Source organism: Ammospiza nelsoni, chromosome 3, assembly GCF_027579445.1.
Source record: "Ammospiza nelsoni isolate bAmmNel1 chromosome 3, bAmmNel1.pri, whole genome shotgun sequence".
NCBI classification, from domain to species: Eukaryota; Metazoa; Chordata; class Aves; order Passeriformes; family Passerellidae; genus Ammospiza; species Ammospiza nelsoni.
In genome coordinates this window covers 10,667,041-10,739,129 of record NC_080635.1, presented here as the reverse complement: position 1 = coordinate 10,739,129, position 72,089 = coordinate 10,667,041, and positions in this window count along the sequence as shown.

The window sequence follows — 72,089 nt, the reverse complement described above, 5'->3', positions numbered from 1 at the left end:
CCAGTTTTCAGAGTCTCTGGGCAGTTGAGGACTACTGATATCCTTATGATTAAAGAGATTAAGTTTGCTGAAGCCCATTTGTAACAGCAGGAATTTTTCTTTGAAAAAATGAACCTTTAAAAATCCATCACAACTGCCATGAGCTCATTCCTTCATATCTGGGTGCAGTAGGGCAGGGTGCATTTCTACAAGCACACAATGCAGGATTTATTTTTTTCTTTTTTAATGAAAGAGTAAAACAACTTCAAAGAGTGTCTCAGCAAGTCCTCAAAATGACATAATTTTATATCCAAGATATTCCATGCTTTGATATGCATTCTGAAGCAGATGGTAGGTCTTGGAAGAAGATGAAGAATTAGGATTCAGCCACAGCAAAATGTTCTGGAAATTAATGCAGATTATAGTGTAAAAAAAGCATAAAAGATGGAAAGATTGATGTATCAATCCTCTCTATTTTAAAATTAACTCAAGTGCGAGCTGCAGCTTCATGGTCACAAAGAAGGTGTCATATCAAAAAGCTGTAGAGGCTCTTCTCATTCTTCAATGAATGGGAATCACCCATTATTTAAATGTTATGGTGCTGCAAATATTTACCTAGAGCTGTAATTTCTGGAGTGCAAGTTCCAAAGCAGCTTCCACAAGTCTGAAAGGTGCTGGAGACTGAATTCTTAGAAGCTTGCTAGATGTCAGAATGTTACTCTGAAGCTGTTAAGGAAAGTTCAGATTTCTCCACCCAGAGCAGTTTCCAATATCTTATTCCAAATTTCCTCTAGTGACCTACAGAAAGCCTTGAGATTTCTAATTAAATTTCTGCTGATCCATAATTGAAAAGCACCATCAATACAGAGATTCTGAGTACCTCAAAAAAGGGAAATGAGCTTGATCCTCCATCCTAGAAATGGAATGAATTATATTCAACCAGAAAAGGAATGATATTCAGCCATTTTCTGCACAATAATCAATAAATAGGATTACCACTGCAACTTGGGAGATCATTTAGTGGCAGCTACAGAGAGGAAAATGGGGTGGTGCTACAAGCTGATGACAATGAGGGTGCCCCAACCATCCTGGAGGTGTGAAGGTCTCCCATTCTAATAAAAAAGTACTTAAGTCCTTGTACAGAATCTGCAATAGTTTTCAGCAGATGAGAAAGCAATACTCAAAATAATAAAAATAAAAATAATAAAAACAATAAAATAAATAATAATAATAATAATAATAATAATAATAATAATAATAATAATAATAATAATAATAATAATAATAATAATTCCTTTGTGAAGTGTATCATAAAAAGAAGGCAGTCAAAATCTCAGAAATGTGGTTTTTATACTGTTCATGGCAACCACTGCAGTAACCTAAAAGGTCTTATTTTCTAGAAGGTCATTCAGCTTTGCTCATTGTCTCATGAGAATAATATCTGCAATAAGAATATCTGCACAGGTTTCAAGGTAAAGACTATCATAAAGTTAATAAAAAAAAAGGTGGCAAAAATCTTCAAAGAGATTTTTACCTGCTTGAAAAATGCTTTTCTCCAAAGCATATGATGTGTTTCCTGGTTTATGATCACAGACTCCCTAATAAATATCCTTATTTTGTTAACTGGTTTCGGTTATCCCAGAACAATAACATACACTTACCATCCAGCGTTTACAGTGTAACTAACTCTCAAAACTTTATTCCAACCACTACATTTTTAAAACTGAGGTACAAAAGTGTGGCAAGTCTGCAGTTGGAAAAGCCAACATGCTTTTAGGTCAAAACTGAGAACAAAATTAAATGGACACATATTTTATAAAATAACATCTTGGTTAAGGTTTAACTACTTGTCTTAACCACAGAAAACTATTGGTACATTTTTTAAACATTTTGGATTATGCAGAAAAACATCATAAATTAGCCTAAACAATTTCCTAGTGGTACCATCAGGCAAAAAAAAAAAAAAAGGGCTTTTGTTCCCAGGCATATAAAAGGTCCATTTTTTCTTTCTTGCAATGGAAAATGTGTACTGAATCATACTGACACATTCTTGGCCCAACATGAAGCTGATGTGATACTAAACTAACCTCAATTACTAATTAGATATGATTTCATTTCATATAAGAAGTTGATTTCATTTTAAAGGCTTAGCTTGGTAGGTAAACACATATAAGGCATTTTATTAAATCAAAGGGTATAAGAGTAGCAAAGCAAGTGCTCTTATTGGTCTTGAACACACATAATTGAAGCCAATGTCAGATCATCTATGTTATAGAGAAAATTAAATTAGTGATTTTCTGTTTTGTGCTACGCCAGTTAGCCACCAAGAAGGATTTATGTACTGCTTTTCAGAGGTGAGTGTTCAGTCTTTCACTGTTTCTACTTGAACACTTTAATGCCTCAGCTAGACCTCCAAAACCCCTGCCTGAACCGGCTAAAAATGACTGCTGTTTCTCAACAGATTTCTTTAAAGTGAATGTTCATTCAAAATGAAATTAATTTGCTCACTTTTTCCATTAAAATACTCCCCAGCTTCCTGCTTCAGTGTTCACCTTTCTTGAACTCTCTGTTGGGTTTCAGCCCTGTTGGTTTCTGTCTCCTCAAAGATACACCCTTCAAAGTTTTTTCATTTCCAAGCTTCCGATTCCTGTCCTTATTGTCCCTCTGCTTCCTTTCTTGGTCTCTCTGTTCAGGGAACAGTTTTGTGTTCCCCATATGATTATTTCTGCAGTGCAGCACAGACACTGCCAATCTTGATTTAAACAGGATGATTCCCATGACCCAGTCTTGCCATAACAGCATGGAGTTCCACTTAGGTTATTTTCTTCCTCTCCTCCCTCCTTTTGGTTTACATGTTTGCCATACACGGGGATTCTGATTTTTAAAAATTTCTCATTAAAGCACAAACCAGCTGACACCACCAATCCTCTTATTTTTATTTTTTTAAACTTTCAGTGTCCCCTTCTACAAGCTGTCCACCAACCAGGTGGTTAAGATGAGAAGCAAAAGAAAATAAACAATATGTAAAACAGAAAGATACTGCTGGTTTGTTTTTTTTTTTTTAATCAACCTATTTTTCTCTCAGTTATAATTACCGCCTGTGGGAAATGATAGGCTTGCACAAGGCACTGTTTCCATTACAGGGGGGGAAGCATTTAGATCAGTGTAGCATAATTCAGGCACCAAAACAAAATTCCTGCTATGTTTTATGCACAGTTGCTTTCTGCAACATGACTGCTTCCTCCCTCCTTACCAAAGAAAGTTAGGCACATTTTTTTGCTGTCATCTTAAACCCACATTTAAGGTAATTTGAAACAAAGCCTCAGGCTTCAGTCTTGCAGCTTGAAACCAATTCCATCTGTATTAATGAGCTCTATAATTGTCCTATATAACATAGCTTTCAAATCTGTAAACCTTTTAAAATTATTTAAATCTCATTTTAAACTTACAGAAATACTTCATGGATTCTGCTTCCACTTCCCAGAGAAGACTTCAAGCTAAAAGCGTATAAGCTGTATTTCTTACACATAAAAATAGTTTAAAAAATCAAATATTTTTATTCAAGAATTAACTTTTGTTTTTCACGCAATTTTATCCATCAATTTCTTAAACTCACAACTAGGCTCACTCCAGGTCACTTCAGCTCAGACACTTCAGACATGTTAATCAGAAAGCACACGTAAAACAGGGGCAATTACACACAATGATTGCTTTAGCTGGCCCCAAAATCAAAGCTCTTTATGGCTCATTCTATGCTTAAAATGCAGAAGCAAAATGGTTGATCAAGATACTTATGTCTGAGAGATCATTTTATTTTACAAAAAGATATCCTTGAATTAAAGCATTTTTACCAAATTTACAACACTCATAATCTTCAAATAAGCGTTGTGATCTCAACATCCAAATTAAAGTGACTTTAAAGAAGCTTGATCCCATATTAAAGAAGCCAGCAGCTCAGATCCACATTTACTTCTCTATTTCTGCAGACTACTTTAACAATTCTGGCTAAAACCAAAATTCACTGAAAAGAAAAAAGGTTGTCAGCAAAAAAAAAAAAACTAAGTTCCTACAGACTTAGAAATTTTTTTGCATTGCTACTTGACATTTTATATTTCCTAGCAAAACCAGGAAAGTGCCAAGTTCTGTTCCCAGCTATACCAGTGAAAAATGGGAGAAATTCAACAGATTTTAGAAGAATATCCATGCATTTACATTGGTTATGGCGTTCTTCCTTTGAAATTTTTCTATTCCCAGTGGATTCTTATAATCCACAGGACATAAAATGGTGAAAATTTGGTGCAGAGCCACCTGAGTGGTCAGCTCCTCTCTGAAATTACTCTCACACACATGCAAACACGGCAGTGCTCATCAGACACTTTGAGAAGTTAAAAGAATCTCGCAGTCATGGCTTCTTGTTTTATCTGCACGTTTTATCCCTTTGGTTTTGTCTGTTCTGAAGGTTCACACTTTAAACAATGTTAGATTTTTTTTTTTCTTTTACCTTTTCATGAATCAAAAGGTATAGAAGTGGTTAATCTGTAAAAAATTAATAGTTAAAAAAAAACACCAAAAAAAACCCCAACAAAAACCAAAAGCAACACAGGCACAAGTGCACTTTAGAATTCTCACCAAGAATGTGGTATCCTCCTGAGTTCTGAGTCAAATTCAGTTTTGCTTGCTGTGTACAGCTGAAACTGTCTGGCAAGGATAAAAAGAAAGGATTACTGTAAAATGTAACTTTTACACCTAAATGAGTTAATATCCTTCAAATTCCCTTCTCACAACTCTTTCCTAAACATCAGAGTTCAAGAATACTGAATGGAAAGCTGAGAAATATACCAGTAAGTTTTAACTAAATCAACAGATCTAATGATACATTAGATCAAAAATGATACCCGAGATCAAAACTCTGCCTTGATGTGAAGCCAGGTTTCCTTTCATTTCTCTAAGCTTGAGGCTTTAATTCTCCTTGTTCTTGCACCAACATTTTTGTGAGAAAATGTTAGCAGTACATTTGGCAGATGCAAAAGGCTTTGAGAAATGCCCAGCCCTGAGGGATCTCATTCAGAGCAGAGATCTCAAAGAAATATTTTTGATAGACTATACTGGAAGAGCATTATATTTTTGACCATGGAATTAAAGTTGTATATTTTTGCACTACACTTGCATGCTGCAATGCTATTCTACAGCCAATGACTCTCCACAGATTCACCAGATTAAAACATGTTTCTTTTTTTCCTATTCAAAACTTCTTGAAATCTTTGATGGATTATATTGTATCAAAGAAGGAAAGTGAAACAAAAATCCTACTAAAATACTGTTTTTTTAGATTATCTTTGCAGTAGGCAAAGGATTTTTCACCTTGTTCATTTTATCTCTATTTTTTTTTCTTTTTTCAAGGAAGCATCAGACAGTGAGTCACAGCCCTTAGGTTTATGCCTGTGCTAAATTGAAGGAATACATAAGAAGGGCCCTGCTGTGCTGCCATCACAGTTAACTCCAGTTTTCTTCCCCAAGAACAGCAGCCCTGCCCCACAGAGAGGGGTGGAAAGACAAGTGTGCTGTCTGGCCCCTGGACATTGATGTAACAAAATTCATGCTTCATCCACTCAGAGCTAACCAACATTCCACAACTTTTCCTTTGGCAATGTCCTCCAAATAGGAAGGGTTGCGATTTTTAGCATCCCTTTTTCTGTTCTGTGTCTTTTCCCAGCTTTGAGATGCTGCCTCTTCTCCTGACATCCAAGATTTCCAAATAATGCAAACATCAACATCCTGCTCACAAAGCAAAGAAAGCATTTTCAATTTCCCTCCACTTTCCTTGCCTTTCCCATGACATGGCCTTGCCAATAAAATCCCAATCCTCTGCTGGTATCCATGGGTGTGTGCAGACATTATTTCATCTACCCCTTGCTGTTAATGCTTTGGCTGCATTCACACACAAGGCACTTGTGCTGGGAGCTGTCTACACTTGTCCAGCATCCAAAAGCCACTTCTGGCTGGGACTCACTGGCCATGGCTCAGGTCAAGGCAGGGCTGGCCTGTGGGGGCCAGGGAGAAAAGTCTTCCTGCTTGTAGAAGCATGGGTTAAGAAATACCAAAATATTTGATGGAAGTAAGAGGCAGGAGTGAAAAATAGAGAAAGGCTTACTGAGGACAGGTCTTCCTGGAGTAGCAAACCCAGTATTTCAGAATAGGAAAAATATCTGATGGCTGTTTCTGTTGTATTCTGAAAAAACCAGGGCTTATTTAAAAAACAAACATGCTGAAATTGTACCAGAAGCGTTGCCAGTTCCTCCACCTACACAAAATGTTCTTGCAGAGTCTTTAAATTTGACTAGTTGGTCAGGTTATTGGAGTCATGGTAGCAAATTCAGCTCCTGTTGGTATTACAGCTTACTTTCAACAGGATGAGATAGCAATCTACATATAAATTAATCAGGTCTTTTCTCAGTAGCACAAAACATGAGCTTATAAAAACAAGACTGCCAATATATAAGCATTGTTTGCTAAAGCCTTTGTGAAGCCTGTATCATTGCATTTACAAATCAGCACAAGTCTGCCCAGACCCTCAGTGCTTTCCTGTGCAGAAAACTCAGCAGTTCGGCAGATTGCAGGTACAGATTCAATATGATACTTTAGGGAATAAAATTTGCTATTCTTCAAATAAAAGTGCTATATTAAATGTAAGCAAATCAGATGTGACCTGTAGAGGGTGCCATGGCAAGCTGTGTGTGAAAAGAGAAAATAATGATCAGCTGAGTTCTTAAACACTGAGTGAAAACACACATTTCACCTCAAAGGTATGATTAAATTCACAGAGGGGTTTGGGGTGGGTTTTTTTCCCCTTCAACTGCTTTGGTCTCTTTCTTTACTAAGTCTAGATATAAAGGCTGGAAAGGAACAGAAAAAAAAAGAAGAAAAAAAAAGGGAAAAAAGAGCAAGTTATAAATAAAGAACTGACGTTAGGAGAGCTGATAAAATATGAATACCATTCCAAGGAGCTTAATGTGTCATAGCTGCATAATAGAAAAGGGAGTGAAGTGCGTATGTGCCCCTGCTGCTTAACAGTAGGTTTGAAAGAGCCTGCAAAGGCAGCACAAGTGGAAAATTCCCTCGTTGGCTGCTTTCCAAGGCATCTATTCAGCTTATGAAAAATATGATATTTTATTTGATATCAGGTGTATGGGTTGGGGTTTTTTTTTGTGCTTCTTCAACACAGAAACAATTGAAGAGAGTGGGACACTGGAACCCAGTATCTTCTGTCTTTTGCCCCTGCCTCCTCCTACCCTGTCCTTTATTATTTTTAAACCCCTCATCAAATCTGCAAAAAGCTTTCTTCATACAACATATCCAGTTGTACATTTGATGTGTAGGTTTAAAATGCATTTCTGTGATGATCTTCCCCTGGTCTCAGAGGTGAGCAGTAGCCTGGTAACCAGGGGCTGCTAAATACTGATACTTTGATTCAGTGCAGCTCTGCTAAGCCCGCCATCTTCCACCTCCTGGGGAATCACTGTATTAAATTTACATTAAAGACGGCTGTGTGACTGACCCAAGGGTCATATTAGCATTTTTACTCCGGTAAGTTGGTCAGCAGAACATTTTTGTACCATGGAAATTATTCCGGTACTCTATTGTTAGGAATTAAACATTTATGAGAAATTTTGTACGAGCATATTAGCAAGAATGAGCTGGTAAAAAGTACAATAAGGGCAGAGCAGTGACAATATGTAGATCTGAGAGAGAAAATCAAATTGGATTCTTTTCATCTCAGAATGAAAGTGGACACTGGGAAAACAGCAGGAACGTGACTGAAAGGAATCTTCTGTTTACTGGAAGAGACTACAAAGTTAACGGTGACAAATGTGCTTAAACCCCCCCCTGTTCTGCTGTACTCACTGGGCTCTGTTCTCATGCAGAACCTTTCACTGGATTCAAAGTTGGCCAGTGTAAAGCAGCTAAATATTATAAGGCAGAATCTCCATTTTCAGATGAGCACAACTGGCAGAGCTACCTGGATTTTACACCCCCAGAGATTCAAGGATCAGTCACAAAACAGACCAGAAACTAATTGACATTTATTCTGTACTTGAAAGGAAACAAACAACCGTATGTTAAAAAGGATCAGCTGGGAAAAGACAGTAGAAAATAGAAATCTAGATAACTCACAGCTGTGTAAGTGCAGGAGGAATGAAAAGGATCCAGCACAACTTGGCATTCAGAGCAGAATAACAGTGACCCTCACAGCCCAATAATATCTATTTGTCTGTACCCTGGATAATTCCATACAAATGAGAATGACAAAAAAAAACCTGACTTAACAATCTAATAAGCACTGATAAGCACATTTCTTTTCAGTGAACAATAAATTTAAGACCAGTCCAGCTAGAATTCTATTATATTTAAAAGAACTTTGGTTAGTCTATGCCTCCCCCTGCCTCCAATTTTTGTACTTTTTATCTCTAAAACTACCTTATAGGGAAAAAAAGCTTTTACTGGCAAGGTGACATCAACATGCTAAGGTAATTTGAAGCATCTCTCTTCTCCATTTCTTGAAAAAAAAAGATTGACTGGGTGGCTTCCAAGTTGGGAATCTGGCTCTGTAGACACTAGCTCCTAGTTCTTACTTCTGTTTCAATTGCCCATCTGTAAAATGAGAAAGGAATAGTTCTTGCATACTTCAAAGTTTTAAGACGATACCTTATACAAAGAATGTGAGATGATGCAATGTTTGGAAAGGAGATTATCAGACTTTTGTCAAACATTTCCTCATTGGATCTAGAAGGAAAAGGATAACTTTTAACTAGACGAGAGGCAGAAGAAAGTAAATTCTCTCAGACACAAAGTCAGGATATTGAAATATGACTATTTCCATCAGACATGCTGTGCCAGTTCCTGGAATATCTTCTCAATTGTACAATCCCACATACAAGAATTTATTGGTTAAATAATGTGCTAAAACAAATATACAGAAGATTCTTATGTGTCTATACAAAAGAAAACATTTAGGAGGAACTTTCTAATCTCTAATTAAGCCAAAAACCTCTTTAAAACACATTCCCTGATTTTAGCAGTTATATGCTAACTTCCAAATTTAAGTGATATATTTGGCATGAGTGACTGACTTGAACTGAAGCCCTGTGTTCCAGAAGGAGCTCAAAGACTGCACAATGAGCCTGTACCAACTTCTTTAGTGAGCATTGAAAAAGTACTCTCTAGGTACAAAGGGAAAAAAAATAAAATCACTTTAGCTTGCCATGTATTCCTTTTCTCCTAGACTTTGGGTTTTCAGGGTTTGATTTTTGTTTGCTTGCTTTCTTGGTGGTGGTATTGTGTTATTTTGGGTTTTCTTTGGCCTTATCCTTCACTGTTTTCTCTTCCAGGCTTGTCTCATGATACTCTTACCTTGTTTTTCTGGGCATGGTAATTTTTTCCCATTTTCTCTGTTTAGCACCTCCATCATTCCTAGTAACAAATGCTTGCTTACATTACACTCCTGACCATCCAAAATCTGATTCAGACTGGAATATACAAAGGCTGAAAGTCTTTCAAAAGTGTTTGACACACACAGCGATTACAAATGCATGCACAGTCTCTTCCAGGAGTGACAGGGCACTTCAGCAGGAGCCAGGACAATGGAATGTGCAAGGTAAGGCAGTGTCAGGCTCACAGCACCGGAAAATTGCTATTGAGCACTGAAAGCGCTCTCAAACGCAGCCGTCATGATGCCGTGCCAAACTCGAGGGAATTCAGCCTGTTTGCCTTCTGGGAATGGCTGGGAACTGTCCCAAGGCCTGGCACAAAGCAGGAGGCACTGAGGAGCTGCTCCAGCTCACACCTGAGCGCTCGCCGCTCCGCCAGCCTGCTCCAGCAGCGGGACTGGCAGGGCTCGCACGCGCTTGGGCTGCAGACCTTTCCTTCCCCAAACACCTCCCACAGCCAGAGCAGACAGCAGGATAAAAGCCTTGATTCTTTGCCACAGGAAGTCCCTTTCCTCTGAAGAACCCTCCTGGGACTGCATCCATGGCATTTTGATTGTTTTTGGCAACTGCAGGAGGTGGAAGGACACGGCTCAAACATGCCAACAGCAAGCGAATTCACAGCCTTCTGCTCGGGGCTGCCATTTCACAGAAATGCAAGACTTAAAGCAACACTCCTAAAGTGTACAAGAAAGTAATTTAAATATTTGTTTCCTGCTTCATTTTGGACATAGTAGTCGAAAGGTTTTACAATCTCATGGCACAAAAGATTTGAATTTCTCTTGAAAGAGTTGGATTTGAAAATAGGGAGGAATTTATTTTTTTATCATTAACATCATGATGATTTCAAAGGTATCATAAACACTACCATCTATTTTGGCCATCCAGAAAGGGATAAAGTTAGTAATAATATTTGAGACCAATTAGCACTTCAGAAATTAAGGATGGGCTTTAAGATGGGCCGTTTCCAAATGAACCACTATGACTAGCTGGTGCAGTTTCCCTTTCTTCCATGACAATGCAGGTTTTCAGAGTACAAATATTCAGCTGGGTTGCAAAGTAAACTGAGGAACAAGTGTCTCCTCCATTCATTCACAAGATACAAACAGCAAATCTCCATCCTCCCTCTTGGTGGGAACCTGTACCTTCTACCACCAAAAGAAAGACTCAGAGTACCAGGCCATGTAAAATTTCAAAAGTAGCAGTTTGATAAGCTTTACACTATTAACTGTTGCACTTTCCATGAGGAGTGTAGTTTGGAGAGAAAGAGTGGATAAACACAAGCATGCACAACCACATCCTGGTGATCTCAGCAGTCACCTTGGGAGGAGCGGACCCAGCAAGAGCTTGTTTCAATGAATGCATAATGCTAAGTACATAGTGGACTGCAGGCAGAAGCCCACTTCATACCTCTCCCAGAGAGACCCCCAAGTCATTAGGCTGCAGTTGTATTTTTTCCACTCCAGCCCAATAAATTATTAACTACTTAAAGTTAAAGCAGAGTGAAAAACCTTCAGGCTGGTGTGACTCATGAACCTGGCAGTGCAGAGCAACAGACAGCTAGAGCAAAATTGAAGGAAATGCTCTAACTTTGGGGGAAATGAATAAAAGGTTTTATGATCATTTCTTACTTTTGCACCAGTGTTTCATTGGGTGTTTTCCTCTACTCTCATACCTGAAGTAAAGCAGCCTGGAGACAGATGCTCTCCTGCAATACAACTTGGCAACTTTTCTTCTGAAAGGATCAGGGCTTCAGCCATATGCCCCGGTCCAACACTTCTTGCTGGTGAAATTAAGCCTTTAAAGCACTGACTCTTCATGCACCCAGCTCCCCCCCTGCATTACACAGAGGACCTTGATGCTCAGAATAGCACATCTGAGTACCCCAGGCAACAAAGCACTTCAAAGCTGTAGTGTTGGCTGCACTGCCTCCCACACCCACCAAGATGAACAAAGTGGATTTAAAAGCAATAAAGGATGTGACTGCTCTCTGCCTCTCTGTGTAACAACAACAGGAATGATTCCTCTCCTCTTTTTCACCATGTGTTTCAAAGATCATGTTGGGCAATCTGAAAGGCTCATGGCAAGCCATGGAATATCATGCTACCTTCCCACCTTTGCTAGTCAAGCCATAAAAGCACTCAGAAAAGGAAACTGATTATATTTTTGTGTAGGATACAGACTACAAGTCTACCTTTAATAACATTCTCCAAGGTTTCACAAAAGCTCTTCTGAACTTTCAGCAGGTGCTTTGTATAATCTCATATTGCTAATGATTTTAGGCAGCAACAAACAGCCAAGTGTGCCTGACTCAGCAGTCCCTCACTTTCTATATGTATCACCCAGATGAAAAATGCAGCATTTCCCTTCTGGCTGCTCCTTTGAAATTTGCCTCATGCCTTCAAATAAACAGGGAGATCAGGGCATTTGCAAGGGACAAGGGGGAAAAAACAACAAGATCTTTCACTTGGAAGCCGTCACATTGATGTCTCTCAAATATCTGCCTGCAAACAAAAAAAATTAAAAACCTAACAAAAGCAAACCAGAAATATATTGCTCACAGAAACATAGGTCACAGTTCTGCAGTCAGGTAGCTCGTGTGAACTGGAAGAGTGCTGGGAAAAGGTTTCAGTAGGACTATTTTTCTACTGGGAGAGGTTGTGTGACTAGTCCTAAATGAATTCCAATGTAACTGGTCATGGCAAAATAGATCCAAAATGCAGCCACAAACCATCTAAAATTTCACGTTGGCCTACACAAAATATGTGTTTGATGAATTGAGGAGATGGAGTTTCACTCTGAAAAGCTGAATCTTTATCTCACAGATGAGTTTTCTGAGCTGTCTACTTTCCACCTGTATCTTCTGAGGCACGTGAAACAGATCACAGCACAATATATCATGTTGGGACCATTGCTCTTAACCTCTCCAAAGCAGCAAAGGAGCACCTCCAAAGACTGCTTGATACCATAAGAAACTTAAATAGGCTGTAGACGAATTATTTTGGGTTTGTTTTTGTCTATTTCCCTACAGAAAGAGCACTGAAGAATTGGATGAGAAGTCTGTGTTAAAGGAATTATAGAAAGCATGAGCTAAACCCAAGATGAATCTTTTTTAACCACATGCAGTAGAGGCAATTAGCCTCAGAGAGGCAATTAGCTTCCGCATAATTTCACAGTAAAGTGAGAAGAAAAAAAAAACCAGTAGAGTCTGGTACTTACAGTTAGCCTTCCCTCAATCCTTTAAAACAAAAAACTGGTGAGGAAAAGACTCATCCTTGCTTACTGTTAGAGCAACCATTGACTCTTCAGAAAGTTTAGGATTATGTTCATTTACCTATTTCAATAAAGACCCTCTGGTTTGCTTCTTTGTGATGTCTTCTCCAGATTTTTCTCTTTGCTGTTTTGATTTTGAAAGCACCTCACACAGTCTCTGCATGTTATCCAAGAGATTTACAGCCCTGTGGCAGCTCCGGTCATTCATCTCTGCAGTTCTCAGCCACCTTCACCTTCAGGGCTGGGTCATAACACTTTGTCAGCTGAGAAAGAAATAGAAAACCTAATAAATTTAAAATAAAGTCAGTCAAACACCAAAAATGTGTGGAGTACAAAAATACTTTGGGCCCAAGGAAACATGCTAAGTGAGGACTAAAATGGCAATGCATATTTAGATAAGTCTCTCTAGTACAGGGGAATTTAATAAATCAGAAGATTAGAGAAAAGAAATGGGGCAAATACAAGTAGAAATTTTCATTAACAAAGCAATTTTCTTTTTTGGATGGGAAGAGACTCCTAGAGACCTGTGTGAGACCAAGTGCCCAGGAGGAGCAGGGCTGAGCTGTTTCCTTCCCAAAGTCATTCCACACACCTGCTCCCAAAGGCAGCTCTCTGACCAGCTTGGTGCATCAGCCCTCAGCTATGGAACCTAAGATCAGTCACAATCTTCTGTGGTGCTATGGATAAAAGATTGCTTTCAGCTGCATTTTACACTTTTCATTTCCCTACTTTATGCCTTCCTTTTGTAACAACCTTTTCAGCTTTGTAGCCAGGAGCTTCTCTCTTCTTTTAATTTTACCTGTTTTTTTCCAGTAGACTGATGTCAGTCTGACAGTCTCAAGACAAAAGGCTTTTATGAAAAAGACAAAATCCTAATAAACTGATGGTGCTGACAAACCCTTTGGACAATCTGCAGTGAAAGCTACATTGGGCAATTCCAGAAGCCAGGTTAGTCCTCCTGTTAGCTTAAATAAGTCCCTTGGAGAGTGGAACTGCAAGTTACCAAATAAAACTAAGTTACAGATTTTATTCAGTACCCTTTGACAAAGCTCAGACACTGTGTTGGGAGGGAGGGAGGCATTAGTATTTATATTGAGTTGCAAGTCTTTTTTCTGAGTGTTCATTATTATTTTTAGTAACTTGAGATTTTCAGCTTTTCAGAGCTTCAATGGAAGAGAAAATGCTACCACAGAGGCACGCTGAGGGATATTTGGGGTATTTGGAACCAGAGAGCTGCAGGCCTCAAGACCAGCAGTAACTATGGCATCATAGGTGGGATAATGGATCTTGAATTAGCAGTTGTACAGCAGCATAAAATCAGGCATAACTTGCAGTTATAAGGTTTCCACCAAGACACCTGCAGTTCTTCAGCCTTACAATTTATCTGCTCCTATTCAACCACCTTTCACTCTGTGAGGGTATTACACTTTAACATCAAGACACTTTGAATCTTTATATCTGGGAAAGGAATACCTCCTGCATTCCTTAAGTATTGTTAGAAGGGAGTGCATTACATGTCCTTCCACTTCCCAGTTTGATGTCTTCAGTGTTAGCACTGTTTAAGAGGCTCTCAGCTTCAGCCTGCGTGCCCCTGCCAGCCCATGATCCTCCAACTCTCTCTGAGCCATAAAACACAGATGCTCTACACCCCCTGAATGCAAATTATTCATTTTCCAGTGGTTCTGATGGATATTAAACATCCCCATGGTGTCTTGTCCCTTCCTTTTTGATGGGATTTTATGCTTTTTTAAAAACAAAATAAAACACACCCGAGCTTCAAGCTTCCCAGAAGAGGCTCATAAAACTGCCATGGAAACTATTACCTGATAGATAGTTTAGAACAATATTTTACTACAACTATCCTGTCTATTGATTTTCCTTCTAGTTTATCTTTTTGAACAGAAATGTTAATGATTTCTGTTCAGTAGATTTTACCTATTTTTCTATTTATGAGCACACACGGTTCCTCCACTTCATTACTTACAGGACTCTTGAGAATGTTTCTCCTGTAAGTAGATCATCTATTTGCTATGAACTGTAAATTCGGAGTGCATAATCACTAAGTGCTCTATGAAGCTGAGTGGTGTTCTTTCTTTCCTGAATGAGCCATTCAGAAACACATGCACTTAAAACAATGAAACCTTTGAAATAAATTTTAAAATTAAAATAAAATTTTAAAAAAAGACTATTTGGTGAAAACCTTCAGAACCCAGCAATTTGTCACATGTATGTGTGACAACCATGTGGTAAAAGATAACCATGAAAAGGTGGAAAGTCCCATGTAACTAGGGGTTTATTTTCAGCTTAGAATTATTGGTATCACTCTTCCTACTGCTGTTGTAAAGTAATGTAACCACCTAAAGATTCATTCATGGTTTTCTGACACTTCTTCTTAGGCAAAGCATCTATTGAAAATTTCAGGAAAAAATACCTAAACATGAAGGGCTATAAATCCCAAGATTAAACCGAGGAATCCCACAAATACCACAAGTGGTAGTCAGAACAAAGCATTTGCATAGATCTTTTTGAGGGTGATTTTCACTGCTAATTAATGTGATCTGACAAAACCAGAGGCACAGACATTTCATAAGATGTTCTTACGACAGACTATGTAGAAACTGCTGCGCCCCTTCCTGTCTTACATGCAAAACAGCAGCAAGATGCTCGAGTCACTTAGAATAACAGATTTTTGTTCATAGAACCCATGTTAATGCACTGGCTTGAAGGATATACTGCTCATGGAGAAAGCTGATACATTTCTAAGGCCCTTTAGCATGGTTAATTTTGTAGGTTCAATTTTTTTGAGGTATGAGCCATGAAGCAAGTCCTTGTTTATGTTGGGTACAATGTTTTCCATCTGATGATTTGTTTTGATTAAACGAACCAGATGTTATCACTACAAGTCCTGAAAAACACAAGCCTGAAAGGATCAAGATCCCTTCTAAATGATCACTGGGGGAAGTTCAACTGCTTTCAGAGCAGTTTTAGTCCCAGCTGCACAACCAGGAGCACATCCTCAGCTGGTGCAGATACTGTAACAAAAGTTGGAAATTGGTTGAGCAAATTGTCTCAAGAAGAGAAAAATGTCTTTGAAGAAAATATTATATTTACCTGCCTGTGTTTAAAAAGCCATAATTTCAAAAGGAGAAACAAGAAGAAAAGTTAAAATACCATTATATTTTTCATTAGGTGATCTAAAAATTCTTCTTGGCATTCTGCCAAACAAAAGGGCATTTTGTTTTATCAGTAAATGATGGTATTTATTTTTATCTTTTCTGTCAAAATGAGCACCTTTGAGCTCAGATGGCTTCACAACACCCAGTATCAACACATTATTGTCTTTGCTATAAATGACCTAGAGGACAGCTTTTCCACCAGAACTGCACCTTCCCTCAAGTTAACTGGGAAAAAATGAAGTAAATCAACTATGGCATGCAGCAACCTCTTATTACAGAACCACACTGAGTCCTGGGATTACCTTAAATGTTCACAATAAATAATGCACTTATACTGAGCTGGTTTTTAATAAGTAGGTACCTCCTGAGAAGTTTGTTCACATCCACATCTGAACAGGAGCATTTGCTGGTGCTCAGTGTGCAGGATTTCTACAATCTCACTTCTGAGCTCTAAACAGGATGATGATAAAGATTGAGTTTTGCTCCAAAGAACTTAACATTGTACATATGTACTAGGCAAGGGTAATTTTTATTGGAACATGAAAGGAACAGTGCTATATCAGTAGAAAAATTACAGCTATTATGCACTTCTATGCCAAAATCCTCTCAGTGAAGAATTGGCTCATGAAGAAACCAGTTATTTCAGCAAAGCTGCTCTTGGTCTGTTCGCATCTGTTTCAAGAGGAGTCTGAAGAATTCTTCCAGCTTGTGCCACTTACTGGAAATGCCACATTGGAGCAGCCACTTCTCTCCTGCCTACGCTTCCAAAGGCTCCCTGTGTGGAGAGGCAGGGAGGGATGGTGGAGCCAGTCCATCTCTCTGATGCCAACTAGACATCTGCAGCTCAGCTCTCCTGACTGCTTTCCACAGCCTGAGCGGGACAGAGCGCCCAGGGCGGAGATTAAAAAAAAAAAAAAAGCTATTCCAATATGTGAAAACTTATTCTAAATGTTATTAACACTTCTGCAGTTACTTGTGTTCATTTTCTCCTTGTTTAAAAAACACAGTATGAAAACCTCTCATTGCTGCAGATGGTAGAAATACACAGAAAACAAAAAAGAGAGGTTTGTGTGTTGGTAACACTCCTCCCTTCAGCACTGGATATAAAGAGGCCTTGCACCTTGTGGCTCCAGAGCCAGGAGTAAGAGCTCTGGATCCCTAGGTGTGTTTTCATCTGAGAGCATGATTGCTTTAACTTGCAACAACAAAGATTGCTATCAGTGCTAACAAAGCAATATGTATAATCTCCCTCCTTAAAACTCAATATTTCATGAAGAAAACCACTTTCTTCAGATTTACAATGAAGCAAAATGGTATAAAAAAGGCTGCAGAAAAGAGAGGTAGGAAAAAATCACTCATCCCTGTTCAAAGAGACCTTATGTTCACAAGACTGGAAGACTGCGCATCTCTTACTGTAATCATGAGGGAGGGAAGATCCTTCCTTGAGGAAGAAATGAACTTAATCTTCATTTAAAAACAAAACCCCCTCTCAGTACCTTTGTTATTGATAACAAGCACACAACAAGAGTCTCATTGGAACATTACTTGGCATAATTTAGCTCTGCTATGTCTTGGTCTACTGAATGACAAAACCCTGCTTAGATCCCAGTTGGGCCAAGTGGGTTTAGTCACCAAGTTTGCCACCACTTTTACTGTAGTTGTTCTCCCTGATTTAAATTTAAGCTTCAGATATTGGTGTTTCCTATGAAGGGTAGTAAAATTTCAGTTTACATTTTTCTCCAGTCACAATAAATGTAGATTGACTGAAAAATATTAATACTAGCTTAAAAAGAATAAATTTCCAAGGCTACTAAAAATCACTGAAGCAACCACAAATGCTTGAGTGAAGTATTTTCATACACACATGAATGGTTGAAGATTAAGGATCTCTATAGGCTAAAGAGAAAATAAAAGGATAAAAAAAACCCACAAAAATCAGTTTTTAAAGAGATGTAAAAATGAAACACATTATTTTTTCTATCTTTGAGCATTCAAAAATCAAAGATATCTTATTTAAGAAGCAAAAAGAAAAAAGTTGCTCTTTACTAAGGAAAATGAAATATTCCAGTTTGAGGTTAAACAGATTGATCAAATCTGAAAGCTTTCTTTTTTTCTTTTCTTTTTCATAGGCAGAAATCTCCATCACTGTTTTTTCCCCTAAGTAAATTACCCACCAGATTCTCCCTTCACCTTCTTTTCTAGTAGTAGAAGTAGATAGTAAAGATAGTAAAATAATACAAAATAGCTAGTATTTTTCTGGAATTTTGGCACAGCCAGTGCTTAAATCTGTTTTATAATCTATCTATTCTTTGGTGGATTGTTATTTGCATTTTCATTATTTCTAATGTTTGAAAAATCAGGGTTTCATAAAATGTTGCATAGGTTGTATTTTCATCACAGTACCAAGTTTGCAGTAAAATATTTTGGCACAGCCTATCTTGATGAATTAATTCAATTAATTAGCTTGATGAATCAGCTGGACCTACAATTTCTATCTCTAATCAAGCAGTTAACCTGCAAGACAGACAAAATAATTTGAGAGTTCTTAACTCTGAACTGATGTCACATCTCCAACAGCAGCCAAACAAGGCTGTATGAAGTGGAGGTGTTAAATTCACTAATAGCGAAAAATTGTTGGGGAAGTGAGGATGCAGAGTCTTCTTTTAGCTCTCAGCAGCATGCAAGGGTGAATATGAGACATTTTTCAGTGTGATTCAGAAGGCACAGCCCCAGAGTTCACAGAAATCCAGGCTGGCAAAGTGCATCAGACCCTCAGGATGCTGCCTGGGAAGAGGCTGCTCCAGGGACTTCCAGGGCTTGAGCCAAAAGCAAAGATGTTACCTGAACTCCTCCTCTCTTATATGACACATGAGAAGGAGAAGGTAGATGTGAGAAGGACTGGTTATACCCTACTCCTCAAATATGGCATTTTATTTCCTTCCTAAAATGGGAAGTAAGGAAGTACGATATCAACTAACTGCAAAACAAATGACTCAAACAAAGCAACTTTAACTGGGGAAATAAAACCTAAACCCTCAGCAAACAAAATGTTTTACTGCTTAACCATCTTTCCTAGACTTGGTCTGTGGTTCAGGGGAACATCTGCCAATCCCAAATTAATCCACTCCCAACACTGCATGTTTGGGAATGGGGAAGAACAGCTCTGCCAGGCACAACCCCGATAACTGTGGTGACTGGACATAAGAATGGTGTCAAGGAATGCCCACAAACATAGTCAGTCTAACAAAAGTACTCACTAGAACTTTCTTTCTCATTTTCATCCCCCAGATAGTGCTAATAATTGTGGAGGTACAAAAATAAACTTGAGATGCTTTCCATCCATCAGGAGATCATAATTTAGAGGCTTTGGGCACATAATAAACAAATGGTGGCAGGACAAATGTTGTCAGTTCTGTCACTTTTTCTGGGAAGAGAGGAATCATCCAGTGTGGGGGAAAAAACAATAAAGCTGTCAGAGATGGCTCTGTGCAGCCAGAAATCCTGCTGCACAGGTTTAACAGCCCTGATAGTCCTGGAAAAATCACAGAGCAATATTAACAGTAGCCCAAGAGGTAGCACTCAACAGTGTCATTCCACCAGATGCAAGGACTTCTGCCAAGATAAAGTTTCAGAGAAGTGGTATAAACAAAAAAAGACAGTTGTGATAACATCCACAATGCATAAATAAAAATAATTCCCTTTCCTTCTTGATATGAAGGGAACAAATCTTCATCTCACAGGAACTGATGTGGTTTGTCTACTCCAAAGCCACCCCAGCAGAGCAGAAATTGAGGCAAACAACCTTCCCAACAGAAGCACCTAACCATCAAATGGGCTTGTGAGGCTCAAATCTTCACTCTGGCCCCAGCAGTATCTTTGGCACACAACTAAGCATTGACTTGGATGGGAAAACAGTCTATTCTGACACCCTGTTTATTTGACAACATGTTCTGCCTTATTCCTGGTCAGAAGATTTCTGTGTGCAAAAGACCAGATGGTACATCTAGAAATTGTCCTCCATAAGAATTTTCCTCCTCCAGAGAGAGGAAGAAAGAGTGATTACATCACCTCTGCTGTATCCCAAGCCCCCGAACAGCTTGATTGGTTTACCTTCTGTTTCCTGATTGGAGAGACAACATGCAGTAATAAGTTTTTAGTTGCAAATACCTGTAGGAAGCAATTAAAGCACTATAATTCATACATTTACCCAGAGAACAGAAAGGCTGACAAACACACTCTCAGTAACACTATTAAGAAACCACAGGGAATGCCCTCATTGTGAGGACAGCCCATAGATCTGCCAGCTGAAGCTCTGCCTTGGTACCCAGAAATAATAATTCTGCTGGTCAGTACCACACACAAACCCAAGCATGTCAACAGTGTTTAATTGTGGTACACAGAGTGCAAGTAAATGAACAAACTCCCCTTTTAGAAGACCTAAAAAAAAAATCATACAGCTTAGCTGCAAAGATAATCAATTTTTCAAATACTATCTGGTGAGCACTTTAGGTACTGAATTGAAAAACAACATGTAATTAAGGACTTGCCTCGAAACACTGTGGCCACACACAGAGATTAGAAAAACACTAGCACACTCAAAAAATGCAACAGCTGAACTCACCCACCAAATTGACTGAAACCACCACTGTGAGAACGCAGCTGGGGCAGGAAGAAAATTACATGAGGTCATCTCCTATCTGCTTTATGCTCAGGTCCAGTGGCCAGGCATGGATTCCTTGCACTGCCAGGCACGGACCCACAAAAGCTGGCTGGACATGACAGAAAGCTGAGGAGCTGCTTCCCTAGCACTCAGCAGGCATGGATTCAGGGCTTTGCAGAGCCATCAGCTGGAACCATCTGTGACTGCCCTACTACTTCCAATTTCTGTAGGAAGCGAGCCTTGGAGAGCCTGGAAAGGAAAGATTCTCATACAGTCTCAGCTATTAGAGCTGCAATAGCACAGAAAATAACTGCTACCCTCTAAAGTTACCTGCTGAAAGACCCCATGTTCATACCAAATCCTGAATTCACATTTCCTGGGTCCTCTACCTCTCCCAGACAGAATAAGCACCAATGGCTGAGCTACTTGAAAGCAACTACTCTATTTAGGAACCAATCGTTTTGCTTGTGTGCCAAACACAGAGAGAAATATCACAGCTAATCTCAAAAAACAGAAGTTCTTTTGATGTTTCCAATCACATATAATGTGCAATAATATTTCCTTAATCCTCGGAAGATATTTTTAGCTGTGAAATTCTGTAGATGCTGGTGAAGTTTCACAAAGATGGATTCCAGCCACTCTAGGAGATGAAAAGAAAAGGCAGTAATCTAAAAGCCATCAAAATCTGAAGTTATCCTGCCAATGAAGTAGCTGAATATGGGTGAAAAAATTTCACCAGAAACTTTAGGCTAGCATCATTATAAGGAAGCTTCATTTTGATATGTAGAACAAAACAAAACTCTAGTGCATTGAAAAAAAATTGATGCAGTGCTTTTCTGCAATTTATGAGTTTATAAAAGAGCTCTGTTCTGGGAACTTGGCTGAGTCCAAGGGCACAGCATTGATTTGCTTATAGTATGAGGAAAGTGTGCCTCAGGTAAACCCTTCTTGCCTATCATACAAAGGCTTGCATATAGATCTTTTGCAGACTCATTCTTAATAGATAACACACAAACACTTCTGGAACTGGAGGCAAGTCAAGAGGAATTTCATTCCCACAGCAATCCACACAAGCTGTTAGAAGAGACAGATGATACTTCAAAAAACTTTATTCTACAGGATTTAGCAGACATGAGTTTGAACTAATAACTGGTTAGCACCAGAGGAAAAGAACACATATAAAATAAGTTTAAAAAAAAAAAAAGGGCAGCTTCTTGACTGTAATTTTTTGCCTTCTCAAAACTTGAAAAAAAGCTTTTGAGATATTGCTTACTATTTCACAGGGCCTGAAATAGGAAGCATGCACCAAAACATCACAAGATTACAAGAAAAAGATATCTTCCATTTATGTTAATAGCAAATGTTTTTATTGTAACGAAATGAAGGGACCTGCACTCCACATAATCAATTTTGAAATTGGAAGCTAAAAGGAAGCACCACAGAGGGAAGAAGGTGCATGAGGCGTTAAGGACCTGACACCTATTAATTAAAGCCTTGCCTGAGTAACCAGTGCAGTATTAAGACCTCATTAGCTTCATTCAGGTAGACAAACAACATGACAGGGCTGTAGGAATCACTTTCCTTTTTGGCACTTTGAAGTGTAAGGCAAGCACAGTTCAACGACAGTGTAATTGTCACTGTTCAGCTTGAAACTCTCAGTACATCCAAAGCCAACACTGTGTGTAGCCAGTTAAATTCAGTACTTAAAAATTCATACCCATCCATCAGCATTAGAGCCATTTTTTTTCCCCTGCTTGGACAGGAACCTTCCATCCCTTTGGCAGCAGATCAGTCTGTCTACCCCATGAGCATCCTAAGAAAACTGGTTAATCTCCCAGTAGTTGGACACATTATTTCCTCTTTTTCTTCATACACTATCAGATGGCTAATATGGAAATAAGTCCTTTTTTATCAAGTATAGTGTTTTGATATTATGAGGCACTTGGGGGGCCTGGGGCTGCTTCAATTCCATTTTCTTTTCTGATGATATTTAAAGTGATAATTGATTAAAATTCACTTCTTTTTACAATTGTCAGGGAGGTGGAGAGTCAGGAACTGCAAGAACAGAGTATGGGAAAAAAGCTACTCAGAAAACCCACAATGCACCAGGCCAAGGTTCTTTATGCTACAGACAAAAGAAAGTGAAATTGTACCAGCTAGAGTATAATTCAGCATTTCTGTGGATTCAGTAGCACATATATGCACCTCATTTTGCTATTTATAAATATCTTTCATAATTGAAGACCTTTATGTACCTATCAAAGGTCACATAATTACTAAAAGTTCATAAACTTAGATATTGCCTCTTTTTTTATACTTAGTGCCCCCTTTATTAATACACAACTTTCCTTACATTAGCTACTTTATAGCCCAAAATGTCTAACAGACAGAAAGAATACAGAAAAAGAAGACAGAAGGAACATAAAACCCAGAAAACAGTGATGAGCAACATTCCTAACAAGTAGCTCAGTTTCTATTCACAAACCTGTCTTAAGTGTTGAGCTGAAGGATATTCAGATTTAAGTTTCAGTGGCAGGTTGATGGCACATAGTGGTATTAGGATGAAAAGTGTTGCATAATTTCATTGCACCAAACCTCAAACTGACTTTAAAAAATAAAAGCCTGTGATGGTACTAAAATATTGCAAATGAACATCATTGGTGCTTTTTTTTTACCAAAACATCAGCTAATAATTTTCTGTTTCTCAAGCTGCTAAAAATAGGAAGACCAATATCCAAGAAACACATTTTTCTACTTACAATCATGAACAAGAAAGAAAAAAGCATTCACACTGAATGTGCCCTGGAACCAGCTCATGCTGTACTGGGAGTCCCCAAACACACCATATAAAAATCCTTGCTTTCAAAGGAAAAACACACAAAAATTTGGGGAAAAAAAGTCCATTTTGTACCATTCAAGACTCTGTAAGGCAGTCATGAGATAGCAAGAAACTATGGGAAGTGAGCCCAGAGGCACTGAATTTGGTAGGAGTTAAGACAATGACAAAAAACTTTGTCATATCACATATACTTACAGTATTGTTGCTCAGACTGGAAAATCTTGGAGGATCTCAGATTGGATCTTGGAAAATCTCAGACTGGATCTTTTGGAGGATTGGCAGCTGCAGTAATATCAAGGATTTTTTTATAATTCAGAATTCCTGGGAATTTTCCCCACTAATCATACAGAAGACAGCTTCTTTTTTTTTTTTTTTTTTTTTTTTTTTTTTTTTTTTTTTTTTTGGTAATACTTCTAAAGGTTAGCAGTTTACAAAATAACTTTCTGTAGGTTTTCAGCTACACAGAATAAGGGTACGTACATCAAAAGGCAGATTTGTGCATTGAAATTTTAAGCCTAGTTTTTCATAGTATAAAATAATATTCTTCTTTCTGGCTGCTATATTTCAATAGATGACAGCACCTGACAGCCATAATGGTAATTGGTATCTGTGTCTTAGAATAGCCTGTTAATCTGGTAAGTGCTTTTGAAAATTTCCTGGCTTGTTAATGTTCTGACATCATAACATTTTAAGGTTAAACTACTCCTGCTTAAACTTAGATGAAATTACAGCTCTTGTTCAAACACATAAATAAATACCTAACCAAAGGGATAATTAAATGCCACTGCTAATTAAATCAACAGCAATTTCTTCCCACTGTCCTGGCTCTTTCAGGAGCACTCTTAATGTAGGAGGACCTACCCTTCTAAGAGAGGAAAGAGACACTTTTCGTAAAATGTTTTCCTTTTGCTTCTTGTCAAGAACAGATATGAAGCTCCAAAGAGCAGAATGATATGGAAAAATACAAGTTTGGCTAGAAACAGCCTAAGGAACCTGTGTGAGCCACACCCTGCCCATGGCTTCTGTGGCATCTGACTGGAGACCGTGAAGGAAAACAGCCCAGCCTGATGAAACTGAGTCACCTGGAGGGGAATTCTGGTGGAAAATGGATCACCTGCAGGAGACTCAGTGTGGGGGATTGGAAAGGTTGATGTCTGGAGACATTTTGGGTACGTGAATGGTGGGGAGGGGGGAGTTTGGGCCTTGCTTTGGAGGAGCACACCACCCATCCCTAGAGCCTGTAACCCAGGCCAGCAGCGGTGCCAGTCCCTGCCACAGCAAAGGCAATGTTCCACACTTGCCTTTGGAGCCCCTAACCCAGCTCCTGAGTGGCCAAATGACCAGAAGTCCCAGCTGGTGGAATGGCCCACGAAGGCCAAGGGGTATTTAAGGCAAAATACATGGCAAGCACATCTTGACCCGACCTCCTCTTAGAGTTTCTTGGAGCTTAAAATCCTTGAAACCCAACTGTTGGTAGCTGTATGTGTCCCTCTCTCTCTCTCCTTTGTTTTTCTTCTTCTTTTAATTCCCTCTTCTTGGAATTTTTGTGTAAATTAAAATTGAACTGATTGAGAGTTTGAAGGGGAATGGACCAAGCTAATGCTTTGAGAAGTGTTTTGTGTTGACTGAATGCTGCTCTTAACCTTCTGCCAAATTACTCTAATTTTCTAAACTTGCCAGTAAAGTTGTTTTTGTTGTTTTGACCTCTTGAAAAGATCTTGTCAATATTTCTCCCTGCCTTCTAACTGAGAGTACATGGACAACCGTAAGCCCTTTTGAAAGCCTCATAGAGTGAGTTTGTTGGGGCCTTGCACTCAGCCAAGGAGAGATGAGGAAGGATTCAGAGACAGTTCCCCTACTGGCTGTGGCCATCACACCAGGGACCAGAACAGTCCCAAAACTGGTGCAAGCAGCCCACTTTTTTGGGAGGGAGATAAAAGAAAAAAATGAGGTGATCCTGATTAAAATGGCGCAATGCTGTAGTCACTTTGAGGCAGTGGGAGTGACTGTGCCGGGAAGAGAAAAACCAGAAGGGTAAATCAGACATTAAATCTATAGTGGCTAACAATATAAGGAAAGAAAGAGGAAAAGACTAGGACAGTGTAAATACAGAAAAATGTGCCTATATTTTTAAGACTACAAGACAACTGCTGGCAAGTGCTGCATAGTGTTTTGCTTTAAAGTAAAATACACTTCATTTTAATTAAAATAAGTAGGCAATATTAATTGCCATCACCAAAGTAGATGCTACAGAGAGACTATCACACCGACATGTGGGGAACAAGGGAGTGATACAAGAGCCCAAACCCACCAAAACTGAGGGAGCACAATTAAGCTGTCTCTTGAGGATTACTGGCTAAAGATGATGTGACTGAAGCTCTGCTCAAATAAGTGGGGTTTGATCCCTCCAGCTGCCTCTCTCTTGGGTCCCTTATCATCAGTAAAACTCAAAACTTGATCCAAGTACAAAAGATAGGAATGTTATAGACAACAATCCTTAAGATTACTGAATAAAACAAGAGGGTGTGTTTTCTGTTTGTTGTGGGAGAAGAATACAATGTAAATTCAATTTAGCATTCAACAACAAGGGAGGAACAGACAAGCAGGAAAAACTAGAGCATTCGTATTTATAACAGCCTGACTGTAATGTAGGAGCATTAATAAGCCCTTCTGCTTCTTTTAACACTCAAAGCATGACACTGTTCTTTAAATGAGGAGCTCACTGCAAGGGTCACAAATGTAACCAAATCCAAGGAGCTGGTCAGATACCAGGAAAATATGGCAGACATTTGCAGTATTAAAAAAAAGTATTACCAGAAGGTTTTGATAGCATCTTATTGTCAGGCAATTGCTCTAAATTTGAGACATGCAAACCCATACAGAAAAGGATTTACTCAGAAATCCAGTGTAAGTAAACTCTCAAAGAAAGAAAACAATTTTTTCTCTTTCTTTGATGCATAATAATCATCTGACATCACTTAATCTGATTTGCTTCTTGTCTACCCAAAATTTCATCACTTCTCATTGTTCTTGATTTGTCCATGTCCACTTAAAATCTCCATACAACTCTGTTCAGCTTTATTTCTGTATCAAGCACTTAACCATCAGTATGTGACATTACTCATCTTCATTTGCTTGGTAATACTTCCCTGCTATTCTTGTTCAAGGATTCATCAGTTCTTTGAAATTTCCAATTTTTTCAATAGGTCAATATTCCTATCTATAAGCACTGTAACTGATATTTTTTATTGTTCTGACACTGTTTGAAAACTGATTTTCAGTGCCAGTAAATCTCATGGAAGGCCTTTTGTCTCTGCTTCACAAGGATGAATACCCAACATGTTTACATATTTTGTCATGAGGTAAAAAGGGATATGTCTACATTTATTTAGTCATAAATATGTACATAGATATATGTACACAAGTATATAAATATATATAACACCATAATTTCCAGGATAAACAAGTACCACTTCAATAAATAATGTATTCTCTTGACCTCCCACCCTCAGAATAAAAATGTCAACCAGCAGTGTTGCATTTAGAAGTAGAACATATTTAGCTTTTCTTAAGATGAAGAAGAAGATATTTCATAATTCATTATGCCCTTCTGCCTTAGTCTTTTGTGGGTAAAAAAACCTTAAATAAATAGTTAACAAATAGATCAGCAAATATGGCATCTCCTTTACTCATGAATTTTCTTCAAGTGTTTCACATTTTTAACATTAATCTCTTAAAAAATACTCAGTATTTTATCTGAAAATAACAAATAAGTTTCTCACACACTTGTAATTCCTCAGTCAAGGTGATCTAAATCTACTCAGTAAATAAAACAACCTTTTTATATTATGCAGTGTAGGTCTTAGCTACAAATATTTAGTGTACATCCAAAAATAAATGGAAGACTTCTCAATATGCTCTTCAATTATTTCTATGAATAGTCTGCAAATTAATTTGCTTGCTAGCATATCTGCAGAAGGTGACAATGGAAGACAAATAAATAATTTATACAATGTGAATGAAGGTATTAGAACTGCTTCATACAGCACAAATCTGCCTTTCTAGCATCACTTAGTCTGGCCAAACTACTGGTCAAAGGCTCCAGAAGTTTCACCTCAAGGTCTCCTGTGGTTATAGGTGACCCACTGTACTGAAATGAAGGAAAGCTGCAGAAGAGGGCACCATTAGGAATCTAAACTCACCTCACACACAGAGGGTTTAAGTCCTAAGGATGAGATCAACTGCAGAACCCACGACATTTTCAGCCAAATGATACCAGCCTTTAAGCAAAAATGGGCTAAACACAGGCCTCCCCCCTTGCCTGGCCTTCTGTTCCCTTCTCCTTGCAGGCAGATTTTGTCATTGCTTTTTCCTAAGTTTCCACTTGCTGTGCTGCTCAACGAGTTCAATCCTCCCACCTTGCTTCCCTGTTTTCCCCTATGCACACAATTTCCATGTTTCCCTTCCCACTTCCCATTGCAGCACAGGCCACATAAAACTCATCTTTCACCGACTATTTTGGCAGCTCTGCCTTTTATATCCCCCCTCTAGGGTACCTGTATTTCTGGTCTAATCTACAGTAAGTGTGTTGTAAAGCAAGCAAAATGATTTTTCCACTTCTGGCAGGTAAACCCAGTTGAAACATCACTTCAAGCCCTTTTTCTTTACTGTGCATTTCCCCAGTTCTTATCCCTAATTCTTTAAAGCTGATGGGTTTGTGCCAAATACAAACCAGCACAAACCTATAGAAGGTAAATGGGACACAGCTGGGGACATTGCAGCCTAAATGATACCACATTTTCAAATTTCTCATTTGAATTCAGCTCAGTCTCTTTCTTTCCAATTATGCCAACAACACATACAAACTGGCCACATAATAGCTATTAATTCATCACAGAATTAATGCTAAAAACTGTATTTTGTATAAAGCTCTTGAAAAATTATATCACTAGGATATAATTTTGTGACCCTCTCGTGCTCTCAGCTGTCTCAGTACAATATCCCCAACATTATGAAAAGCAATGATGAATGTGCATTTATATTTCTCTAGGGAAGGCTGGTTTTAAATAAGAATAGTCCTCTACCTCCTAAAAAAGTTTCAAGTTTCTTAAGCCAGCTCAAGCTAGCTTAAGGATGCAGAAGAATCCCCTGGAATAGCCTCAAATAACTATGTGCCTATTAGCATATATAATCTTATTAAATCCAAAGGATTTCATAAAGATTCATAGATCTCAAGAACTTGAAAGGAAGGTGTGGTTTGTTTTTTTTTTTTTTTTTAATGTGGCTAAATATCATAGCCAGTTCTGAGCAGATAAAGTATCCACTTTTAGTTGTGATCAAAAATAAGGGGAAGGTGGAGAGTATTTCTATGCCAGAAGCAGAAGAAAATTTTTCTGTCTTTTTTTTTTTCCCTTTAGTTGAATACATGGATAGATAATATGCATTATGTTCAGCCTTATCCTTCTATCTTCATTCGAATTTCTAAAATTACGTGCCCTCATCTTCCTGAAATTCATGCATTTCTTCTAGATGGGGCTTCATTATGGGTGCTTCAAGACAGTTATCAAAGAGTATAAATCTCACTAAAGCATTTGAAAGGTGATAAAGAGCTTTAGGAAATAAATAACAAAAAAATTCCACTCGCAAGGGCTGTTACCATGTGAAATAATCTTTCCTGCTAGGCAGTAGAAACCTCATTATTTGAGATGTTCAAAAGAAGCCTGGCACCAGCCCTAGAAAATACAGTATATTAAATAATCCTTTATAATGGAGAGAGGATCTGACCAGATGACCTTGAGGGATCCTCCCCTTGCCTGGTTTGTAACATGCAAGGGTTTAGCAGATAAAAATGCAATTAAAACAGGCTGAGGTAATGTATGAAGTATTCAGATTGTGTGTGAAGATACAGCATTTATATAAATAAATATATATGTACCAGAAATGAGGCACAAAGCTCCCTGGGGAGCTTAGGTAAGCTTATGGCTGGGGCAGTAGACATGCTGTAGAAAATTAACATCAATAACTACTGGATGCTTAAAAAGGGTTCTCAAATAGCTCCCTCTATACCCAACCCCTAAAATATGGGTAGATGCTATGTTTTCATTTCTGGCCTTTTTGAAGGTGTTGGAAACATGAACAAAATGGATAATTTCATGTGTATGTGTAAATTATCCTATGGGGACTCAAAAGGAACACACACAGTTTGCTAATTTGTGCAGGACAGGATGGGTGTTTAGTGCATGCAAAAAGGGTCTGAGTTTTGGTTTTCAAATTAATTTCTCAGTAATTAGACAGTATCTCTGCCTCATGTGAATTGAATCAAAGAGCTCATGGATCACAAGTGTCTCAGCGGATGAGACAACACTCTACGAGGGATTTATCTTTCTTTTTTCTTTTTATATCAGTCTTATTTCAAGCAATAAACTTTGCATTTCAATTAAAACACCTCTGTGCTGAGGTTTTCTTTACATTTTCAGTTAGGTACCATAAATAACTTCCAGAACTACCAAAAACCCCACCTACATCCAAATTCATTGGAAAAGCTTTCCTCAAATCCAGCACAAAAACTCCATCCCTGTTCCCATTTCTTCTGGTGCTTGAGCCTTTACTTTTCAAAATGCTGTCTCCAAGGAAGTGACATAGCATGGAGAGTATCCAAAAAGCTGAGCTTCAAATTGAAGCTAACAGAGCTGCAGGTGCTGTGCACCTCCACCCACTGGGAACTTGTTAATCCAAGCTCAACTTCTATCTCAACACCTCCCACAAGGAAATGCAAGATTCCTCCTTTCCCTCAAGCTTGCCTGCACATACATCTCTAGCAAGGGCAGTCTGCATCATCTCCCAACACTATTCCTGCACTGCTGATGTCCCACTGAAGGTTTCTGACCTGACATTCCAGGTTTGGTATGGGTAACTCCAGACGGGGCTGGAGCAATTCAGTTTTCCTCTGCTCTTCCAGCCAGGTCTTCTCCCACGAGCTGCACCGTGAAGCTGATCAGGTACAACTGCATTTAGGCAAATTGCAGCTTATTACACATCATTGCCTCACTCACTGGAGGGCAGCTCTTTCATCTCTCAGCCACCGTTCTGACACAGACTTCAAGCAGCTGAAGCAGGAGCTGAGTGCCCAGAGGGCTCCTGAAATCAGAGGGGCTGTTTAACTTGCACTGCAGGATAAGTGCACATGTAATGAGCAGCTATCCTGTAAATGCTGCTCTGTAGCAGGAAAAAAGCGTGTAAGGAAGGGACAACTGAATCCTTTTCACAGAGAACTGGAATTTTATTCAACCTTAGAAAGTGTCACTTTTCAATTTTTTATATCTCTGTAGTTGATAGAGGGTAAAATTTAATATCTGCTGTGGCAACATTCACCATAGCTTGCTGAGTCAGTTCTGGTTTAAATATTTAGCTTTGATTATACTTGAGGTAGGTGTTTGGTGGACAGATCCCTATTTAAATTGAATCCTTGAATTTTTTGCTGCAGATTTGCACCTATTTATTCCAAAACCAGCAAAAGGATGGGGTTGAGAGGGTCCCTGTAGTGGATTTCTGCTGACAAGCTGTGATTCTTTGTCCTCATCTGGCATTACCATGACTGGTGAAACCACAAGTCAGATTTGTAGAGCAGGCAGGGGACAATTTGTGAATTGCAGGGGACATCCAGAGATATCATGGACATCAAGAGGATATTCATGTTCCACCAGCATTCCTCATCTGGCCTCAACTAACCTTCACACTGACCAGGTATGATGAACCTGATGATCAGAGAGTGCATCTCTTCCAGCCCTGAAACAGGTTTTGGCCATGAGGATTGAGTTTTGACCCTCTCCCAAAACTATGCTTAAGATTTTTAGTTTTTTGATAATAGTCTTTTGTGAGAAAGAAGAAGACAGACATGATCCATGACTTACCAGCCTCACTATCCCTGCAAATAGAGTGGCAAAAAGGTTTCCTCTGTCACCAAAACCCCACTGAATATGAATGTACAATTCCATATTTTCACCTTCTTCAGTCTCATGGCCCTGTTGCATTCGGATATTCATTTTGATCACTGCCTAACAGATTAAATATTACTATTATTATTATTATTAATAATAATAATAGTCTACTGTGCATTTCTCAAGTAAAATTAGAGCACAGAATTTGAAAGTCTTTCAAGTAACACATTTTGTTTGCCTGTTTATGAAGGGTTTTATTGATCACAATTAATTTGGTGACACAGTTTGCGAGTCAGGCATAAGGGTGCTGAAGGGGAAATCAAATACATTTGTAGTTTTTATTTTGGGAAACCCTATGGAGAGCTTAGGAAAAAAAACAACATCAGACTTGTCTCTGCATCTGTACAGATACTGCTGGAAGTAAAAGGATAAACATTATCTGGGCATTATTACCGCACCTGAGTGGGTGCAGCTGGTGAGAGAGAGACGGTGAATCTTGTATCTTGATCAGAAGGCATATTTATTAATATATGATATAATACATTATAGTTATACTAATAAGAATATAGAGAGAGGTTTGCAGAGCTGCTAGCTAAGCTAAGAATAGATAGAAAAAGAATCTACAACAAAGTTGTGTTCAAGGACTCAGTCCCCTGGCTTGCACTGGTGATTGGCTCTTAATTATAAACATAGGAAATGAGCCAATCAAGGTGTTCCTGTTGCATTCCCCAGCAGCTGATAATAATTGTTTACCTTCTCTTCGGGGGCCTCTGGCCTCCCGAAGACGCAGAGATCTGAAAGAAAGGATTTCTGTGGAGAAATGTCTGCGACAGGGCATGAGAGGGAAGAATGTGTTATCCCATCACCCAGGTAAGTATGCGTTTAAATGCTGTATTTTAAACAAAAACAAAAGCAAAGTAGCAGACTATGGAGAAGGCCTTATACTACACAGAAAAAAAAAGCCACAGCCATGAGAATAAAAGGTTAATGTTTGTTTAACATGCTGCTGCTCAGACTTTGACCATCAGCTTCCTCAATTTTCTTTTCTCCCTTGTTTAAATGCTGCTTTTACAGACTTGAGCTGCTGCAGTGAACATCAACCACCTCCTCACAACATGGCCCTCTCTGACCCCACATGGGCAGACAGCCCCTCAGCTGAATACAGCTAATTGGTATTTATCCTTTGTTGTCAAGCCTCTGCCAACCAAAAGCACATTTGAAAAATGCCTGCTCACGAAATGACACTGCAGCAAAATTACATGTTGGGCAGAAGGATGGATGCTACCTTTCCTGAAGGAGATCAGTGCATGCTGGCTTTAAGAGCTTTAGTTTCACATGAATTGAGCCTGATGTTGCATAAAAATTTTCCATGTTGCAGTCCAAGACAAGGCAGACTCTCATATACACCCATACCACTGCCTTAACACTTCCTAGGAAAAAATAATAAATAAATGCCGTAACCCAGGCTTTATCCATCTCCCAAGATCAGTAGTCTGCTCAGAGCATCTGCAAGAGCAGTAACTGTTGAGACATTAAAATATCCTGTGTTTGCATTGCCTACAACAACATGATGGTCATTATTAAATTTTATAGCTTGTAAACACAATAACATTTAAAGCCACAGAGCTTTTGAAAAAAAATGTTATTTTATAAAAATGACAGCTTTATGCTGTCTATTCATAGATACAGCTTGTTTGTTCAATTTATGAATGAATAATTCTTTAGGAGGGTTAAGACTCAAGTTTTGGATATCTCTGTATATTCCCTGCATTTCATGCTACTTAGTCAGTCAGCAGCATTTTAGTCTGCCCAGAATTTTAAGCTACCTCAGGAACTGGCAGAAATCCAGCCTGTATTTTAGAAGGGCATTGACCACACTCACACCAGACATACTGGATCTGGAGGACTGGACCAGGCTCCTCTCACAACAACCTCTGCTACACAAATCCCTCAGGAGGGTCACACAGAGGGAGTCTTCAAAGCCTCACAGAACTTTTATGGTAATGCCATCCTTGTAGGAAAAAGAAAAAAAAGAATGTTCTTAACTTTATGAATTCATGTATTAAATTACTCAAGTGTTTTGTATTGGTTTATATTCTGTAGAATTACTGTTTTAGTAATTCCTGAGTTCACTGTTTTGGTGTCACATATCGTACAAGATGTATTTATTAACTTTAACATAAGAAAACAAGAAATCGAGCTTTTCTTACACCAAGCAGAATAAATCCAGGATCCCTTACCCAATGTTAAAAAGTTCTTGAATCTTTACTATTGCCCTTCAACTCATGCAGTCATTTTCACTAGATATTCAAGGAAAAGAAAACATTTGCAAAACGTCAAAGAAATGACAGTATCCCAGGTGAGAGTTTACGGGAGGCACAGTGGACTCAAACTCTTGGGTCTTATTTGCACAGGCATCAGAACACCAGCATGCCTTTGCTGTCAGCCTCCTGTGCCAACCTGGCTGTCACCTCCTTCTCTTGTCTCTCAGCTTCTCTTTTTCCTGAGGAAGTCCAAAATGTCAGGAGTTTGAATAAAAAGGCAGATGTGAATTTCACCATGTCCACCAGCTCCGCAGCCCTAATTGAGTCACAAACCCTCCCTTTAGCTGCATTTTTACACAGACAAAGGCATCCTGCACAAAGCGTGAAGCCAAGGTAGTGCAGCAATTTTTTCTCTTTTACCTCGCTTCTTTGTTTTGATACAGTGCCATGAATAATTCCCAAATGGGGAAAAAAAAATTCCTAGTTTGTTAATACTTTTAAATAGAAAATGAATGTTGATAACAGCAGGCTTCACAGAAGCTCATGGCCTCGAAAATCTTGAAAGCGTGGTGACATTTCCACCGTTCCACTTGGCTTTAGTTCGGTTTGATAAGGGCTATCTGATTCCTCCTCAGAAGCTAATGAGTGCCTGTAACAGCGAGTGAAAAAGAAACATGAACTGGAAAAGAGCCTCTGTCTGGTTTCTTGTCCTGCCGTTGTCAGGGAAACAGCTTCCCCATCAATGGATGGCATGGGGTCGGACCAGCTGCTTCCTCCCAGGGCTGCACCGAACAGATTAGAAATAAAACTGAATAAATGCACATCTCTCTGAAAAAGACCGGTTGAAACAAAGCTCAGCAGAGTTACGGATCTTCTAATTATGTCTTTTGAGCACGACGCCACAAGAACTGTCTCTGAGAGACATCATAAATCCGAGATACCGACAAAACATGGTCATTAAAGATCCCATGCCATCTTTTCATAAGATTAAACACATTGTTAGTCTCACTGCCTTGGCTGTGCTCCAAGCTGAATAATTGCATTCTGGATAACACACCTAAATTCCCCTGCCACTTAAACACGACAAGATAGTTTTTATCGCTTCCTTTTGTAAAGCACCAGGGGTCATTGCTGGTGCATTTTAGTGGCTTTATGCCACCAAATGCCCAGGAGAAGTGACACACTCATTCCCAGGATGACACAAACAAACAAACTCATAATTCCATGCATAGCAAATAATACAGTCTGCTGCACAAAAGTCTGTTTCACATATGAACACACCAGGGTTTGCACAAAGATGATAATAATAAAGCCAGACATGATTAATGAAAGATTAAAAAATTATGGAGAAGCTGTAGGGAATATGTGCTCTCTACAATTTTTGATACACCCCAAGGATTTAGTTAGATTTCATTTCTGACATTTCTTCAGGTCTCTACATCACTCATTATTATTTGGAATATGAATTCAGTTTCTATTTCAGTGTTCCAGGAACATGCGTTAAATTTTATATTAAAAAGTAATTAATTTTACATTTTGCCTTGGTCATCAAGCGTGGCCAGTGATACAAGACAAGTAAATTCCCTTCCTGACTCCCTGCCTGGGGGCTTAGGTATCACCAGAACCTGGACAAACTCCCATGGGAATCTCATGAGGTTTAGTAAGACCAAGAGTAGGTGCTGCACCTGGAATTGGGCAAACCCATTCCCTTCCAAGGTCCCTTCCAATCCAAAGCAATCTGTTATTCTATGAAAAGAAACCTTGACAAAGCCGAAAATTAGAATAAACTGCTACATTTTTGATTTGTTCGCAATATTTATGTTTACATATTTGCTTTTCTCCTAGTGCTTAAATCGCTTGAAATACAAGAACGGCTCTCTCATAAATTGTCCAATATGAGTATAAGAAGTTTGTTTGTTTGCTTTCTTCCCCAGTAGACCCCCTACCCTGCTTTCATTCATCCTGGGATAGGAAATGACAGTGAAGTAGTCTAGACTTCCATAATTGCCAACAGGATCACAATCTGTCCCTGGTTTTCCTTTTCTCTACTGTGACACATTCTGTTCTTTAACTAGGCTCATGATGAGATGTAATTTGAATTTACAGCATGGAAAAGAATCCCCAAGCACATTAGAAACTCATCTGCCAACTGCACACAGCGATTGTTCCTCTCATTTCTGAAACACAACCACTTCTGCTGCGAAGCAAACTGACTTTTAATGGCATTGCAACTGTTTAAGATGGAGAAGAAGATAGACACCATATCCACTGATAATTTCCAAGAGATTTTCAAGCTGATCCACACTCCTTCAGTGGCTCTCCTGGAGCTCTTCCTGATGGTCTGTGGAAAGCTGCCTCAGTGTAGTGTGCAGAATCCTTCTTCAGTTGTTTTAACCAGAATACCAGAAGGTCTTTAGAAAGTAGAAGCTGCCTGTTTTATGTTTGACCCCATGTGGAAATGCTGCATCCAGACATAGGGGCAAAAGAAAAAAATTTTTTACAAGATGAGGAAGTAGAAAAAGTGCAAATAAAATGCATAAAGGAATATTAGAGAATGGCACAAGCTGGGGGATTATTCATGTCTGACTTTCTAGAACATGTCCATTAGGCATCCATGAAATCCTATAGTATTTTTCCCCACTTCAACAATTAACTGCAGGAAATAATTTTGAAGTCCCAGAGAAACCAATTAAAAGGTGCTCTTGAACTGAGGCTTGAGTCAAAATTAAGTTTTGTAAGACTTTCTCATACAGTAGACTGAGTTATTAAATAAAAAGAGTCACCATAAAGACATTTTACTCTCATTTTGGCAGCAACAAATCATTCTGGTATATGACTAGACCCCAAGATCAGTGACCACAACATTTGCAGAAATTTTCTATAGCCAGAAGAGGATTTTTGCCTATGTCTCACAGTGCTTTCTTTGCTTTGGTTGCATGCAGGGAGAACTTGGCTGCATGGAAGAGAGGGTTTTGCAGGCATATTTGAGAGGAATGCTAACAGAAATGCAAGATATATAATTGCACAGCAACTGAATTGTCTAGGGTGCAGCTAGTTATAGAAGCAATAAAAAAACCCCAGAAAAATAAAGAGGTACATGTCATCCTTCCCCCAAGGAAGCCAAGGTTTGAATACGTGAGGATTAGCAATAAGCTGTGGAAGGAGCAATGAGGAGAAGCTACACACTGAAAAATCAGTCAAAAGAACAAATCCCTCTTTTGAAAACACAAAACCTACCACAGCTGGCAGGAAGGAGACTATCAAGGACTATGCACAAGACAACCTCTTAGTGCCAAGCAGCAAAAAGCATCCTTTCCCCATCACTGAGGACTTTTGTGCCACAGAGGGAACATCCCTGAGGGAAGCAGAGCCAACAACTTTTGGTTTCACTGAGTTGTGGCATCCAGGGAAACGCTGGCTCAAAGCTAATCCCAGCCACTTGTAGGCCTGTGACTTGGCAATTGGTGATTTTGAGGGCATGCCACTCTTGACTAAGCAGAAACAGAGTCCCTCTGAAAAAACCAGATCAGCTTAGGGTCCCTGACAGCTCCTCCTCACTCTGTATTCATTTTCTTAATGTGCAAAAGCACAAACATGAACTTATCCTCAGACCTGGAATCCCTTCCCAGTTGCAGCCCCCAGGGCTGCTCTCGGACCTGGCTTTCCCCCTGCACCAGAGGTGTGACAAGAGCAGCAGAGAGGTGACCAAGGCAGCAGGGTTCACTCTGTTGTTTGCTGCTGGCTCTGCCTTTTCTGTTCAGGGCACAGGACTGGGTCTCAACCCATCAGTTTATATTTTACCATCTCTTCATAATAGTAGTGATAGAGAAAATTCAGATTTTATATTGCCCAGGGACTTAGAGCAAAATGTGATATTAGGAAATCTATCTCTCTACCCATATCTGAATCCTTCCCCATAGGTTGGCTAATTAATTAAACAATAGGAGAAAAGGGTTATTTGGTACTTTTTAACTTAATTTGTAGCAAGATTTGACACGGAATCTGCTTGCTAGAAAAGCAAGGTTCTGCTGTGTCATCCCCCTTAAAAGAAATTAAGTCTGCAATGGTAATTTTTGTCAAGGTTTTAACAATCCATAAAGAACATTTTAGCAGTTTCAAAAATACAGCCATTGCCTTTTTACTAGGTAATTTGTGCAATTTGCAAAATTCTCATCCTTACAATCCAGAGGGAAAGTGTGCTACTCATTGACCACCTTCTAGGCTGGGAAAGCAAATGGTGGAGAAAAAAACAACTGCAATTTGTCACTTTCTTTAAAAAAAAATTTCTTTGATTGACTAATTATTTTAACATTCACTTTTCCACAGCTAAGTACACTGCAACAGGTATTACATATTTTCACTCGTGCTGTAAAGGTATTTATTAGCATACAGCCACATTGCTAACACAGTTAAAAACTGCACCACACATGGCCATGAAATTAACACCATAAAATAAATAATATAGTTCTAATATCACTGGGAAAACAACCTTTGTGAAAGACTACTGAGAGAAAATATCTTCATCCTACTTTCGCTTTTACTACAAAAGTCAAATAATGAATATATATTCATTCATCTGCTCATTTCTCTTCAAAGTCTAAAATGTAAAGGAAAACCATCAGGGCCCTATTCTGACTTGTAGATTAATCCCCATTTTATGCAGCCACTTAAGAAAAAACTAAGTTTCAAACCTTCATTTTCTTAACTCCACACAAATCACCCCTGAGTAAATAAGAATGGCCATAATATACAAAATCATCTTGGGATCAAATCTGCACTGAATTTCTGCTGAGATTCAAAATATTTTTATTTCCACTTTTCTTATGATGCTTCTCATTTTAGATTTTCCCCCAAAGGAACATGGGGGAATATATTGAATATATGCTATAAACTACCTATTCTTAGAACACATTCCACACTAGAGAAAATTAGGAAGACCCAAAAGAAATTTTGCTGGGATATTTTCACATGAATTTCCTGTAGCCTGGAGATTGGAAGAGCTGAAGGGATGTAGTGTTAAGTGAATGGAGCTTCGAACTCCTTATCAGAGAACTGAAAGGAAAGCTGCAGATTCATGTCATTCAGATTGGGCAAGATTTGGCAAATCCTCAATTCCAGGGAGCTGACTGCAGAGTCTACCTATCAAGAGAGAACTATAAACCTTGCCCAGAAAGCCTGGTGCGGCTCTAAATTTAATTATTAAATTTAATTATTAAATTTAATTTAGTGTAATTTAAGTCTTGATGCAATGCTTAGGTCAGTGAGGTCAGTGAGGTTTAGAGGAGTTGTATCCCAGCACAGTGTCTACCTGGACTGCAGCAAAGGCTCAGATTCAGATTGATTTAAGCTGTGGCACGTTTTTATCTCCTTTATCCTGTTCCTGAGTCTCATTGTGCCTCAGCATTGACATAAAGCACAGCAGTTATACCTTGGGGAATCTGCCTCCATCTGCTCTCCTGTACCCCTCCACATCCATGTGCAGCTGGGTACCACAGCTACCACCCTTCCACGCTGCATCCATTTTCCATGGATGGATGATAATTTCTTTTTTTTAAATCATGGGCGTTTCCCCCCGATTTCTACATCTCTAGTTCTGTAATATCAGTTCTAGATTTCACATCTCAGAGGGCAGGAACCATACTAATCTCCTAAATCAAAATTTTTTCCTGATTCTTGAGAATTCCACTTGTGTTTACTCACTTTGAAAACTTGGCTCAACTGTCCAAAATCACGTGTTAGAGAGTTTCTGTTAAGAATGAGGGAAATCTTGATCAATGTCTCCTTCTCAGTCTCCCCCCTTGTCATGCAGGCACCTACCCACGTCCCCAGAATAATCCCATAATACAGAAATACAAAGACAATTAAACAAAGCCTATTTTACAGGACCATCACTAAATGAGAGAGATCTTTCTAGTGAAATTGAAGGTTCAAAGCTCTGATATAAATTGACCCATCCCACAATGAAAACAGGAATGAGAGGAGAGCGATGAAGACAAAAAAAAAAGTAGAAAGTGCTAATGCAGCAATCAAAAGGCAGAGCACCATTTCCTTTTTCCCACTTGCTGTGGTAGAACAGAAATTTTAAGAATGAAAAGAATCGGTACCCACTGCAAGGGTGGTGTGGACACAGATGTTCTGAGCTTTGTTATTCAGCAAAACAAAACAAATATCAACATCTGGCTGCTGCTTTTTGCTGGGGAGCATTGCACCCACTCAGTTTCTATTGCAGAGGGGAGCTGGACTCATTTGCTTTCTCTTGCTTCACTCAAAAAAAAAAATCAGTTGAATGAAAGGTGATTTAAATTAAAAGTCAAGTGAGTCGGGCTGAAGCAAGAGGAGAGCTCTGGCAGCTCAGTACACACAGGTACACACAGTTTCTTAATCTGTGTGTGAGAAGCATCTCTCAGGGCAAGCACAACAGTTAACATTAATGTGTCTACATTGCAGACTGCAGTATGTTGTCAGACCAGAGCTGCCTTTAAACTTGCTTCCTAGGTGTTGTCATGATATTAGAGAGCTCTGGAAGAGTTACTTTACTATAGTTTTCTAAACAGACAGAACCCAAGGACTGCAGGGTAAGATCAAGAGGCTGCAAGTCTGCTCAAATGCCAGGCAAGCAGGTCCTTTCTATGAACAGGGAAATTATTAACGTGCTTAATGCATGCAGCTGACAAATATATTATTGTTTCCTTTACAGTGGCATCTAGAGAGGCCTTTGGCTGAGATAAGGACTCCCAGCTGTGCTAAACATTATGTAGGCATAGAGAAAAAGGCTCCATTCAGAGAAGCCTGCAATGTACAAAGGCACTGTGGCTTGGTTCTGCCTGTCAGCAACACTGCAGTTTAAAGCCTGAATTTCTCATCTGCATCTTGGAGCAACAACCTAAGGATTCCATGTAAAAACACTGGTTTGCCAACCTGATGTTCTATTGTACCCACCAGACCCCTAATAACTCACTTGGATGATACATTAGTTAAATACACATAAGTCTAAATTTTGTTTGTTTCTTTATCATGGTGTTAAAAACTGTAATGCTAACTCAGGTGCTAGTTAGCCTGTTCTGCTTTACACAGCTCTGTGCCAGTCTCCTACAATAAACCATGTGATGACTCATAAACATCTCAAACATTTCCCTGGGTGCTCAGTATCTTATTACATGGATGCCAATTATGTTTGAGCAGCAGACTGCACAAGCCTGAAGAGTCATCTATTATATGAATGCTTCCATTGATTCCTTACTACAGAGGGTTATGCTTTCATATATCATACTGAATAGGATTTGTTTCCACAGGCATTGGGGGTAAGCTGTTGGTGAAAGTGCTTTCACAGGTTACAGGCACCACCACTGTGCTCAACCTCACTCAAAGATTTCTCAGGCTTGGAATAATACATATTCCCCTCACGCCAGCCCCATCACCTTTTTCTTTTATAGCAAACTCTGCCATAAGGAAAAAAAAATAACCAGTTTTACAGCTATAAAGTGATAGCCATTGTGCTCAACACAATTTAACAGGATTGACTTAAAGAAAGGAGCTTGAAAAAACCAGCATGAGCAGCAGGTTGTCCTCTAAAAATATCCGGTTCATGGAGTACTCAGTAATGAAAAGCATCCAGCTCATGCAGATGTATACAATATAGGACCCTGAGGTACAAAACACACTAAAATCAGACAATGGTCTGATTTTACAAAACACACTAAAATCAGACAATGGATATTATAGTGCCCTGCTTTTAGAAAGAAAATATTCAGAACTGACTTCTTCACCAATAAGAACATTTCTAAGTTGCATGTTAGTGCCACGTGGTCACGGTAACACTGAAACCACAAAAGTATTCAGACACCTGTTCTTGAAACACTGACATTTGTCACTCACAAACATCACATGCCTGTTTTTAACAACTCAGGGGCTGTTGAAGTAGGAATGCCTGCTGGAGCATCAGGCACCAGGCAGGAGCTAAGCTCCATGAGGCAAGTGTGAGAACAGAGCCCACACAGTCACAGCATTGCCACCATTAAAACCCTGCAGATACCTCCAAGACCTTGCAGAGAGGCCCAGCACATCTCCTGGACTGTCTGTGCCAAGCCAAGGGAGAGGCTTCTCTTCCTGCTCTGGCTACTGAGTGGGTGATTAAAGTATTCCTTTCTCCTCCTCCTCCTCCTTTGAGCTGGGTCTCCAGCTGTCACTGTCACCTCAGCATCCTTCTAAGATATGTTAGCAATGCCAAATGTGTTCATGGGCTGTGGTGGTGTTCACAGGGATCTGAGGATGAGGGAAGAGATGGGAATGTTGACTCCATGTTTCAGAAGGCTTGATTTATTATTTTATGATATATATTATATCAAAACCATACTAAAAGAATAGAAGAAAGGATTTCATCAGAAGGCTAGCTAAGAATAGGAAAGGAATGATAACAAAGGCTTGTGACTGACTGAGACAGTCTGGACAGCTGGGCTGTGATTGGCCATTAATTAGAAACAACCACATGAGCCCAATCACAGATGCACCTGTTGCATTCCACAGCAGCAGATAATCAATGTTTACATTTTGTTCCTGAGGCTTCTCAGGAGAAAAAATCCTAAGGAAAGGATTTTTCATAAAATATGTCTGTGACAATGGGCTACTCTTTTTAGGTCTTCAGCCTGGTGTAATGGATTGCTGCCTGGAATGTGCAGCAATTTTGGCTCCAGTAAACTAAAGGTTCCCTGCCAAAGGGATTAGAAGGTTAGACAAACCCATATTGCCCCTCTAAAGTGAGCTGCTAAGGAGAAACAGGAGCATAAATACCACAAAGTTACTGGCAAATGGGGAATTTGAAGACCATGAAGAGCTCTCTTCCTTCACTTATGGGGAGATAGTGATGCTCAGTTCAGACTGGGATAAGAGTGGGCTAAATGAAAGTCAGAGAAAAGCACGAGATGGTAGATGGGAACTTCATTTTATATCTGGGAGACTGAAACAAAATTTCTGCTTTATTTGCATGCATTTGTAGCCTGCAAGCCTGATGAGAGGCATACCATAAAAAAAAAATTTAATCACTGTCATATTTTTGCCTGACTGATCTGTCTGACTTCACTAGAATGACATGGTTTGTTTTAAAATGTCATTTTAAAGAGGAAAAAAAATCTTTTTTTCTGTAGGTTGCTTTGAATGAACCAAGGCTTTGGGGGTGAAGTCTACTCCTAAATAACAATTATCATGTCTTGTCCAGGGTCTCCTGCATTTCCATGCAGAATCTCTGTATGGCTGACACAATACACAAAGCTCTTGGAACTATCACTCATCTGTAAGCCATAACCACCTTCCTGCTGGTTTTTTGGGATCTTAGCCTTCTTCTGCAAAAAATTCCCAAAGAATCTTATGTCCACCCCGCTTCCTTTTATATTTCTTAAACTGTACATTTTACCTTGCCTCCCCAATCCCAACACTTTCTTAACTTTTCCTCACAGAGTCAGTCTGAAGACCTAACAGGTGCTTCCCTGCTGTTTCTTCTCATTTTATCCCTGTATCTCCTGTGGCTGTCCTGCCACAAATTATTTTCTGTCTACCTTTATTCTGTCACAGTCCATCGTACCATTAACTCTATTGACACCTTTCTTTCTTTTTTCTTTTTGTTTTTTTTTGCTTCTAGAAATACCTTTGGGCTTGGCTGGTGTCTGCAAGCCCAGCATCCACAGCAGAGAAATTTTTTTTTCATTTTTTCCCACTAAAGAGAGGCCACTGTTGCTCAGCTTTGTCATGGCTTGTCTGGTCCATGCAAATGATAAAAACAATGTATGGCCACTGTGCCTTTTTTAGCATTTTGAAAGTAATACACAGAAGGCAAACACTAGTGAGACAGACTTCATGAGAAATAGTGAAAACTCAGGTTTTGTTGGTCATAAAGGTGCTTTTAGAGGCTCCGCTGGGCCAAGGTGCTGTCTGTCATGTTCTCCCCTGCTCACAGTTATGTGGCAGCCAGTTTTACTGAAAGTTCCTGCACAGCAGTCTGCAGATACTTTATAAAGCCATAAAAGGCCAGGTTAGAAAATGCCAGGTACACTTTACTCAGCTTGTTTCTCCTACCTGGTCAAGGCCAGGCTCAGTTCTACCTCCTCCAGACACAAAGACAGCGTTGAAGGACGCAGGGAGGCCAGCAGTCCCAGCATTTCCCTCCTGGAAACAGGGAGAGCTGCCAAAAGCATGGATCAGCAAATGAAGTGGTTGAAGATGCAACTCCTCATCACATCTGCACCACACAGGGAAAGCAAAGGACTGCAACAGTTAAGAGGAGAATCATTTATGCGAGAGGTCTGAGGTAAATGCTTCCATAAGGAGTCAGATTCTGTGCATGTTTCTGCTCAAGCATTTATACCAAGACCAAGCAAATCACTTAAAATCAATTGTTTGCTGAGAAGTCACTGAGATGTACAAAGCACCTAAATATCTTTGCCTGCAGTGATTAAATGTGTAAAGAACTTGAGGAAAATATACTTATCTCTATGTCTAAGTAGTCACCTGAAAATTGCTGGATCTAATTAGCAGAAATGCTGAGTACCCACAGACCCAACAGATAACAAAAAACGTTATCTCACTTTAATAAACAGATGGTGCGTCGCAGACATCTTTTTCACCAAAAATCCTTTCTTTAGGATTTTCCCTTCTGGGAAGCTGAGGCCCCAGAAAAAGAATGTAAACAATGGTTATCTGCTGCTGTGGAATGCAACAGGTGGATTTTTGATTGGGCCATCTTGAATGTTTATAATTAATGGCCAATCAAGAACGGAGCTATCTCGGACAGAGTCCGAGACAGCTGGATTGTTATCATTCTTTTCTATTCTATTCTTAGCTTAGCTAGCTTCTGAGCAAACCTTTTCCTTTTATTTCCTTTTAGTATAGTTATAATGCAATATATATATAATAAAATAATAAATCAAACCTTCTGAACATGGAGTCAACATTCTCACCTCTTCCTTCACCTGAAAACCCCTGTGACCACAGTCACAATGGTGTTTCATTTTTGTTGAATAAATAACCAACAACTGGTGAGCCCTTCTTGCCTTCAACCTCCTATCTGAATTCCCAGTCTGTAAAACAGAAACTTTGTCATGACTTTACCCCCAAGGTTAATTTGAAGATAAAACTGACATCTATAAGGCATTCAGACACTGCACTGAGGATCATCATTGGAAACTCTATCCATGGGATTATTAATAGTTTTTCCAACGTAGTACGTGTCCTCATTAATAAGTAATCAAGCACTGTTCACCTTCTCTACCAGAACAGAAAGAGTTCCTAGAGGAGGTGTGATTAAAGGCTGAATCATAATTCATACACACAAGAGGACCACATTGCAGCACTCAGGGCAATTTCTCCTTCACAGAAAACTGACAAATTTGGATAAAATTGTAAGGGGAAGAAAAAAATCACTTCTGGGAAAAACAGATGTTTTAAACTGCAGCTGCAGACTGCTGTAACTTGGGCCTCCTTTTTTTCTACTTTCTGTATATCTAGATGCCCACAGGGAAGCTGCTGGTAGTTTAGCTTGTTCTGAAGATATAGTGAAACATGTAGAAAGTGCAGTAACTTTCTTGCCCTGTAATAGGTTGTGCTAACTAGTCCTTTGGTATCAGGAATTCTTTTAAGAGTAGCATATAGTGTTGTTGTAATATAAAAAACATTTTCTATAAATTACCATGTCGTTAAAAATCTGCAAAAGTGTTTATTCTGCAAGAGCATGGGGTGGGGGTGGAAATTGTGTGGCCAAATGTTCTGAGTAACATGGCTCACTGCTTATGAGTGAGGAAACTTCTGTCAGGCACCTGTAATTGCATCAGACTTTGACAATGTCAGGATTTATGTTTTACAAATACAGTAAAATGGCAAAGAGAATGGAGAAAACAAAAATGAGCAACTCATCATGTCATGGAATGGACTTTTATGTTGACTTGGTCATGCAGCTGAGCATATAATTTATAGGGGTACTGGACTAGCCTTTCTGAAACTCTCAACCAAAAAACATGCCTTCAATAAATCCAGGTTCCTTCCTGCAACTGTATTAAAATGTTGGATGCAGAGAACTGAGAGTTTGGGGTATTGTTTCCAACTATGGCTTACAAACCAGCACAAGTCCACACACAGCTGTTGAAAGCCAGCAATTCAACTCTTCTGTGACTAAAAATGCAGCAAGAATGTTCATCAGACTTTAAAAGCCCATGAGCTCTCTCCCACTGCTTGTGAGTCAAATATGCCAGCAAAATAAAAAGGTAGGGGATGAACATCTGTAATTAGGATCTGCCTTTCAATAAAAGGAATCCCAGGTGTATGGGAATACACTGTGTGATCCAGGCACTGTCAGCAGTGCAGGTGCCTGGGCCTGGGCACAGTGGGCACGCTGTACCTGGGCAGGATGTGCCATGGCAATTACACAGCCAGCCCACACACTCTCTGTAGAGTACAGTGGTTCTGTTGACAGCAATATTAAAGTCATTGTTTGTTAACATAAAGAGACAATAGTGATGATCTCAGTCCCTTGAGAGGAAGAATACAACAAGGCAGGGCTCTTCAGCTGCTGCTACCAGGAATGACCCCACTGGACCTGTCTAAAGAAGATGAGGAGTTGATGGGACAGACATATTGTCACAGAATCACAGAATAAGCTGGGTTGGAAGGGACCCACCAGGATCATCAAGTCCATCTACACAGCACTACCCCCAAGAAGCACACCAAGTGCCTGAGAATATTGTCCAAAGCCTTCCTGAGGCCTGCCAGGCCCAGTGCTGTGACCACTGCCCTGGGGAGCCTGTTCCACCCACTCTCTGGTCGAAGAACCTTTTCCACATATCCAACCTAAATCTCCCCTGATTCAGCTTCAGGCTGCTCTCTCAGGTCCTCTCATGGGTCACCAGAGAGCAGAGATCAGGGTCTGCCCCTCCTCTCCCCCTCACAAGGAAGCTGTAACTGCACTGGGCTCTCCCCTCGGTCTCCTCCAGGCTGAACAGACCAAGTGCCCTCAGCTGCTCCTCACACGGCTTCCCCTCAATGCCCTTCATCATCCTCATCACCTTCCTTTGGTCACTCCCTACAGATTTATATCTTTTTTATATTCTGGCATGCAAAGCTGCCCCCAGCACTAGAGGTGAAGCTGCCCCAGTGCAGAGCAGAGGGGACAATCCCCTCCCTTGCCCAGCTGGTGCTGTCCCTGATGTCCCCAGGACAGGGTTGTCCCTCCTGGCTGCCAGGGCACTGCTGACCCATGTTCAGCTTGCCATGGACCAGGATCCCCAGGTCCTTTTCCATGGCACTGCTTTCCAGCCTCTCATTCCCCAATCTGTGCACACAACCAGGGTTGTCCCATCCCAGGTGCAGACTCTGGCACTTCGCCTGGTTGAACTTCCTGAGGTTGGTGATTGCCCAGTCCTCTCCCTTGTCCAGGTCTCTCTGCAGGCCTTCCCTGCCTATGATGCAGTTTTAAACACATTTTCAAGCACTCAACAAGAGCCTATATTTTAGTTAAGAGCCAACCAGCAAACCTGGATGGTACAGCTCTCAAGACTGAGGTCTTTGGAAGAGATAAGATCAAACAAGACCTACTTCTATTTCAGGTTTTTAAGGAATAATTTCCACCCATCCTTCCTCATCCATAGCTTTTATCTACTTACATACTGACTGTATGAAACACATGAGGAATCTGCAAAGAGCAGATTGAAATTAGATGCCAAACCTGATATGAAGGCACCACACGCATCTGAGGAAGGATGTGTGTAGTAGAATATGCTTAAAGAAGAATTCTATAACATGTGAATTACATAAAGGACTAATACCTGCCTCTGAAGATTAATAGACTCATAGTCTGTGAATGACCTCTACTCTCTCAGTGGTAGCTACAATATATTCTTGCCTCTCAGCTGACATGCTCCTTTTTGGAGTGTCAGTTTTCCTGCACATGCTGATTTTCCATCCTCCTAACTAGTCCTGATGGCTTGTCCCTCCTGCCACAGATCACAGTTTGTCATCTTGAAGACCCTTGCTGTGAAGGGTCCTTGGCCGGGAAGGACACCACTGCTACAATGACATTTTGCTCTTCACTATCCTCACCTGTAAAAGAGAAACAGATCAGCTCAGTGGCTCTATTTGTTGAGGTTAAAAAGGCACCTAAGAACATCTAAGATAGCAGATAGGTGCTGTGAATTAATATTTTTAGGTTTCACTTTTTATATATATATCTCTACATTCATTTCCCTTGCCACACAAAACTGTTTTGGAGAGGAGCTGTTCTTTCCAAAAGAGCAGTTTTCACTATTCACAACCTATTTTCCTCTTACTCAGAAGCTGATGAAGCTGGTGGAAGTAGACACAAAGACAGGTATGTTCCCAGTAAAACATCAAGAACAAGGAGTCAAGAACACTTCCCAAGAACCCACAGCTCAAAATTTATATGTATAAAATCTTCTAAACAGTAAAAAGCACTTTTTTTTTTTTACAGAAGAGAAAGGTCTCTTAGTTGGAGAAGATCTTCACAGTGTATAAGTCAACTTCTGTTTCAAAAATGAAAAGCAACATAAACACATTTTTTCGCTGTTCAAATTCTGTCATAGACCCCACAGAAAACAAATCTTCGCAGTATCCAAGATCCAAATCTGGAAGAAGCCTTCATTCTCCATTAGCCAGAGAGACTGAACGTGGCAGTTTGTGCCTCACCTTTCAAACTCAGCTATTTATCTGTGCTGGCAAAAATAAAGAAGCTTGAATGCTGTCTCCTGCATCGAATAACCCTCTACACCTAACAGCATTACCATGACAAAAAGAGTACTTATGATTCCTCCTACACAGGAGTAGAGGAAGAAAAACTTGTAAATTGGCAGTGACATCATCTGCTAGAAAGTGATTCACACTTCATGAAACAGCAGGGAAAATGAAATTTACTCCCAACCACCACAAAGCTCTTTCACTGAATCAGTGTGTGGCAGAAACGATAGTAGGAGACATAAATCCTTTCTCTATTTTCAAAAGACAAGGATTGTGTAATGAGCTAGAGTGCATAGAGCAAAATTACCATACACTGTCACTGAAATATATTTCCCCTGTGGTTTTGCCAAAAAAAGGTATGAAGCCAGGATAGAAAATAAACCAGGTGATGCTGGAGGCAAAAAGCGGATTAATACGCATCACCAGCGAGATGTGACTGGCTTACAGAGCAGTGCCTTGCATGACTGACAGCACTGGAAAATGAACTGCTTAATATTCTCTCTGAAGTTGCCCTCTCCTCAGAACACAGCCACACCTGAATACACTGCAACCTCCACATCCCCTGCTCTGCTGATAACATGCTGAGGGAAGTGGAGAAAATCTTAACACGTGAAGGATAACGTTTCCCTACATCTCTCTGAGCCCTGCTGGACCCTGGCAAAAGGAGAAATGGAATAATTGCCTGTTTTTCCTACAGAATTCCTCAGATGTAGCTGCAACCACTATTTCTATGATAGCAGTGTCCATGATGAGCAGATGTTTGCAGACAAATGTGAAGGATCTTGCCTTGCCACAGACTGTGGTTGAAGGGATTATGTGACTTCCCGGCAGGGATCATTTTCTGTCCACAGGTCAAAGCTTTGCAATCTCCTAATAAATTAGGCATGAGCACCAAGCAATAGGAGAGCTGCTGTTTATGAAGATAAATAAAGTTGCCTCCACTCTTTCAAATCTACCTTCAGCAAGAACTACCACATGCTGAAAAGAGGAATATTTATCAGGCTCTGCAGCGAAGACAAGTCCAAAGCTCCATTTCTGTGTCGAAGAAAAGGAAAGAAAATATTAAAATAGCTGTAAATGGAGTAACCTACATTTTTCCTTTTCCATTTTTCCTGCTCAGGTCCAACATAACAGAAGGACCCCAAACATAGAACATGTGACACTGCTTTGGGCCAAACCTCAGCAATCAGGTTCTGATGGCTACCACACAAAAGCAACCATGATTTCAGCAAACTATTAACCTGGACATTAGTCAAAAAGTTTCCAGAACTTTGAGAACCAAACTGGGCACTGATTCAAGTAAGTGAGACCTTGAATAGAGTTTTGCCACAGCAACCATATGAATTTTATTATTTCACCCAATTTTTAAGGAAAATCCCAGCTGTTCTGACAGCTTTTGTCATGATTCAGTGTCCTTTTTGGAGCACTGTGTTGACAAGCTGGAAACTGGCCACAAGCACAGGAAGAAAATAAATGAAATGTACCTTCCTGTTTCCATCCAATTTTGGAAAAGGCACTTGTATGGTGGAAAATGGAAGTCAGCCCAAACCTGCTACAAGTTCCTTTCTTCCATTTTTAAATCAATAACCAATGTTAATAATGTGAGGCTTATAAATAATTGGTTCAGTATAACCTCCTACACAATTATAAGCTCCAACAGAAAAATTAAATGAAAGCACTATAAAAAACACACATTTGTGTAAAAGATGCCTAGGAGATATAGAAATTAATCTGAGCTTCTTATGATCTTAAACCAAGCTGTGGCTCTCTTGATGCTGGAAGTAGAAAAGGAATTATGTGAGCATGACTCTTCCTGGACTGGTCAGTCCTTGCAGGAAGGGTTCTCTGTTCATCCAACACTTTTCTGGGATATAAACTTCTTCTGTGAGATATAAAATTCCACTTGTTCAAGGAGCACTACCCAGCATCTGACTGGTGCATTGTACTTCTGCAGGCCTTACTGTGTTTAGAGTCAGGCAAGAATCCTTTTATTTCTGTAACAGGTGTATTATGAGTAAAAGCTTACGTTTGTTTACACAGTTTTAGAAGTTTCTGTAATAGATATTCTCTGCCATTTCATAAGATTTTTTCAATTGTATTAAAAAACCAACCTAATAAATAATTATGAAACAGTCCCATAATCCTTATTTTACTATTATACAACTGTTAAAGTGGAGTCTCACAGATCAATAAATGAATAAAAGGAGAGGCAAACCAATTATTGCCTCTTCTGAAAAACAGCTTTTCCCTCCACATACCTCTCCCTCCTGTCTGAGAGTGAAGTGGAAGTATTTGCTCTGTGTCACACTGCTCCTTCCCTTTGGTGACCCAGCAGAGGAAGGATCACCAGTGGCATTGTTGCCACTTTTACTGATGCTACCAAAGTGCAATAAACCACTAACCCTGGTTTTAGAAACAGTCAGATTTGTTGGATTTCTTTCTTTTTCCTTTTTTAACACCCTTTGCACCTCAGTATCAAAACCCACAGAAACCAAAACCTGTGCTTGAGTACTTAAGTGCACAGCAGGACAGTCTAAATTAAGTAATATTTTCCTTTGGTTTAGAAAACACAATATATATATCACTCTAATATTTACCACTAAGGAATACTTAAATCTAAACTTCAATGTCAAAGTCAGGTTTTTTGGAAATGTCAGGCCCTACAAGGAAATAACACAGCTGGAGGCAGAGGAGTGTTTATCTAGAGATTCAAGAGGATGGCAAGTTATCTTTTAAACAAAGGGTTTATTTCAGGATTCTGGCTTAGGTCAAATTGTCACTAACATTTATTATTATTAGTAGTAGTAGTATTAGTAGTAGTATTATTAGTATTGTTATTGTTATTAAGTTTTATATATTTATATATTATTATATTTGTATATATTTATACATTTTGTTATTAATTATTAATTATTTTAGTTGTTAATATATATTTTTATATGTATCTTAATTACATTTTAATAATAATAACAATGATAATAATAATGATATAATAATAACAACAACAACAACAACCTTTTAAAAGCAGGCTGATCCTTCAAAGGATAGTTTAATAAACCTGAACAACTTTCTTCTTTGTCTTCTTTGCTGGTTGACCACAGTGATCTAACACAGTCCTGACACTCCTGACCAAAAGTCCTGAGAGAACTGGGGGAGACCCACAGGACAGGATGTCCAAGGGCAATTTGCACAGCAGTAACATTTCTATTTTCCACTTGGCACACAGTTGCAGCTCAACACATTGGCAAAACTGTTGCAAGTGCACAGAAGATTTTCATTGTCTACTAAACAGAGATGGATAAAATTTCCTTGTCACAACGTGGCTACCTTAATTTTTGACTAAAGGGTGGCTTTAACATCTACAGGATATTTTGCTGGAAAAGAAGATGTAAGTTTACTTTTTTTTTTTTCCTTTAAGGAGCAAAATGTTTCACTGAGTCTATTCTAAATTTTAAGAAACTACAGCCCCTTTGAGCACGTGTGCTTTTAACTGTTGTTTCCCTTACACTCTGTAGGAGTGACACATTAAGATGATAACAACTGCAACCACTGGTTATCAACAAATCACTCTCTAGGAGAAACTCTCTTTTAAAAGCAGACATACCAATCAGCCTTGGGTGACACTTACAAGCAGACTGATCAAAAGAAAAATGTCCAGGATCCAGTGCAGCGGATATCAAAGCAAAATAAAAAGTTGTCTTTTTGCAAGGAGGAGGATTTACATGGTTTCCCAGCACTCTCCCTGGCAACAGACACCTGGAGACTCCCATCAATAACATGTCCCAAAGAAGGAGGAAATATCTTGGCCAATACAATATTTTCCTCTGACAGTGGTAATACATCATTTTATTTGCAATGGCAACTGTTCCTGCAGCACTTGTGTCGCAGGGAGCAGAGGTAAGACAGTTCACCTCTTTCAAAATTTTCAAGCATAAGAGGAAAATTAGTTCCAAAACAAACTAGAGTAAACAAACTGGAAAATCCCAACATGCAGTTTTGCCAAAAAATCTAAAAAGAGTATTTTTTCAATTTTTTTTTACTATACAAAATATTTCAGCATTCTATTCAGCTTCTTATTCACATAAAAAAATGAGTGGGTAGATTCAGTATGTTCTTTGACAGTTTATTCTGTTCCCAATCTGCACACAGCTCCTGTCCATCTTTCAGAAAGATGGATGAGACAAGAAAAACAAAAAAGAAAACAAAAAATATTCTTCAGATTTGCAAAAGTCTCCTTCCTATTTCAGCCCTTCTTAAGACCTATTTACCAATTCGCTTTCCTAGTGATATGAAAACCCTTCTTATCTGCTAAAGATGCACTTCCACTACCAGTGCCATCCTTCCATCCTTAGGGCAGGACCTTCCTTGGATTGCCAGTGTCAGGGATCATTCCTCTGGAAAGGATCACCTAACTCAGCAGCAGAACACCTGGCTGCAGCCTCTGCTCTCTGAAGCCACTGCACAATTATGATCTCCTTTTAACATAATTACCTTGATAAGTTATACATTCATCTTTGGGAGGATTAATACTAATGATTTCTTAATCCTTCTGTTTCATATTTCAAAACAAGAGTTGCCATCCCATGTATTTATTCATTTTCTGGTATTTCAAATGGCTGCTCCAAAGTTACTGTAGGCTAGAATCCCTAACAGGATTTCTCTGCAAAATAAAAGCTTTTTATATGCACAAATGACTACTCAGTGTAAAATATACATCAATACATGATTTTTAAAACACTAAGGAAGGCTTACAGGTTTTATAGGGACCAGTAAACATGGCTTTGCCATGCTGGTATCTTTTTTATGGGCCTTTTTATGGACACTCGAAAAAACCCATCCCAAAAACTCAAATCAAAACACAAATTCATATATATTTGCTCTTTGCCTTGTAAAAGGTCTTCCCCTATCCTAGCTCTCTTTGCTCTGAAACAGCAGCCAGTAAAATATAGTTTTTTCACTGATTTGCAGGAGCTATTTTTCCCAGCTGGGTTCTTAAGCTGCACACTGCACCCTGTAAAAAATATTTAGTCTGATTTACAAAATCTATTTCTCTCCTTGGGCCTTTAAGCTGCTGTTGCAAAAGTGATAAAGGTGTTCTCATTCAGGGTTTTATTGTTCCTGGGCCCCTTGCCACCTGTTTTTATTTTCTCCCTCTTCCACTTTCTTCCCAGCTTTTTTTTGCTCAGGCACCACACTTGTCCATCAGAGCTGATGCTGAGTAACAGAATCAAACAAGCTCTTTTCTGCCCAAAAGTGCAAATTGCTGCAACTGTGAATGAAAGTTTTGTCCTAGAGAATAAAATCCTAGTACCATCAAATTTAAGTATAATTAAATATAATCCTTTATGTACTTGCCAAACTTCTCTTCTGAAGCCATCATTGCTCTTTGATGGTCTGATCTTTGAGTTGTCCCCTTTGTCGCTTGTCCCACTGCATCTCTGGCCTGGTGAGCAAGGCAAACATGCCAGCACCCCAGCAGAGCACTCCTGTTCCTAAGGGAAGAAATGCAAACAGTTTGTTTCAGTCACCGTCTGATCCACTGAGAAGTAAAACAACAATAAGAAGAGATGGCTAAACATTTTCACAAGAAGGCTTAGATTAAAAAGATTATAACTGCCTGTAAAGGCTCCATGAAGCATCCTTGCCCTATCAACCTACTAAAAGCATTTTGAATTTGTGTAATTATGCATGTGGCTGTGTCTATAAAATTTATGTGTATCACCAAGTATGTAATGCAAAAGCAAAAATAGAGACAAAACAGGTTAAAAAATCACAAAGCTAACACTAGACAATTAGCTGTTTGTCCATGTGTTTCAACTAAAAGTTTATTCAAAGCACACTCCATCTTTTGTCTGATAGATCTACCTCCACTATCACCTCAGATAAGATAATAAATGTGACTTGATATAAGGATCTTTTTTCTTAATGTCTGTCCTCATTAAAATATTCTACTTCAAAGGAATGAAGTAGTTCATACAAAGTTCAAATGAATATGGTTTGATTTTGTAAAAAGTATCCTTCTTTTGAGTGTTGCCACTTACTTCATCACTGCAGAGTGAATTAAACATGAATTCATGATAAAATCATCAAAATGCAAAAACAAAGTGACAGTAGAGGGATCAAAGGCACCTTCTTAGTTGCCAGAGAAATCAAAACAGCAAATGAATTTGAAGTACACAGTGCTCACACAATCTCCTAGGACAAGTGCACATGAAGTGTCTGAAGAAACTCTTCATCCTTGTGTTCCAGCAGCAGAACTGAAATGAACAGAGGATGAATTCATTATTATTATTTCACTCTGATGGGGTAACAGTCATCAGATTAGCTGCTGGCACTTGTGAAAGGCGCTGTGACAGGTCACCGAGAGTCTCTCACCATCACAGTGCGAGTCAAGTGGGCACAAGAAATCTACATCCAGCTTTTTCAGAGTGCTCTTAATCAGAAACACACACAAAATTGCATCAGTTTTGAGAGCACAGGAGAAACTGTGTTAAAGAGTTCAGGTTCACAGGCTGAGCATTCAAAATGAGTATGAAATGCAGCTTTCCAGGCTGGGCATTCAGAAGCAATACTGCACAAAAAAAATATGTGGTGTAGGACTGAATTTTTCTCAAGAGGTCTTACTTTCCCCATGCTGCTCTGTGCTGTCTTCAGCTAGGGCACAGAGGCTCTGGAGATGTCACTTGTAATATTATTTTATCTAATATGGAAGCTGTCCAGTCCACTTACTCATTTCACAAAGATGACAGACAAAATAGCATATGGTAATGATCTGCAGTCACAGCTGCCCTTGCTGGGATTTGAAAGGGGAAAGGCTCCATATCCATTACTGCCTCCCTGAAAACCTCATCCTCCAGGGTATAGGAATTGTCTCTTTTGTTAGTTATTGTAATTCTCTGATTAATAATGATAGTGTTGGTTTAAATATGGGTAAGAGAGGCAGCAAAGCGCTATCAGATCAGCACTGAGTACAAGGCTACTGGAGGTGCAGTGCTGCTCTGGGGGGACCCAAGTCCCATTCACTGCATAAGCCACATGTCCCACCACCAGAGCCACTCTGCAGGTTTTATTAAGGTGGCTGCTGAGGTCTTTGGTGAGGGCAGAAAGAGGGATATGTCCCCCTGCTCCCCTCCCATGGGCAGCCTTGGCTGCCAGGATGGGGCTCAGTTTCTCACCCAGGTGCAGGCCCCATACCCCAGGAAAATCCCTTCTCAGTATTATGTTGTCTGTGAATGAACAGACAGCGCGACAGAGCTCTTCTTTTGCTTTTTAGTTAGTGTTAGCTGGCTGAGGCAAAGAAGTTCCCTGGACTGTTTTTTTTTTTTTTTTTCCCTTTTCTTTGGACCTCTTGAAACTGCTCTGGACTGAACACCCAGCAGAGCACCAGCAGCTGTAGCTGTGGCCCACCGGGCCGGGCCTGGCCTGCGACATTTCCAGCACTGGAGGGACTGACCAGAGACTGAGTGAGCTGAGCTTCAACGCAGGGTTTTCTCAGTTTGTCATCTCTTTTAGAGTGGCAAGGGGTCTCATTGGGCTGCTGGACCTGGAGTATTCAAGTAATGAAGAGAAAGTCAGAAAGACTTTGCGTGCCGTGTTCTCCCCTAACTATGCGTCATGGGTCCAAATAAGATACTATAAATGGTTGAACCATGAATGTTATTTATTTTAATGCATGAAGGAGGGGTGACATTCTAATGCTTTTCAGATGAGGTTTCAAGGAAGAGAAGAACCTAAGGCAAGCATTTCTAAAGTTCACCTTAATGAAGAGTGTGTAATACCCTTGAAGGATTAAGCAGTCCTGGCCTTGGCATATTCATCATTCTGCTCTTGTCACAGCACTTGATTGAATGTTTTTTCAGAAGGTAGAGATTAAATTGAACCAGAACTAATTGAAGGCATATTTAATAAAAGCATCATCATTGTAATGAGTATACAACTGCTACACTAATGCTGAATAATGTTTAAGCTACTGAACAAGTCCATATTGTTTCACCTAATAGGATTCACTGATTACCAAATAATTAATTCTACCCTAATTTTGCAACACCATGTGAAAATGTGAAACCTGCTCATAAATTAATTAATTCTCAAGTCAATAAAAGAGACAAGTGTCTGGGACTTACAACTGCTTCTTCTGAAATCAATCAAGGTACTATCACTTACTTGAGTCATACAGGATTGGTTTTGGTGCTTTGAGCACTTAGTGTAGTTATTACATTGTAATCATGTGTAATACAAGTCTGGCAGACATGGGTGAACACTGAGCAGCAAAAGCTGCTCTGAACATTTTACTCATCTTCAATTACACTGACGTCCCTTTCCACAGCTTCAAAACCCTTACTGGCACTCTTACCTTTTTTCACACCCTGCCACACACTCTCTATGTAGATGTAATGCCCATCTGGTCAGGACATTGAATTGGAAGATGATGTTATGACTGTTACTTCCCATTTTCTAGTTCAGTTGCACAAGTTATTGGCACACTGGTTGTGAGCACTGCTTACAGAGCCAGGAAAGCAAACAGCATAACGTATCAGCTCTTAAAAATCAAGTATTCTTGAAAACAACAACAACCAAATAAACAAACAACCCCATAAACAAACAAAGGAAATGAATAAATAAATAATCTACAGCCACAAGTCACACTATACAACCTCATTCCTGGAAATAAATTTCTTTGTTCAGTCAGGGCTTGAATTACCATACACTAGATGTAATTTTAATTTCTTCTTCCATCCTTTTTACTCTCAGCAACAGGAATATCTACTGGGCTCTATCATGCAGGCCTGGCAAGTACAACCACAGAGATTTCTGCAGTCCTTCAAAAACCAACCCAACTAACAAATGTATGAGAAAACCAGGAAAGCAATATTATTCTTTAAATGGTAGGGGGTAAAAACTTTTAGCTCTCCCACTTAGGCGAAGACATTCTTACCCTGTTCTTGAGGATATGGAAAGGAACTGGCACCAGTCTTGACTTCAGCATTTATGATCAATAATTTGGCTTCTTCCATCACCCCATCACCCTACAACATCTCCATCTCTGCTTCTATTTCCCATTTATGCTTAAGGGTTTCAAACAGCTTAGTCAAATACCTTTGTAAGATATTTGCCAGTATTTACTTACTTTACAGGAAGTAAATACTCAGCAGGTTTCAAAAATTATATGAAAACACCATTTCAGGGGCCAGCCAAGAGTTTTAACACGATAAAGGGTGTTGTCAAATGATGCTACTTTCATTCATTTTCTCTAACCATGCAAACCAAAAAAGCTTTCAATACACCATTTAAACAAGCACTGGAGTTCCTCATTCAATCTCACAACTCCTGTAAAAGCTCATTTTAGGGTCGTCTGTGACCCTGTTCACAGGGGTTCTTGGATGAGGGAAGAGATGAAGATCTGACTCCATGTTTCAGAAAGCTGATTTATTATTTTATGATATATATTACATTAAAACTATACTAAAACAATAGAAGAAAAGGTTTCATCAGAAGACTAGCTAAGAATAGAATAGCAAAGAATGATAAAGGATTGTGGCTTGGACTCTCTGTCTGAGCCAGCTGACTGTGATTTGCCATTAATTACAAACATCCAGCATGGGCCAATCACAGATGCACCTGTTGCATTCCACAGCAGCAGATAATCAATGTTTACATTTTGTTCCTGAGGCCTCTCAGCATCTCAGGAGGAAAAATCCTAAAGAAAGGATTTTTCATAAAAGATGTCTGTGACAGTCACCAGATTTAAAAAAATTAATATAGGAAAGTATTTGCTGGTGCTTTTTATTTCTCCCTCCAGAACTTTTAAAAGAAATTCCAGAAAACTTTCAAGTTGTCTTGGAAGTATTATGGGTATCAGAGCAACTTTCCTGCAAGTTTCCATGTTTCTGCCCTTCAATGCAAGCAAAAAGCCATTCAGCTCCCTTCTACAAGGCTGGCTTGCCTTAATTAAAGTGAGGAACAGTAACCTGGGAAGTTAAATGGTTGTAAAAATGCCAGAGCCACGGGAATGCAGCAATCACAGCTACACAAGTTGGACAACAGCTCCAACATCATGTCTGAACACTGTACAAACAATACAAGTACTTGTAAATTACTAAAAAAAAAAAAGAGGAAATAAAAAGAAAAAAAAAAAACACTAAGCCTCAGAAAAGACTGCTATGAACAAGCCAAGCTTTATTCAATACATCTTAAAAGACAAGTAAGGGAAGAGATATTTCCCAGAAGATGTAGAAAAACTACTCAGCTTTCTGCATGTCTCTCTCCTTCTGGTAGCTTGACACTTCTTTCTCATTTCTAACGTCACATCAGCCATAAATCAGAAACAGAAAAGCAGTGTAATAGGTGGCAAAAAACATCCAGAAGGTGAGATAACACCCAAGGAGTGGAGCTGGCTATGGCAAATAGCTGTTAAATTGGCAAAAGGAAGTGAAAATGGAAATAATCAACTTCAACCTGGCCCAGAGAGCTGACAGAGAGCAAAGGCACATCCAGCCTCTTTGACTGCCCTGTTCTGCACTGACACCACAACAAAGGAGGAGGAAAATCCACCAGATTAATTGTTTCCCTTTTTTCTTTTAAACAAGATACTTTGTAAATTCCCTTGATTTCTCCCTATTATACTGGCCATAGAAATTTTGAAACAATGTCTCTGCAAGGCCCACTAAATAGTTAGAGAGGAGGGAAATTAAAAAATCATCATGGGTTTCTTGTTGGGGTCCCAAAAGAGGTTTCAATTGTCTTGGGTTTTACAGGCATTTGCCCAAGACAAATGTGCCCTAAAACCCTTATAATCCAAATATCTGGAATATAGAGATTGCTAGACCCACCTTAAATTGGGGTAAGTCAGTAGCTATCAGGAGTCTCAGCAGCAGAGCAGAAGTGGAACAGAGATTCCTGTCTCCATTAGAGCATCCTTCCTCACAAAATTGTTCTTAATTCCATTATTTCCCTTTTTTTCTTCTGTTCCCTCCACACTCTTAATTGTACTAATAAAGAGTAGGAGATAAGTGTATTAATTTACAGTTTAATAATTAAATGTTTAAATGTATCTGCAAAAATATTGTCCTACAAGGCAAATACTTATAATTATCCTGCAGAAGTGAGTGGATTCATGCTACCTAACAGAATTTTTCTCTTCTCACCCAACTTCTTTCCTAAACTGCTGTTTTATTTCCTCTCAGCCCATGAGATATAGAGCAGGGGTTTACAATGGCTAATGAACATAACATATGGAGCCTGATTCTGTACAGGGGGAGCAAAGTGAAATATCTAATACACAGGTCAGGGACACGTAAAATGGAGTCCAGACTCTTCATCATTGTATCCATAATTCAGTTTAGTCCCTCCAGAGTTGCTCTGAAGGCCTGTGGAAATCACAGCCATAAAATATTTATTGTTATACGGAGGCACCAGAAAGGTCAGAGGCGTGTGTTTGGTTTAGCAGCCTTCATAATTAATACTGGGGTTCTTTTGGATAACTTGCCTCTAAGTTTGTGTTTGTTGAGGAAAAACGAGTTGCTGCATTTCCCATAACAGCTGTGTTCAAATTAATTGCAGGCCTCTCTCTTTCACCTCTTCTCTCACATCTCCTCATATGCACACACACACACGTTCGCTCTCCCTCAAGCATGGAGAAGATTGGAATTATTTTGGGCTGGGAACAAGTTCCCCTTTTTGAGTTAAACCACACCTGTGGGGTTTCCTCTTAATGATGCCTGGTAAATGAGGTCCCATACAAAGTCAGGAGCCACCCCATGTATTTTAATGAGTTGCAGAGGAAGAAGTCTACCTGTGCTTGAAGGGAGCAACATTCACTCCATACCAATTAGGTTACACATATGGGGCAGTACATCATGCCCATGCTGATACAAATTAGAAAAGCATCATTAATTACACAATATTCCTAACTATAACGGATAATAAGGTATAAATAATTAAAGTAGGGAAGTAACTTAGCTTTGTTTTAATTATCAATCCACTGAAATCATGCTGATTTACATGAAGTAGTTCTCAACTCTTTCCAGAAAAAGAGAAAAAAATATCTTTGCAAATGTTAAGAGTTCAGCACACTTCAGACTAGAGCTGATGAATCCTCATGCCAAAATTTGCACATTAAGAAGACACAAAAGCAAGGACTGTATCTTTAGTCTGATGATGTGAAGGCACAAGAAAATGCATTTGGTGGCATCCTTTGGATTCATCAGCAACTAATGCTGGGAACAGCCTCCATGCATCCTCCAGCACAGAACATTTCACCTCTGTGACACTGAAGTTCGGCAAAGGTTAAACAAAAAAGAGATTTACAACCTCTGCCATGTAAATTCAGTGACAGATGCTTCTCCCACCCCACTAAAACAGAAAGAAAAATATTTAGATTGTTTATACTAAGTGAAAGAAAATAAAACAACCTTCTACACACAATTGGTCAACTTTAAAGGACAAAATTTCTTTTTTTCTCTCTGTCATATGTGTCCTGCTGAATTATCCTTCAGAAATAGCATCTCACCAAATATTCCTCCCAAAAGCATATTGTAAATTAAAATCACGTGAGGGTTGGCAGAACAAATTATCTTACTTTGTTAGTTTATCCATCTTACTGTGTCTATTTTGAAAACTAATTACTAGAGCAAATTATGATTCAATACACAATGTATGCAGCAATTATTTTTTTCTCTCCCACTAAAATATTTTTCTGTAATACAATGTTTCCACTGGTTTGTGACCATTTTAAATAATCATGGTAAAAATACCCTACTAGCTGAAGCAATCTAGAAAACATGATTTATGACTCTATGGATTGTTTAGATTATTTCTGTAGAGAAATAAATTATTTTATTTTTTCCTTTTAAATCCATTTAAAAAAAAGATTACTTCTTATTTGTAATTGTCCTTCAGTATGCTAAAACAAAAAGCAGCATATAAGCTACCACTATAAGGCAAACTGTAAAATTTAGGAAACAGAAAATAATACAAACACCATTGTGAAAATTCTTTCATGAAAAATACTTAGAAATCCTGTAGGAAAAAAAATTCTCTTATTAAATCCAGCAAAAGAGTCAATATAATGGAGAAAACCTCTCTGAAATTCGGTGAGCTTTCTACATTTTTAGTAAAGTTAAAAACACTCACCAGAAATCAATAGAAATAGAGATATACAGAATAATGTGTAATAAAACTGCAGCATTGATTGCATTAGTTACTTCAGACATCTAAAGCCTTCTGTACCAAAAGATCTCCTTCTCAGTTTTGTATAGAACACACTGATTTGTGTCATCCACCTTCCTTCATTTCACAGATGAAAGTTTAATATTTTTTCATACCTTTGTTTGGTTAAGATGCTCCTCTTAGTCCTACCATTATAAAATGATGAGTGAAAATGCATTTATCACCTAGAACACAAAGTTTTGTTAATTTAATTTTTCTTTTGAACTTTTATGAATTTCTACGCGCTAAGCTACACTATACTTTTAAATGAATTAAGGATCTGATTATCAGCAAGATGCAACAATATTTTGGGTACAGTATATCATTATCTTATTTCTACATATGCAGAAATTCAGATGCAGTTCTGCATATATTCCTATTTGTAGTTGCATGCACATTCTAAACCAACCAATGGAACCTCTTGTACATGTCAATTCAAACCTGTCTAGATAATCACTAAAACCCTAGAGATCAGATATTTTGTGCTATTTCTCCAGTGTGCCCAGGATGGACTTGATGACTCCAACACTAGAGTGAAACTTCTGTTTCTTCTTGCCATTTCCTCCCTTTTACTTTCCATCTCAGCTGAAGTAAGTTATTTCTATATTTACACAGAGATGTATCACTGAACACAAACTTTAGGTGTGGAAAATTTTATGACTTTCAATTTTATTTTTCTTTCAAAAAATATTTGTTCATTTAAACCAAAACCAGCTGTTCTCTTTTCTGGGTCATCTTCAAATTGCACTGTATTTGATTTATTTTTCTTTGAGGTGCGACTCCTAGTCTAATTTCTCCTTTATATTTTCAAAGTTCATGCCTGTGTGACTCCAATCTAAATCAATATCTAAACCCTATGGAATTAAGTGCTTTTGCAAATGTAACCTTTTGTGACAGAGTATCTGCGTGTGCTCTGAAGCAGATTCTGCAAAAATGAAACCATCTCCCCAAAATCTGCAGTCGGATCCTTCTCACCTCCCTTTAGTCACTTAACTGGCACCGTGGGCTTCTGTGCATGGTCTGGATCATGTTGAGTCACAGCTGCTACAGAAAGCAAGGCAGTAATTGAGGCACTGTGGCTCCAGCTAGCAGGGAACAGCCATGCTCTTCTCCAAGAACTCCTGGAATCCGCATGGTTTGGGTGCAGGAGGCATCCCACGAGGAGAAACAGCTGCCCACAGTGCAAAGGCTCCTTCCTGCCAATGCACACAACCCAGAGGTGCTCCTGTCACCTGCTTTTGGAGATACATACATGGCTTTTTTAGATCTGTCATCCCATAGTCCCAAAAATAAAAAGCAGTTGAAACCATCCTGTGTGGTCACCAATTGTTGCAGTGTTGTTGGGGTCCCCAGGATGAGGTGAGAGATGAGAATTGACTCCAAGTTCTCAGAAGGCTGATTTCTATTCTATTCTATTCTATTCTATTCTATTCTATTCTATTCTATTCTATTCTATTCTATTCTATTCTATTCTATTCTATTCCATTCTATTCCATTCCATTCCATTCCATTCCATTCCATTCCATTCCATTCCATTCCATTCCATTCCATTGACATACTAAAACTATACTAAAGAAAGAGAAAGGACATATCAGAAGGCTAGAAAGGAATGATAATAAAACCTCATGACTGACCAGAGTCGTGACACAGCTGGGCTGGGATTGGTCATTAAGTTAAAACAATTCACATGCTGGGTAAGCAATTCCCCAAATCACATTCCAGAGGAGCTAAACATGGAGAAGCTTAGGATTCTCATCTTGCCAGGAAAAAAAATCCTGGTGGAGGGATTTTTTATAAAATATCACAGTGACAATCCTGTGTAAAGCATTTCAAGTCTATGTTTTCTTGGGCAGAAGCAGGCAAAATGAGCTCTTCAATTGGAAGATGTGATTGATACTAAAGGCCTTACTCCCCATGAGCCTCTACCCTACCCACAATGGTCCTTACTGAAACAATGCCTAACTAGAGACAGAGCAAGGAGCAAATATCGAGTATTGGCAAATTATTTCCTTAGAGACTCACTTGTTACTTTTTGTGAAAAATGCATATTATACAGCTCTATGCAGATATTTACTGTATGTATTATGTTGTACTGATTAGTAGTGCTGTATTAACATTTTAATAGCATGGTAAATGTAGTTTTGTAGTTAAAAGGTAACTTTTGTAGTTAAACTAGGAACTACGTGTGTGGGATATTTTTTTAAGGAAGGAATGTGGTACTTGCACCAGATAGCAGCCACAGGACACCTAAATCTTACAGAGATAGAGAATTTATTGCTCTCTTATCAGAAGTGAACTTCTCCCTGCCTTGCTCAGCCCTGAAGATGTTGTCAGGATTGAGAGGAAGAAGCTGACACTGACCAGACAGAATCCTGTGTTTGAATGGAATTTATGCATCAGGATGAGGTGTATGAATATGCAACAGGCTGTTGCTTTTAAGGGTTAATCCTCTGTTAACGTGTGTCCTTTTTCAGGCTTATTTTGCCCAGAAAGAGGTACCCAGACTGTCCATAACTCTTTGTTTTTATTGTCTTATATTGTTCTAATCCAAATTGTCCAAATTATTATTACTCTAATTGTATTACTATTTTTCTAACCACTTTATTCCTATTAAACTTTTAAAATTTTAAAAACAAGTGATTGGCGTTTTTCACGCTTTAAAAAAAAAAAAATCATTTCCAAAAAGAAGCCTGTGGAAGTGAGGTCAGCACCCTTTCTGATCTGCCTGCTGGAGGGAGGCATTTGGGAGCAGCCCATGTTTTGCTCCAGCACATGGGGTGCCAGACACAGCAGCAGCCCTTCCAGACGGACAAGGCACTTCCACCCAAAAAGCATGAGAGACACAGAGCACCCTGCCCACACGGAGCTCTCCTGAAATGCGGCTCCTTCCCCACCAGCAGCCTCAGCCCTGCCCCCAGAGTCTGGTGGAAAAGCAGAACACGCACCTGGTGCTCAAGCCTGGAAGTCTGTCGCCTTGTCTGACCTCCAGATGGGTGACACACTCCTCCTTCTCTAGCCTGGAAGAGAAGGGAAATACTCGTAAGATCTGCCTGTGATTTTAGGGCAACTTCTTGCCTGTGAAAAACGCCAATCACTTGTTTTTTTTTTTTAATTTAAAAAATTTGATGATAATAAAATGGTTATAAAAGTAGCAATATAATTAGAGTAATAATAATTTGGACAATTTGGATTAGGACAATATGAGACAACAGAAACAAAGTGTTATGGACAGTCCGGTACCTCTTTCTGGGCAAAATAAGCCCAAAAAAGGACACACAAGCAGAGGATTAACCCTTAAAAACAATAACCTGTTGCATATTCATACACCTCATCCATGATGCATAAATTCCATTCAAACACAGGATTCTGTCTGGTCAGTGTCACCTTCTTCCTCTTAATCCTAAATGACGTCTTCATATTCGAGCGAGGCAGGAAAAAGTTCACTTCTTCTGATAAGAGAGCAATAAATTTTCTTTCTCTGAAAGATTTAGGTGTCCTATGGCTACTATCTGGTGTGAGTACCTCATTCCTTTCCTTAAAAAAAATCACACATACAGTTTCTATTTTAACTACAAAAGTTACCTTTTAACTACAAAACTACATTTACCATGCTATTAAAATGTTAATACAGCTCTACTAATCAATACAACATAATACATACAGTAAATATCTGCATAGAGCCATATAATCTGCACTTTTCACATTGCCAAAGCATGGCAGCCATGGCATGAGCGTGGTCACCTCCTGATGCAACCCTAAACAGGGAAAAAGTGAGAACCTGATTCATCACTTCCACAAAGAGTGAACTTTCCCTGCTGACAACCAGCTCCTGCATTCAGCTGGCAAGCAAGCTTTTGTTATCACTTCTTCCAGCAAAGCAAGGAGAAGGAAGAAGCTATTTCCTTCCCCCAGGAGGTCCATTGCCATCCCATAGTGGGGAGTAGCAGGAGAGAAGGAGGAGGGGAGAGTAGATAAACATCCCTTTCAACCCAGCACATCCTGTGATCTTCCTTCTTTCCTCTCTCACAAAGTGCAGATCATCACTGACAAATCAACAGTTACAGCGAATAAAATAAAAACCAAACCAAACATTGTCTTTTTTTCTTAATTACATTTTAGATTTCACTGCTGCTTGAGCTTCCAAAAGAGTAGCTACAGTCCTCTGGGGCACAGAGAAGATTCAAGCCTGCTTCAGACCAATACTCGCAGCCACCTTTAACCCAACGAGGCAACAGCTGTTTTCAGATGTACAAATGAGTTTAATAAGGGTCCCAGCAAGACTGTGAAATCATGGTTGACTTGTCACACCTCCAGCCCCACAGGCTACGTTCAGTTATTGATCTGTTTATTGCTTCCGCTGAGCAAACGCTGTCAATCCACCCCTGTCAGAACCCAGCCTGCAGCATGCAGCGGGCACTGTTATTACTATTTAAGTGATAAATGAGACATGCATTTCATTCAGCATGTTTGTGAAGCAGAAAATATTTACTTTTCTAAAAGCACAAATGCCTAGGAAAGTCAGCAAGTTGCTTCCTTTTTTGTTTCTTGCTGCAAGCAGTAATCATATTTACTGAGCTCCAGGTGGAATTGCCCATATGAAACAAAATGTTGCTATTAAACTTTGCTGTTTTGGTTGAGCATCCTTGGAATAAATATTATAGAATTTAAAAATAAATAAATAAAATAAAGAAGGGAAGTAAGGACTCGTTCCAAGACTCACTAAAGTCTGTGAGTGTCTTACTGTGGACTTTAGTGAACAGTTTTTATACAAAAGCTTGGAAAATTACAAACATTCAGCCCAGTTTTGGAGTTCATGTGTTGTTGGCAGCTCCTTCCTCACACATAGGCTCATTGCAGATAATATTCCTCTCCCTCGTGCCTGGAGAGGGAGAGACTCACTCCTGCCTGGGGATGCCAGATGATCCTAACCCTTTTTGGGGAAAGACACTTCTGAAGAGCTGGCATGGTGTCTGCATGGCTCATCCTGTAATTCTTCTCAAAATCTTTGTGGTGTGTGACAGTGCTCACAGGGGTTCTTGGATGAGGGAAGAGATGAGGATCTGACTCCATGTTTCAGAAGGCTTGATTTATTATTTTATTATATATATTACATTAAAACTATACTAAAAGAATAGAAGAAAAGGTTTCATCAGAAGGCTAGCTAAGAATAGAATAGGAAGGAATGATAACAAAGGTTTGTGGCTCAGCTCTCTGTCCGAGCCAGCTGGGCTGTGATTGGCATTAATTACAAACATCCAACATGGGCCAATCACAGATGCACCTGTTGCATTCCACAGCAGCAGATAATCAAGGTTTGCATTTTGTTCCTGAGGCCTCACAGCTTCTCAGGAGGAAAAAATCCTAAGGAAAGGATTTTTCATAAAAGATGTCTGCCACAGTGGTGGGCACCTCAGTCCTCCAGGACCCAAAGCAGTGAGTCCCTGGCTGGCCCACAGGGTTGACACCTCAGTGAGACAATCACGTGCCCAAAGCTGAATGCATTATGAACCTTGCTGAAGTCACCTCATTTTGAGGGATGCACAGGGTGGGTGTATTTATTATTGTTTCTCCAGTGGGCCAGCAGATACTGCACATTCAATGCAGGTTCATGAACTTATTGGAGGTTTTAAAAAGTATTTGGTTATTTCATCTGTCTTGAAGCAGATGGAACAGGTGACAAAGCCTGCTGGCACCCAAGGAAAGTTCTGACCCATGATTACAGTCACAGCACGTTTACATTCAACCTGTACTTTCTTGCTCTAAATCACTCTGAAGAATGTGGAGAGAATCCAGAGCAACAGCCAAACCCCTCGGTGGCTTTTCCACTTTCCAAAGGGATAACAATGAAAGAAGAGCCTGTATTTTTTCCTGATCATAACATTCTTCCTTGTTCGTTAAAGATTCTCTGCCCACCAAAAAAGGAATAATTTCCCAAGTAAATAATGCAAAAATGCCTGTTTTCATTTGCATCCATTGGTCTTCTAAAACATCACCACCTGTACCCTGCACTTTTTCCTTTCTTGAGGGCACAAGAGGATATTAAAACCCTCATGTCAACCAGGATTACATCCATCCTGCAACAAGACAAGAGCTTGTGTTTGTGCCCAGTGCCAGGCTTGATGTGCTGGAGAGAAAGGGCTCAGAGCTGGGCTCTGGAGCAGGAGAATTTCTCCAAAGGAGGAAGAGAAGTTGGGATCTGACCTTTCTGCCACAGTGCTTTCAAGAGCCTCCTTCACACACTGAGGAGCAGCTTATTGCCGGCTATTAGCCAGGATCACCAAGGTCAAATACACTTGATCAGGGATTTAGAAATTCTGCTAGTTGTACCAGCTGGACAATTTATTCCATACCTGTTCATTCACCCCTGTATCATGACTGACTGGTGCTCCCCTCACGTTTTATGCTGAAACTGTATAACAGGCTCAGTTTCCCCATTCCCTGGGTACTCTTCCTGCTCCTGATAAAAGATGATAAACAGACTCTTACCTAACCTTGAGTTGACAAGGCCTTTAAAGCTTGCAATATATCATTCTTCTGGGGGCTGAAAATGTGGAGAGAACTCGCCTTCTTAAGAAAACAATCTAAAAACAAACTCTGGAAATGTGTCTTCCACTACTTAAAATTTATTTACTACAATTATTGGCAAGGCTGTTACACAATACATGTTATCTTACTGCATAAATCCAGAAACTATGAAGATTCAATGTTAAACATTATTAACATCCAATATGCCCTGGATATATCATACTTAATAGAAAATCAGATTCAGAATGGCACTATTATTTTTTTTTTTCCCTTTCAGGAGTCCTAGCCTAGTTTGCTTGTTTTTAATACAAGATAAAAATCCCAAAGATTCTGCTTCAAACTATAAGAGAATAGAACAAGAAAGGCTACACTGCATCTGCCCTCCAGCACCTCTGTTTCCTCCAGCAAACCTTTACAGGGAGGAAAGAGCAGATGGAGAAACTGCCTGGAGACAATTCCAGCACAAGGGAAGGAGCCTCAGGTGGAGATGGAAGAAGTGGCTATTGTCTGGGAGAAGCTGTCATGAGCAAAACAACTGTGTGAGTGGGAAATCTATTAGACTTGAGAAAGAAAATGAACACATCAATTTGGGAATGATTACCTTCAGGGATGGGCAACTGAGAGTAAAGGCTGGATCCAGTCTTTTCACTTTCAAGGTTCATTTCTTATATTCTCTGAATAGGTTGGTCCACAGGTCTGCTAAAATGTGTTTCTGTCCTAAAATGTTCTGGACACACTGAAGCAAAGCAGCACTATGCACTGCATTAACAAGGATATCTCTTTCTCACACACTAAATTCACCGCTAGGGATTTCACACAGCACACTCTAAAATTATATGTCATCTGTGATCTATTAAGCTTCCTATCTAGAGCAAGCTAATGAGATTTTCTGAAAAGTTACCAGTTACCAGTTGCAACCAGAACTGTGGTCAGACAGGATTACACCCTGAATTGCATTCACATTTATAGCACAACAGGAAAAAGTTGCTGAGGCATCATGGTACCTTGCCCAGATTATGGCATTTTCTATGACAGAATCAGGGAAGGAATTATCCCTTTCCTACAGGTGCAAAAGGAAAAACAAATTAAAAACAAAATAGGATTGGTTTCAGAAAGTTTTCAATATGAAAGACAGGAAAATCTCCTGGTTTGCAAAATGAATGGGATAGGTGTCAGTCAGTGGCCATAAAAAGATCCAAATTAGACCTGAAAATTGGGGGATTTGCACCAGAGAAAGCAAAAAATCTAGAAAATAGAGCAGGCAAGCCACAGACTTCCTACCAGCATCCGAAAGCAAGATGTGCATCTAATGAGGCTGGAGAAAATGGCCTTTTGTCTGCCAAGTGCATGGACACAGCAGCAAGAAACCTCTGAAGCAAACTCCCATTAATTTTCCTGTGCTCCGAGGAAGGCTTGCAGCTCCACAGCTGGAGTTGCTGTGTGATGTACAGGGACAACATGGGAAGGGCAAGACAAATTGCCAGCTAAAGCCAGGAGCTGGAGGGCTAGAAACAAAACTTGCAACAGAGGAAGGCATACACCATGGGCAGGATTGCCTGTGGAGTGGGCATGGAGCTCTGCAGGAAGGGGATGCCAACACAGACCAAGGTGATGCTAACACTCTGAGACCTCACATCCTTCTGTCACTGCCACCAGCAGACAGAGGGACAGCACTCAGAGAGTCATCAAGCCCTGAGGTACTGAGCAATACTTAATCCTATTTTCAGGGCAGGAAAACCAACCCATGAAATTATTCATTTTTTCTTCAATTCCTTTTAATTTTTTCATTCTGATAGTCTGAGGAGCTGGCAGTGCAGGAACCTGGCCACCAGGTTAAAATGGGTATTTAAGTCAAATTGCTGGCAGCAGAAGTGACTTTTTCACTCTTAGTAGAAAATAAGTACTTCTGATGTTGTTTTGGTTCCACTTATCAAAGATGTAGATTGCATCTGTTCTGCATAGCAAGCTCAGTTATCAATATTTCAGATGCATCTCTGTGGGGTATCAAGTAATACTTTGATACTAAAGTAATTTTAAAATCTAGTGTTCAATTTTATTCTTCCATTATGAATGATATTATCTTTTAATTACGCATCCACCCAGTCACCAGGTCCAGCACTTTCTCATTTCCATTTGCAAAAAAAAATAATTAAAAATTAAAATATCTTCTTTTGGGTATGGAGACTCCCCAGTAGCCACTGTCAGGATTTGCCTGGAAACTTCCACACTTTGGTTCAAATGCAACCTTTCTGCTTCACTTCTTGGTTTACACTGGCAAATTTTCTTATTATCCTTCTATGTTGTATGAGCCTCTGAAATGTTTTATGTCCCCATAAAGATGAAGCAGAAGTTGGTCTTCTCTGGTTTACATTTGGGGGAAAGGCAGCAAGAAATCTTTACCTCTCCAGCACATGGCATATAAAAAGCATGGGAAGATTTGCAGCCTGCTTGATGTTTCCTGAATCCCCACTTCTCTGGAAGGATGGGCAGGGAAACAGCAGATGAAAACAGTCTGAAACAGACTGAGGCTTCTCTTGTCTGCTTGGTCTGTTACCTCTGGAGGAACTGGATGGTCACAGGCCAGCCTGACATCTGCTGATGCCTGCCAGGAGATGAATATTGTTGAGGAAAGAGCACAGATCTTCACCAAATTTATGACTCAGTTCATCCACTTCTACTATTCATCAGGATATTGTAATAACTTATGTGCTACCATGTTCCTAGAAATAGCATTTCCTTTTTTTCCCTATCTGCAGTGCTATTTCAACAGTGTTTTTCTTGATATTTAGGCAATCTCAGCTAACACAGCTATGCCCTAAAGTCATTAAAAATGCCATCAAACCATGAAGCAGAGAGATAGAACTTCCAGTCTTGCAGTGCAGCTTCACCCTCTTAATGTCCACAGGAATCCTAAAGCAGCCAAGGCCATTTTACTCTGATCATGGTGGGCACAAAGAGCCCACACACAGAAGGTGTTCACTATTAACTTGAACTGCATCAAGAAATTCTGTGGATTTCAGTAAACATTTCCTTATGTCCTACACTTTGAGGAGTCAGACAAAGCTCCAGCAGCTTTTGGCAGGAGGTTGCAGATCAGACAAAGGCTCCACATTGGAATTCCTTCACTGTCACAGACATCTTTTATGAAAAATCCTTTCTTGAGGATTTTTCCTGTTCCTGAGAGGCCTCAGGAACAAAATGTAAACAATGATTATCTGCTGCTGTGGAATGCAACAGGTGCATCTGTGATTGGTCTCATGTAGTTGATTCTAATTAATGGCCAATACAGCCCAGCTGGCTCAGACTCTGTCCAAGACACAAGCCTTTGTTATTCATTCTTTCTTTGCTATTCTTAGCTAGCCTTCTGATGAAATCCTTTCTTCTATTCTTTTAGAATAGTTTTAATGTAATATATATCATAAAATAATAAATCAAGCCTTCTGAAACATGGAGTCAGATCCTCATCTCTTCAATCATGCTCGGACCCCTGTGAACACAGTCACATTTCACCTCATAAAAATACTCTGCTGGAAACCTACAGGGTTTCCAAAGGAATAGGAAAGGAAGATCACAACAAACTATTTATGAAAAGGGCAAAAAAAGACCTACAGAGAATACTGGTGGATGCTCACTAAGAGCTGAACAGGCAACTTCATTGCCATCATCAGGTCCCTGTGTTCCTGTGGTATCAAAGATTGGAGCTTTCTACTTTTAGAATATTATTAATATTTACCTAGAAATTAATCTAAGAACACTCACACAGATTAGAATCCCAACTTTTAAACAATTTCTAATTCAAGATATTTTCCACGTGATCAGTAGTAGAAATTGCCACCTGAAATGTATTTACTCCATTTCAACATCTCATTTCTGTTCAGGATCTGAGTTCAGCCCAAGCTCTCCACTCAACACATACTAAAAGAAAAATTGGGCTAATTTGACCATAATCATGTACCAGCTGAAATTATTCTATATTAAATTTTGTAATACTCCTCATTCACAACATCAGCTTTCTTGTAAC